The sequence below is a fragment of the Moschus berezovskii genome, chromosome X, assembly GCF_049115385.1.
Source record: "Moschus berezovskii isolate FMDL1 chromosome X, NW_MosBer_1.0, whole genome shotgun sequence".
NCBI classification, from domain to species: domain Eukaryota; kingdom Metazoa; phylum Chordata; class Mammalia; order Artiodactyla; family Moschidae; genus Moschus; species Moschus berezovskii.
This window is the reverse complement of record NC_142488.1, coordinates 71,040,951-71,113,039: the sequence shown is the minus strand read 5'-3', so window position 1 is coordinate 71,113,039 and position 72,089 is coordinate 71,040,951. Positions and strand designations below refer to the sequence as shown.

The window sequence follows — 72,089 nt, the reverse complement described above, 5'->3', positions numbered from 1 at the left end:
AAAGTGAAAAGACAGAGAACTATTCAAAAGGTGAAAGAACATGATAAAAATCCACCAGACCAAGTAACTGAAGATGAAGTGCGGAGTATACCTGAAAGAAGTCTTTATAATGATAGTAAAGATGATCCAAAACATTGAGAACAAAATAAAAGTTACAGACAAATAGACTAGAGGCACAGACTGAAAATAAGCAAGAAATTTTCAACAGTGACCTAGAAGAATCAAAGAATAAACGATCAACAATGAGCAATTCAATAACAGATTAAAAATACATTGGAGTGTACCAACAGTAGAGGAACTGAATCAGTAGAATGAATAAGTGAGTTGGAAGATAGAATGTTGGAAATAACTGAAGTAGCGTGGAATAAAGGGAAAAGAAGAAAAATAAACGAAGGTAGCATTAGAGACCTATGGGACAAAATTAAGCACACTGACATTTGAACTACAGGCATCCTAGAATAAGAAAACAAAAAGAAAGGGCATGAAAAACTACTTGAGGCGATTATAGTCAAAACTTTCCTTAAAATGGAGAAAGAAAGAGCCAAACAAGTCCAGGAAGCCCAGAGAGTCCCATACAGGATAAACCCTAGGAGAAACCTGTCAAGACACATATTAATCAAACTAAGAAAAATTAAACACAAAGAACAAATATCAAAAGCAGCAAGGGAAAAGCAATAAATAACATACAAGGAGATCCCTATGAGGCTAATAGCTGATCGTTCAAAAGAAACTGCAGGAGAGAAAGAAATAGCAGGCTATCCTTCAAGAGATGAAAAGGAAAGACCTACAACCAAGATTTTTCTACCCAGAAAATATGTCATTCACATTCAAAGAAGAAATCAAAAGCTTTACAGACAAGCAAAAGCTAAGAGAATTCATCACCACCAAACCAGAACTTCAACAAATGACAAAGGGACTTCTCTAGACAGAAAACAGAAAAAGGCTATAAAAACAAACCCCCCCCCAAAATTAAAAAATATAGTAAATGGTAACAGAATCATACTTATTAATAATTACCTTAAATATTAATGGACTAAATGCTACAAACAGAAGAAAAAGTTTGATTGAATGGATACAAAAATAAAACACCTGTATATGCTGCCTATAAGAGACCCATCTCAAACCTCCGGAAATATGCAGATTGAAAGTTAGGGGCTATACAAAGATATTCCATGAAATGGAAATCAAAAGAAAGCAGTTGTACCAATACTCATAAGAGATAAAATAGACTTTAAAGTAAAAACCAATATAAGAGACAAAGAATTAATCAAAGGATTAATCCAAGAATAAGACATAACAATTATAAATATATTTGTACCCAACATAGGGGCACTTCAATACATAAAGATAAACGCTAACAATTGTCAAGGAGGAAATCAAGAGTAACACAATAATAGAGGGAGACTTTGATACTACACTCACACCAATGGATAAATCATCCAGACAGAAAATTCATAAGGAAACACAATCTTTAAACAATACATTAGACCAGTTGTACCTAATTGTTATCTATAGGACATTTCATTTAAAAACAATAGACTTCGATTTTTCCTCAAGTGCACATGGAACATTCATCACAATAGATCACATCCTGTGCAACAAATCAACACTTGGTAATTTTTTAAAAATAATTACAATCATTTCAAGCTTCTTTTCTGGTAACAACAATGCAAGATTAGATATCAACTACAGAAAAAAGGAAGAAAAAAAAACACATAGAGGCTAATCTGCACGCTTCTGAATAACCAACAAAACACTAAGGAAATCAAAACATGCCTAGAAACAAATGGCAATGAAAGCACAACTGAAAGCCAACAGGATGCAGTAAAAGCAGTACTAAGATGGAAGTTTATAGCAATACAAGTCTAACACGAGAAACAGAAGTAAAGTGAAAGTGTTAGTCAATCAGTCAAGAGAGACATCAAATAAACAACCTAACGTTATACTCAGAGCATCTAGAAAGATAAAAAAAGAAAAAAAAAAGCTAGTGAAAGAAAAGAAATCGTAAATATCAGAGCAGAAATGAATGAAAAAAGTGAAAGAGACTACAGCAAAGATAAATAAAACTAAAAGCTGACCTTTGAAAAGATAATCAAAATTGATAAACAGCCAGATTTATCAAGAATAAAGGGAGGAATCTCAAATAGATAAAATTAGAAATGAAAAAGAAGTTACAAAAGACAATGCAGAAATACAAATGATCATAAGAAACTACTGTGAGGAATTTTATTCCAATAAAATGGACAACTTGGAAGAAATGGAAAAATTATTAGAAAAGTATAACCTTCCAAAACAAAACGAGGAAGTAATACAAAAATATGAAGTTACCAATCACAAGTATGCAAATCAAAACTGTAATAAAAGATCTTCCAACAAACAAAGGCTCAGGGCCAGATAAATTCTACCAAAAGTTTAGAGAATAAATAACTCCTATACTGCTCAAAATTTTTCAGAGGGAGGGAAATCACCCAAATGCATTCTGTGAGACCACCATAACCTTAATGCCAAAATCAGAAAAGGATACCACAGAAAAGGAAAAGTGTAGATCAATATTACTGATGAACATAGATGCAAAAATCCTCAACAGAATTCCAGCAACCAGAATTCAACAGCACATACATCATGATCAAGTGAGCTTTATAACAGGGATGCAGGAATTCTTCAATATATGTAGATAAGTCAATGTGATTCACCATATTAACAAATAGAAAAGCAAAAACTATATGATCATCTCGATAGATGCAGAGAAAACCTTTGACAAAATTCAATATGATTTATGAAAAAGACTGTCCAGAAAGTAGGCATATAAGGAACATACCTCAATATAATAAAAGCCATATATAACAAACTCACAACAAACATTATCCTCAATGGTGAAATATTGAAATCATTTCCTGTATACTCAGGAAAACCATGTCCAGTCTCACCACTACTATTTAAAATAGTTTTGGAAGTTCTAGCCACAACAATCAGAAAAGAAATAGAATAAAAAGGACTCTAGATTGGAAAAGGAAAGTAAAACTGTCACTGTTTGCAGGTGACATGATTCTCCACATAGAAAACCCTAAAGATGCCACCAGAAAACTACTAGAGCTAATCAATGAATATGGTAAAGTCATAGGATGTAAAATTAGTACACAGATCCCTTGCATTCCTATTACTAACAATGAAATATCAGAAAAAGAAATTAAAGAAACAATCTCATTCACCATGGCAATAAATTCATGAAATGTTAAGGAATAAATTTACCAAAAGAGACAAAAGACCTGTATACAGAAAACTATAAGACACTGATGAAAGAAATAAAAGAGGACACAAACAAATGGAGAGGTATACCATGTTCTTGAATTGGAGAAAAGTATATTATGAAAATGACTATTCTACCAAATGCAATCTAAAGATTCAATGCAATCCTTATCAAATTAACAATGGCACTTTTCACAGAAACAGCAAAAATAATATCACATTTTTTGTGGAAACTCAAGAGACTCCAATTTGCCAAAAAATACTGAGAAAGAAGAATGGATTTAGAGGAAGCAACCTTCCTGATTTCAGACTATACTACAAAGCACAGTAATCAAGACACAAAAGCATAAATATAGATCATTGGAAGAATATAGAAAACCTGGAGATAAATCCACACACCTATTGATACCTGTTATTTGTCAAAGCGGGCAAAAATATGCATTGAAGACAAGACAGTCTCTTCAACAAGTGATGCTGGGAAAACTGATCAACTATGTGTAAAAGAATAAAAATAGAATACTTCCTAACACCATACACAAAAAATGAACTGGATTAAAAACCTAAGCCTGAGACCAGAAACTATAAACCTCTTAGAGAAAAACATAGACAGAACACTCTCTGACATACATAAATCATAAGAAGATCCTAAATTACCCATCCTCTAGAGCAATGAAAATAAAAGCAAAATAAACAAATGGTACTGAATTAAACTTAAAAGCTTTTGGACAATAAAGGAAATAATAAGCAGGGTAAAAGATAACCCTCAAAATGGGAGAAATTAATAACAAATGAAACAACTGACAAGGAACTGACCTCCGAAATATATAAGCAGATCGTGCAGCTCAATACTAGAAAAACAAACTAGCCAATCAATAAGTGGACACAAGACATAAACAGATATTTTTTCAAAGAAGATGTATATATGGCTAATAAACACATGAAAGGATGCTCAACATTGCTCATTAATAGAGAAATGCAAATCAAAAATACAGCAAGGTACTATCTCACACCAGTCAGAATGACCATCATTGTAAAGTCTGTAAACAAATGAAAAAGAGTGTGGTGCAAACTGATGCAGACACTATGGAAAACAGTTTGAAGATTCCTTAAAATACTAGGAATAAATCTACCACATGACCCAACAATTCCACTACTGGGCATATCCCCTAAGGAAGGAAGGAAGGATTAGTTGCTCTGTCGTGCCCAACTCTTTGCGACTCCATGGACTGCAGCCCACCAGGCTCCACTGTCCATGAGATTTTCCAGGCAAGGATACTGGAGTGGATTGCCATTTCCTTCTCCAGGGGATCTTCCCAACCCAGGGTTCAAACCCTAGGTTGCTCCCATTTCCTAGCTATTGTAAATACTGTTGCAATGAACACTGCAATAGTATTTACGATAGCTAGGAAATGGAAGCAACTTAGATTTCCAATGACAGCTGAATGGATAAGGAAGTAGTGGTGCATATACACAATGAAATATTACTCAGTTATTAAAAGGAATATATTTGAGTCTGTTTTAATGAGATGGATGAACCTAAACCTATTATACAAAGTGAAGTAAGTCAGAAAGAGAAAGACAAATATTATGTATTTAAGCATGTATGTGTGTGTGTGTAATCTTGAAAGATAGTACTGACAACCCTATATGCAAGGCAACAAAGGAAACACAAAGATATAGAGCAGATTTTGGCCAGAGTGGAGGAAGAAGACGTTGCTCTGATTTGAGATAATACCATTAAAACATATACATTTTCATCTGTAAAATAGATAGGCAGTGTGAGTACAATGTATAATGCAGGAAACCCAAAACTGGTGTTCTGTGACAAGCTAAAGGGGTGAGAATGTGAGGGAGGTAGGAGGGGGGTTCAAGAAAGAGGGGACACATGAATAACTAGTGACAATTCATGCTGACGTATGGCAAAAATCATCACAATATTGTAAAGTTATCATCCTCTAATTAAATATAAAGGATTCTCTGGTGGCTCAGATGGTAAAGAATCTGCCAGCTAGGCAGGAGACCTGGGATTGACCCTTGGGTTTTGAAAATCTCCTGGATAAGGGAATGGCAACACATTCCAGTATTCTTGCCTGAAGAATTCCATAAACAGAGGAGCCTAGTGGGAAACGGTCCATAGAGTCACAAACAGTCAGACACGACTGAGCAACTAATACTTTTACTTTCATATATATGTATAAAGTAGAAATAGTTATCATATGATCCAGCATTTCCAATCCTAAGTATATATTTAGAGGAAACAAAAACTAATTTGAAAAGGTGCATGCTCATGATAGCTCAGTTGGTAAAGAATCCGCCTGCAATGCAGGAGACCTCGATTCAATTCCTGGGTCAGGAAGATCCTTTGGAGAAGTGATAGGCTACCCACTCCAGTATTTCTGGGTTTGCCTTGTGGCTCAGCTGGTAAAGAATCTGCCTGCAATGCAGGGGACCTGGATTTGATCCCTGGGTTGAGAAGATCCGCTGGAGAAGGGAAACGCTACTCACTCCAGTATTCTGGCCTGGAGAATTCCATTGACTGTATAGTCTATGGGGTCACAGAGTCAGACATGACTGACCGACTTTCACTTCAATGTACATAGCAGCACTACACACCTTTATTTTTGTCAGTTTAATTACAATATGTCTTGGTATTTTTGTCTTTGGGTTCATCCTCTGCAGTTCTTGAATTTAGGTGACCATTTGTCTTCCCAGATTAGGGACTGTTTCAGCTACTATGTCTTCAAACATGTTCTATGATCATTTCATCAGTGTACTGATTTTGTCCCACATGTGCTCAGTCGCTTCAGTCACGTCTGACTCTTTGTGACCATATGGACTGTAGCCTGCAAGGTTCCTCTGTCCATGGGACTCTCCAGGCAAAAATACTGGAGTGGGTTGCTGTGCCCTCCTTCAGGGGATCTTTCTGACCCAGGGATTGAACATGTGTCTCCTGTGTTTCCTGCATTGCAGGCAGATTCTTTACCACTTAGCCACTGGGGAAGGGGATTTTGTCCCAGAGGTCTCTTAAGCTGTCCTCATTTATTTTCATTCATTTTTCTGTTCCCAAGCAGTGATTTCCATTGCTGTCTTCTAGCTCACTGATCCATCCCTCTGTAGTACTAAGTCTGCTATCAGTTCAGTTCAGTCACTCAGTCATGTCTGACTCTTTGTGACCCCATGGACTGTAGCACTGCAGGCCTCTCTGACCATCATCAACTCCCGGAATTCACCCAAACTCATGTCCAGTGAGTCAGTGATGCCATCCAACTAACTCATCCTCTGTTGTCCCCTTCTCCTGCCTTCAATTTTTCCCAGCATCAGAGGCTTTTCCAATGAGTCAGTTCTTCGCATCAGGTGGCCAGAGTATTGGAGCTTCAGCTTTAGCATCAGTATTTCCAATGAATACTCAAGACTAATTTCTTTTAGGATGGACTGGTTGGATCTCCTTGCAGTCCAAGGGACTCTCAAGAGTCTTCTTCAACACCACAGTTCAAAAGCACCAGTTCTTTGTCACTCAGCTTTCTTTATGGTACAGCTCTCTCATCCATACATGACTACTGGAAAAATCATAGCTTTGATATTCTTCTGATAATCTTGATTCCAGTTTGTGTTTCATCCAGATTGGCAAGGTGTGCTACCAGTTCACTTCAGTTCAGTTGCTCAGTCATGTCTGACTCTTTGTGACCCCATGAACCATAGCATGCCAGGCCTTCCTGTCCATCACCAACTCCCGGAGTTCACTCAAACTTATGTCCATCGAGTCGGTGATGCCATCCAGCCATCTCATTCTCTGCCGTCCCCGTCTCCTCCTGCCCCCAATCCCTCCAGCATCAGAGTCTTTTCCAGTGAGTCAATTTGTCGCATGAGGTGGCCAAAGTATTGGAGTTTCAGTTTCAGCATCAGTCCTTTCCTTCCAATGAACACCCAGGATTGATCTCCTCCAGAATGGACTGGTTGGATCTCCTTGAAGTCCAAGGGACTCTCAAGAGTCTTCTCCAGCACCACACTTCAAAAGCATCAATTCTTTGGCGCTCAGCTTTCTTCACAGTCCAACTCTCACATCCATACATGACCACTGGAAAAACCATATAGGTGTGCTATAAATCCATGCTATTGTGTTTTCCATTTTGGTTATTCTATTTTTTCATCTCTCTTTGGCTTCTCTTTATATTTTTAAACATTTTAAAACTTAAATTTTCACTCTATGCATTCATTCTTCTCCCAAGTTCTATTAGCATCTTTATGATGAATATTCTGAACTGTTTCTCAAGTTGATTGCATATCTCTACTTCATGCAGTTCTTCTTCTGGGGTTTTATATTGTTTCATCATCTAGAATGTTTTCCCTGTCCCCTTATTTTGTCTAAATAGCTATTTATATTTTTCTGTATGTGGTGAGTTAGTTACATTTCTCCACCTTGGAAAGGTGGCCTTTTATTGAAAGCATCCTGTATGTCCCAGCAGTGTGCTCCTCTTTTATAACCCAAGCTATATACTCTAGAAATTATCCTAAGAGGGCTGTTTGGGTCCTTCTGCTGTTTTGTACTTACTATGAGGGTGATCTAGTAGTCTTGGTGGCATCTAGCCTGGTTATTTACCAAGTCCTGCCTTATTTGGATGCTTCTTGGTTGCTATTTAGGAGAGTCCATTTCAGCTGACTGCAGAACTCTAAGGAGCCCCAGGGCTAGTGCTGGCACACTAGTGTGTGGAATCAGGGTCCTGAAGACACTAAGGGCATTGCCCATGCACTGATGGGTAAAGCCAGGTCCTAGGGTTGATTTTGGATTACTGCCAGGCCAAGCCAGTACACTTGCCTGGAAAATCCCATGGACAGAGAAGCCTGGTAGACTACACTCTACGGTATCACAAAGAGTTGGACACAACAGAGCGACTTCACTTTCACTTTCAAGCCAGTTCTTGAAGTCTGGTGGCAGGGCCCAGGGATACCAGAGCTTATTTGAGATCATTGTGGAGATTGCCATTTATTGTTACAGTTAGGTGTGAGGTTCTTTTTGCCTTTTCATACTGTTCATGGGGTTCTCAAGGCAAGAATGCTGAAGGATTTGCCATTTCCATCTCTAGTGGACCACATTTTGTCAGACCTCTCCATCACGACCCATTGGTCTTGGGTTGCTCTACGCAACATGGCTTATAGTTTCACTGAGTTAGACAAGTCTGTGAACTATATGATCAGTTTGCTTAGTTTTCTGTGACTGTGATTTTAATTCTGTCTGGTCTGTGATGTATAAGAATAAAGGGCTTGCTGAAGCTTCCTGATGGGAGGTCCTGGCTGTGAGACAATAGATCTTGACAATTTGATTTCTGGTTACTATGCCTTTTCTAAATCCAGCTTCAACATCTGGAAGTTCGCATTTCATATACTCTGGAAGCCTGGCTTGTAGAATGTTGAGCATTACTTTGCTAGCATGTGAGATGAGCTCAGTTGTTCAGTAGTTTGAATATTCTTTGACATTGCCTTTCTTTGAGATTGGAATGGAGACTGACCTTTTCAGTCCTTTGGCCACTGCTGAGTTTTTCAAATTTTCTGGCATCCTGAGTACAGCACTTTAACAGAATCATCTTTTTTTTTTTAAGATTTGAAATAACTCATCTGGTATTCCATCACCTCCACTAGCCCACTTGACATCACATTCCAGGATGTCAGGCTCTAGGTGAGTGAGCACACCATTGTGGTTAGTTGGGTCATGAAGATCATTTTTGTATAGTTGTTCTGTGTATTCTTGCCATCCTTTCTTAATATCTTCTGCTTCTGTTAGGTCCATACCGTTTCTGTCCTTTATTGTGCCCATCTTGCATGAAATATTCCCTTGGTATCTCTAATTTTCTTGAGGAGACCTTTAGTCTTTCCCATTCTATTGTTTTCCTTTATTTCTTTGCATTGATCACTAGGAAGGCTTTCTTACTTCTTCTTGCTCTTTTTTGCAATTCTGCATTTAGATGGGTATATCTTTTCTTTTCTCTTTTGCCTTTAGCCACTCTTCTTTTCTAAGTTATTTGTAAGGCCTTCTCAGACAAACATTTTAACTTTTTGCATTTCTTTTTCTTGGGGATGGTCTTGATCACTGCCTCCTATACAGTGTCACAAACCTCAGTCCGTAGTTTTCAGGCACTCTGTCTATCAGATCTAATCTCTTGAATTGATTTGTAACTTCCATTTTATAATCATAAGGGACTTGATTTAGGTCATACCTGAATGGTCTGGTAATTTTCCTTACTTTCTCTGATTTAAGTCTGAAATTTGCAATATGGAGTTCATGATCTGAGCCACAGTCAGCTCCCTGTCTTATATACAGCTGACTGTATAGAACTTCTCCATCTTTGGCTGCAAAACATATAATCAGTTTGATTTTGGTATTGAGTATCTATTGAGGTCCACTTGTAGAGTCATCTCTTTATTGCTAGAAGAGGGTATTTGCTATGACCAGTGCATTCTCTTGGCAAAATTCTGTTAACTTTTGCCCTGATTCATTTTGTACTCCAAGGCTAGTCTTGCCTATTACTCCAGGTATTTCTTGACCTCCTACTTTTGCATCCCATTCCCCTATGTTGAAAAGGACTTTTTTAAAATTTGTTTTAGCTCTAGAAAGTCTTGTAAGTCATCATCATAGAACTGTTCAAATTTAGCTTCTTCAACATTAGTGGTTGGGGCATAATCTTGGGTCACTGTTATATGGAATGGTTTGCCTTGGAAAGGAACAAAGTCCATTCGGTCATTTTTGAGATTTCACCCAAATACTTCATTACCTACTCTTTTGTTGACTCTAAGGGCTACACCATTTCTTCTAGGGGATTCTTGCACACGGTAGTAAATATAATGGGCATCTGAATTAAAATCAGATGTGATCAAGTAAGAAATTGCAAGAGTGAAAATAGTCATCTTAGTAATCAATGAACTAAAATGAATCCGAACAGGCAAATTTAATTTCAGATGACCACACTCACATTTACTCAATATAGTGTTGGAAGTATTAGCCACAGCAGGTAGACAAGAAAAAATGAATGAAAGGAATCCACCCTAAAAATAATGAAGTCAAACTGTTTTCATTTGCAGAAGATGGGCTGGAAGAAGCACAAGCTGGAATCAAGATTGCTGGGAGAAATCTCAATGACCTCAGATATGTAGATGACACCACCCTTATGGCAGAAAGTGAAGAGGAACTAAAAAGCCTCTTGGTGAAAGTGAAAGAGGAGAGTGAAAAGTTTGTCTTGAAGCTCAACATTCAGAAAACGAAGATCATGCCATCTGATCCCATCACTTCATGGGAAATAGATTTAAAAACAGTGGAAACAGTGTCAGACTTTATTTTTGGGGGCTCCAAAATCACTGCAGATGCTGATTGCAGCCATGAAATTAAAAGACGCTTACTCCTTGGAAGGAAAGTTACGACCAACATAAATAGCATATTAAAAAGCAGAGACATTACTTTGCCAACAAAGGTCCGTCTAGTCAAGGCTATGGTTTTTCCCATGGTCATGTATGGATGTGAGAGTTGGACTGTGAAGAAAGCTGATTGCTGAAAATTGATGCTTTTGAACTATTGTGTTGGAGAAGACTCTTGAGAGTCCCTTGGACTGCGAGGAGATCCAACCAGTCCATTCTAAAGGAGGTCAATCCTGGGTGTTCATTGGAAGGACTGATGCTAAAGCTGAAACTGCAATACTTTGGCCACCTCATGTGACGAGTTGACTCACTGGAAAAGACTCTGATGCTGGGAAAGGTTGGGGGCGGGAGGAGAAGGGGACGACAGAGAATGAGATGGCTGGATGGCATCACAGAATCTATGGACATGAGTTTGAGTGAACTCCGGGAGTTGGTGATGGACAGGGAGGCCTGGCGTGCTGTGATTCATGGGGTCGCAAAGAGTCGGACACGACTGAGCAACTGAACTGATCTATGGAAAATCCAAATGATACCAGTCAAAAAATAAGGAGAACTAATAAATAAATTCAGTAAAGTTTTAGTGTACAAAAAATATACAAAACATATGTTGTTTCATGGATAACTGTGTTGTTACAATGAAGAGACTTGTGTAACTCGATGAAGCTATGATCCATGCTCTGCATGGCTACTCAAGATGGAGAGGTCATAGTGTGGAGTTCTGAGAAAACGTTATCCACTGGAAGAGGAAATGGCCAACCCCTCCAGTATTCTTAAGGTTAGAACCCCATGAACAGTATAAGAAAAACAAAACTATACGAAAACAGAAGATGAGTTATTACTAATAGCTCCAGAAAAATGAAGGGGCTGGGCCAAAGGATAAGCATTGCTCAGTTGTGGATATGTCTGGTGGTGAAAGTAAAATTTGATGTCAATAATATAAAGAGCAATATTCATAGGATCCTGGAATTTTAGGTCCATGAATCAGACTAAATTTGTCAAGCCAGCAGTGGAAAGAGTGAACATCAACATCTTAGGAATCAGTGAACTAAACTGGACAGGAAATGGCATATGAAATTCAGATGATCATTATATCTACTACTGTGGGCAAGAAACAGATAGCAGAAATAGAGTAGCCCTCATCATCAACAAAAGAGTCCTAAAAGCAACACTTGGCTGCATTCTTGAAAATGACAGAACGATCTCAGTTCATTTCTAAGGCACACCACTCAAAATCACAGTAATTCAAGTCTATGCACCAACCACTGATGCCAAAGAAGCTGAAGTTGACCAGTCCTATGAAGACCTTCAAGACCTTCTAGAACTAACACCAAAAAGAACTTTTTCCTACTTTTGCATTCCAATCCTGATTGGAATGCAAAAATAAGAAGCCAAGAGATACCTGGAGTAACAGACAAGTTTGACCTTGGAGTATAAAATGAAGCAGTGCAAAGGCTAACAGAGTTTTGCCAAGAGAATGCACCAGTCATAGAAAATGCCCACTTCCAACAACACAAGAGATGATTCTTCAAGTGGACATCACCAAACAGTCAATACTGAAATCAGATTGATTACAGTATTTGCAACTGAAGATGGGGAATCTCTACAGTCAGCAAAAGCAAGACCTGAAGGTGACTGTGGCTCAAATCATCAGCCTCTTACAGCAAAAATCAGATTTAAATTAAAGAAAGTGGGGGAAAACACTAGGCCATTCAGGTATAACCTAAATCTAATCCCTTACAATTATACAATGGAGGTGACAAATAAATTCAAGGGATTAGATCTGGTAAACAGAGTGTCTGAAATACTATGGACAGAGGTTCATAATTTTGTAAAAGAGGTTGTGACCAAAATCATCCCAAAGAAAGATTCAAGCATGCAAAGTAGTTGTCTGAAAAGACTTTACAAATATTTGAGGAAAAAGGAGAAGCAAAAAGCAAGGGGGTAAAGGAAAGATATAAACAACTGAAGGCAGAGTTCTAGAGGTAGAAAGGAGAGATAAGAAGGTCTTCTTCTACAAACAATGAAAAGAAAGAGGAAAACAATACAATGGGAAAAACTAGAGATTTCAAGATAATTGGAGCTATCAAAGGAAAATTTCATGCAGAGATGGGCATGATAAAGGGCAGAAATGGTAAAACTTAGCAGAGGCAGAATAGACTAAGAAAAGATGGCAAGAATACACAGAAAGTTCCTGATGACCCAGATAACCGTGATGGTCTGATCAATCAACTATAACCAGACATCGTGGAGTGCAAAGTGAAGTGGGCCTTAGGAAACACTAACAAGAAAAAAGCTAATGGAGGTGACAGAATTCCAACAGAGCTATTTCAAATCCTAAGGATGATGCTGTTAAAGAGTTTCACTTAATATGCCAGCAAATTTGAAAAACTGAGCAGTGGTCACAGGACTGGAAAAGCCAGTTTTCAATCAAATGCCAAAGAAGAGCTATGCCAAATAATGTTCAAACTACTGGGCTGTTGTGCTCATATCACATGTTAGCACGGTAATGCTGAAAATTCTTCAAGCTAAGCTTCAAAATGAAATGAACAAAGTACATCCAGATGTACAAGCTGTATTTAGAAAAGGCAGAGGAACCAGAGATCAAATTGCCAACATCTTTTGCATCCTAGAAAAAGCAAGGGAATGCCACAAAAGTGTCTACCTTTAGTTCACTGACTATGTCAAAGCCTTTGACTATGCGGATCACAACAAACAGTGGAAAATACTTAAAGAAATCTGAATACCAGACTAACTTTCTTGACTCCTGAGAAACCTGGATGCAGGTCAAGAAGCAACAGAAACAGACATGGAACAATGGACTTGTCCCAAATTGGGGACAAGTAAGTCAAGGCTGCATATTCACCCTCATTATTTAACTTACATGCGGAGCTCATCATGCAAAATACCAAGCTGGATGAATCATAAGCTGTAATAAAGACTGGTGGAGAAATATCAGTAACCTCAGAAATGCAGTTGACACCACCCTAATGGCAGAATTTGAAGAGGAACTAAACAGCCTCTTGATGAAAGTGAAAGAGGAGAGTGAAAAAGCTTGCTTAAAACTCAACATGGAAAAGACTAAGATCATGGCATCGTGTCCTATCACTTTATGGCAAATAGATGAGGACAAAATGGATACAGTGAAAGAGTATTTTCTTGGGCTCCAAGTCTCTGTGGATGGTGACTGCATCCATGAAATTAAAAGATGCTTGCCTCTTGGAAGGAAAGCTATGATGAACCAAGTTAAAGTATTAAAAACTAAAGATATCTCTTTGCCAACAAAAGTACATATAGTCAAGGTTATGGTTTTTCCAGTAGTCATGTATGGATGTGAGAGTTATACCAAAAAGAAGACTGAGCACCGAAGAGGTGATGGGGTGCTGGGAAGACTCTTGAGAGTCTCTTGGATAGCAAGGAGATCAAACCAGTCAGTCCTGAAGGAAATCAACACTGAATGTTCATTGGAAGGACTGATGCTGAAGCCAAAGCTCCAATATTTTGGCCACCTGATTGCAAGATACAACTCATTGATAAAGACACTGATACTGGGAAACATTGGAGGCAGGACGAGAAGGGGGCGACAGAGGATGAGATAGTTGGATGGCATCATCGACTCAATGGACATGAGTTTGAGTAAACTCTGGGAGACAGTAAGACAGGGAAGCCTGACACGTTGCAGTCCATGGGGTTGCAAAGAGTCTTACATGATTGAGCGACTGAACAATAACAAATTTGTGCAATTTTAAGATGTGCAAAACATGAATTAAATACATTTACATGTTTGCAAAATGATAACCTCTGTAGCATTAACTAAGACATCTATCACATCATATAACTGTCGTTATTTAGGTTGTGGGAACAATTAGATATAGAATCTTAGCAGCTCTGATGTTTACCTAACCAAATATTGTCATTAAACAAAATGCTGTGCATTAGCTCTCCAGAATTTATTAGCCTACTGTTTACAAGTTTGTATCCTTAAACAATATCTACCGAATCTCTCCAAATTGCAGGCCCAAGTAATCACTAATTTACTCTTTCTTTTATGAGTTGGCTATTTTAAATTCTACGTATCATTTAGCAAATTACCTTCAAATTATCATACCGACTCTTACAAATGGTAGAAATTCCTTCTTTTTCATGGCTGAATAGTTATTTTTATTCTTTATGTATTATACATCTTTTTATTTTATCAATTCATCAAATGATGAATGAATAAGTTGTTCCCATATCTTGCTGTGATGTGCTTAGTCACTCAGTCATTTCTGACTCTTTGCAAACCCATGGACTGTAGCACACCAGGTTTCTCTGTTCATGGGGATTCTTGAAGCAAGAATATTGGAGTGGGTTACCATACCATCTTCCAGGGGACTGTCAGAACCCAGGGTTCAAACCCAGATCTCTTGCATTGCAGGAGGATTCTTTACTGTCTGAGCCACCAGGAGAGCCCAAGAATAGTGGGGTGGGTAGTCTACCTTTACTAAAGTGGATCTTCCCGAACCAGGAGTTGAACTGGGGTCTCCTGCATTGTGGACAGATTCTTTACCAGCTGACATACCAGGAAGCCCATATCTTGGTTATAGTGGTTAATGTTTCAATTACACTGAAGTGTATGTATCTTTTTGATATCCTGTTTTCATTTCCTTTGGGTATATAAACAGGAATGAAATCACTGGATAGCAAGGTAGTTTTATTTTTCACTTTTTTTTACTGGATCAAAAGCTATTTCCATATATATATACTCACTTTTCCAGTGAGTCAACTTTTCGCATGAAGTGGCCAAAGTATGGGAGTTTCAGCTTTAGTATCAGTCCTTCAAATGAGCACCCAGGACTGATCTCCTTTAGAATGGACAGGTTGGATCTCCTCGCAGTCCAAGGGACTCTCAAGAGTCTTCTCCAACACGACAGTTCAAAAGCATCAATTCTTTGGCGATCAGTTTTCTTCAGAGTCCAACTCTCACATCCATACATGACCACAGGAAAAACCATAACCTTGAATAGATGGACCTTTGTTGGCAAAGTAATGTCTCTGCTTTTTAATATGCTATTTAGCTTCGTCATAACTTTCCTTCCAAGGAGTAAGTGTCTTTTAATTTCATGGCTACAATCAGCATTCACAGTGACTTTGGAGCCGAAAAAAGTAAAGTCTGACACTGTTTACACTGTTTACCCATCTATTTCCCATGAAGTGATGGGATCAGTTGCCATGATCTTAGTTTTCTGAATGTTGAGCTTTCAGACAACTTTTTCACTCTCCTCTGACTTTCATCAAGGAGATTTTTAGTCCTCTTCACTTTCTGCCATAAGGGTGGTGACATCTGCATATCTGACGTTATTGATATTTCACCCATCAATCCTGATTCCAGCTTGTGCTTCTTCCAGCCCAGCGTTCCTCGTGATGTACACTGTATATAAATTAAATAAGCAGGGTGACAATATACAACCTTGACGTACTCCTTTTCCTGTTTGGAACAAGTCTGTTGTTCCATGTACAGTTCTAACTGTTGCTTCCTGACCTGCATACAGGTTTCTCAAGAGGCAGGTCAGGTGGTATGGTTTTCCCATCTCTTTCAGAATTTTCCACAGTTTATTGTGATCCACACAGTCAAAGGCTTTGGCATAAAGCAAAAATAGATGTTTTTCTGGAATTCTCTTGCTTTTTCCATGATCCAACGATATTGGAAATTTTTTCTCTGGTTCCTCTGGCTTTTCTAAAACCAACTTGAAGATCTGGAAGTTCACGGTTCACGTATTGCTGAAGCCTGGCTTGGAGAATTTTGAGCATGACTTTATTAGCGTTTGAGATGAGTGCAATTGTGCAGTAGTTTGAGCATTCTTTGCATTGCCTTTCTTTGCGACTGGAATGAAAACTGACCTCTTCCAGTCCTGTGGCCACTGCTGAGTTTTCCAAATTTGCTGGTATATTGAGTGTAGCACTTTCACAGCATCATCTTTCAGGGTTTGAAATAGCTCAATTGGAATTCCATCACCTCCACTAGCTTTGTTCATAGTGATGTTCTCTAAGGCCCACTTTACTTCACATTCCAAGATGTCTGGCTCTAGGTGAGTGATCACGCCATCGTGATTATCTTGGTCGTGAAGATCTTGCTTGTACAGTTCTTCTGTGTATTCTTGCCACCTCTTCTAAATATCTTCTGCTTCTGTTAGCTCCATACCATTTCTGTCCTTTTCCGAACCAATCTTTGCATGAAATGTTCCCTTGGTATCTCTAATTTTCTTGAAGAGATCTCTAGTCTTTCCTATTCTCTTGTTTTCCTCTATTTCTTTGCATTGATCGCTAAAGAAGGTTTTCTTATCTCTCCTTGCTATTCTTTGGAACTCTCCATTCAGATGCTTATATTTTTCCTTTTCTCCTTTGCTTTTTGCTTCTCTTCTTTCCACAGCTATTTGTAAGGCTTCCCCAGACATCCATTTTGCTTTTTTGCATTTGTTTTCCTTGGGGATGGTCCTGGTCCCTGTCTCCTGTAGAATGTCATGAACCTCCGTCCATAGTTCATCAGCCACTATATCTATCAGATCTACTCCCTTAAATCTATTTCTCACTTCCACTGTATAATCATAAGGGATTTTATTTAGGTCATATCTGAACGTTCTAGTGCTTTTCCCTACTTTCTTTAATTTATGTCTGAATTTGGCAATAAGGAATTCATAATCTGAGCCATAGTCAGCTCCTGCTCTTGTTTTTGCTAATTGTATAGAGCTTCTCCATCTTTGACTGCAAAGTATATAATAAATCTGATTTCGGTGTTGACCATCTGCTGATGTCCATGTGTAGAGTCTTCTCTTGTGTTGTTGGAAGAGGGTGTTTGCTATGACCAGTGCGTTCTCTTGACAAAACTCTATTAGCCTTTGTCCTGCTTCATTCCGTGCTCCAAGGCCAAATTTGCCTGTTACTCCATGTGTTTCTTGACTTCGTACTTTTGCATTCTAGTCCCCTATAATGAAAAGGACATCTTTTATTGTGTGTTAGTTCTAAAAGGTCTTGTAGGTCTTCGTAGAACCGTTCAAGTTTGGCTTCTTCACCATTACTGTTTGGGTCATAGGCTTGGATTACTGTAATATTGAATGTTTTGCCTTGGAAACGTACAGAGATTATTCAGTCGTTTTTGAGATTGCATCCAAGTACTGCATTTCAGACTCTTTTGTTGACCATGATGGCTACTCCATTTCTTCTAAGGGACTTCTGCCCACAGTAGTACATATAATGGTCATCTGAATTAAATTCATCCATTCCACTCATTCCTAGAATGTCAACGTTGACTCTTGCCATCTCCTGTTGACCACTTCCAACTTGCCCTGATTCATGGACCTAACATTCCAGGTTCCTGTGCAATATTGCTCTTTATGGCACTGGACCTTGCTTCTATCAGTAGTCACATCCACAACTGGTTATTGTTTTTGCTTTGGCTCCATCCCTTCATTCTTTCTGAATTTATTTCTCTACTGATCTCCAGTAACATTTTGGGCTCCTACCGACCTGGCGAGTTCCTCATTCAGTATCCTATCATTTTGACTTTTCATACTGTTCATGTGGTTCTCAAGGCAAGAATACTGAAGTGCTTTCCTCCTCTAGTGGACCACATTCTGTGAGACCTCTCCACCATGACCTGCCCATCTTGGGTGGCCCCACAAAACATGGCTTATTTTCATTGAGTTAGACAAGGCTGTAGTCCGTGTGATCAGAGCGATTAGTTTTCTGTGATTATGATTTCAGTGTGTCTGCCCTCTGAAATTTACCAAAGCTAAATTTGTGGCCCAGGATGTGATCTATCATGGAGAATATTCCATGTGCACCTAAGAAAACTGTGAATTCCATTGTTTTGGGGTGAAATTCCCTGCAGATAGCAATCAGGTCTAACTGGTACAATATACCATTTAAAACTGTTGTTTCCTTGCTAATTTTCTGTTTGGACTATTTGTCTATTGGTGTGTTTTGCCTTGGGTTTGTCCTGTATGAGACTACCTGGGCTTCATGCACTTCAGTGGCTATTTCCTTCACCATGTTAGGAAAATTTTTTACTATTATGTCCTCAAGTGTTTTGCCATTCCCTTTCCTTTTGTCTTCTTCTGGGATCTCTATGATTCACATGTTGAAGCATTTAATATTGTCACAGAGGCCTCTGAGGCTGTCCTCATTTCTTTTTACTGTTTTTTTTTTTCTTTTTTCAACTCTGCTTCATTTATTTCCAAGATTTATTTATTTATTTCCAGTTCACTTATCCTTTCTTCTGCCTCAGTTACTCTACTGTTGGTTCCGTCCAGAGAGTTTTTAATCTCAGTTTTTGCACTGTTCATTACTCATGCTTTATTTCTTCTAAGTCTTTCTTAAACATGTCTTGCATCTTCTTAATCTATGTATCTAGTCTATTTTTTCTCTAATTTCATTTTGTTTTCAAGATTTTGGATCATTTTTAATATCACTATTGTGAATTCCTTTTCAGGTAGACTCCCTATCTCTTCCTCTCTTTTGGTTTGGTGTGTTTTATCATGTTTCTTCACCTTCTGGATATTTCTTTCATTTTGTTTGATTTGCTGCTTTTTCGGGCCACTTGACGCAGACTGGAGGGTCATATTTCCTCTTAATTGTGGAGTCTGTTCCCTCCAGGTAAGGTTGAACCAGTGGTTGTTAACATTCCCTGGTTGGGGGAACTTGTGTCTGTGTTCTGTTGGATGGATCTGGTTCTCGTCTCTCTGAAGGGCAATGCAGTGTCCAGTAGTGAGTTTGGTGGGTTTGTATGGTTTTGGGCAGGCTGTCTTTTGATGTTCAATGTTGTGTTCCTGTTTTGCTGAAGATTAGCTTGTATTTCAGCTTGTTGGCCCTTGGATAGAGCTTGGTCTCAGTGTAGGTATGGATGCTTTTGGGTGGACTTTCATCTATTAATGTTCCCTGGGGGCAGAACTTCTATGAAGATCAAAATTTCTGGAGTTGAGCCTCCTGTCTCTGTTTCAGTCCCCCTCATACAGTATTCTCAAGACTTCTGTAGTCCACACAGTACAGAAGACAATACCCATAGGTTAAAGGTGAAACAACTCTCCACAGCCAGGAACATGTAAAGAGATTCACAGGGTTACATAGAGAGGATAAGAGTGAGATAGAGGTGATCAGGAGGAGAAAAGAGAGAGTCAAAAGGGGAGAGAGAAGTCAAGCCAGTAATCAAAACCTTAAGCAAAAATGTATACTAAAAATTAAACTTTTAAAGATACAAAATTAATAACAAATACCAAAAAGCAAAAATTAAAAACTTAGAATAGACATTAGACACTCAAAAATACAATATAAAAAAATTAGTATCTACCATAAAAATGTTAAAAAAATGTGTTTAAAAATAATTTTTATAAAAGTTAATAGTAGGCTATAAAAATGAAAGTTAAAGCAGTAATAAAGAACTAAAATTATTTTAAAAATCAAAATACATCTGTTAATTCCTCTGGAGCTGTTGTGGGCAGTTTGGGGTCAGTTCTGCATCAGATAGTCCCTTGTTCTGGCTTGTATTTGTCCTTGAAATCTACAGTTGCCCCTCAAATTCACCATCTTGGCATTTTAATCTGTTGCACCTTACACTTCCGAGCATTTCCACTTCTTCTTCTTCTTTTTTTTTTTTTTTTTTGTAGAAAGGGAGGGACACTGCAAACAAACACCACTGGCATGTCTTGGGAGCACTTGCAGTGGAAGGACCACATTAGAGTTGCCACAGCCCAAGGCAGGGTGCACTTCCCAGGTCCAAGAAACTCAGTCTCCCAGGTGCTGCATGAGGGCACAGTCCCTTGTGGGCCATGTGTCTCATGCACTTCCCAGGTACAAGCTACTCAGATTCCCAGGTGTGCCATGAGCACACAGTCCTAGGTGGACTGCATAGCTTCTGCACTTCTGAAATCCAAGCTGCTCAGGATGTCAGGTGTCCCGCAAGTGCACACTCCCAGGTGGGCTTTGAGTTTTATGCACTCCCCAGGTCCAAGATGCTCAGGTTCTCAGGTGCACCGTCAACACACAATCCTAGGTTAACCCTGAGCCTCCTCAGAGGAGATGGTCTCAGACTGTGATGTTTCTGGCCTATATGAACTGTCCAGAATTCCAGGAAAATGTGGTTAACAACTGACAGCCTGCTCACAGCTTGGAGGGAGATGCAATCTCTTGGTGTGAGATTGCAGTGGCCCCCTACCTTCTGCCTCTGGCTGTCATGCACCTGAATCTCTGCCTCCAGGGAAGGAGGGCAGAAATGGCAGCTGGCTTGTTCTAGTTTGGTATTCGCTAACATACAAGTCTCTGTTCTGTGAGTGTGCCAGGGGTCTCAGTGCGTCATTAGAGCCCTCCCTCGGGAAAGGGCCTTTGTTTTTCCTTGTTTCTCTGGCATTCCCACCAGAACGGTTTGGGTTGCTATGTCACATTAGTCCCCTCAGAGTGTCCTTAGGGCGTTCAACCCTGGTCCTTATCCTAAGTATCGATGATGCAGCCTATACATCTACATGCAGCCCCCATTCACTGGGAGCAGACACGAGACTGTGAGATGCTTCTCTGCTGGTAATTGCCATTTGTTGTGAATTCTGTGGTAAATTTTTGCTGTTGTTATGTTGCCCTCTGAGATTCCAAATCTCCCCACTGACCCTGCCTGTGAGAAACTTTTCTTTTTTTATTGTATGGAAACTTCTTTGCCTTCACAACTCCCTCCCCAAGATGGGTCTCAGTCCCTATACCCTTTGTCTCTCTTTTCATCTTTTTCTTTTTTCCTACCTCATTTCAAAGAGATTAGGTTGCCTTTCTGGGTACCTGGGGTTCTTCATCAGCACTCAGAAGTTGTTTTGTGAAAGTTGCTTCACATGCAGATGATCTTTTGATGTATTTGTGGGGGAGAAATTGGTCTCCCTGTCCTATTCCTCTGTCATTTGGGACTGCCCTGGTAGTTCTATATTTATTTTGTTTTTTTTGAGAATATTTTATACTGTTCTCCACAACTGTTGAACTAATTTGCCCACCAACAGTGTACAAATGTGTTCTTTTCTCCACATCTTTGCCAATACTTGTTATCATCTCTCCTTAATAATAGCCATTCTAACATGTGTGTAGCAATAATTCATTGTGGTTTAATTTGCATTTCCTTGGTCATTATTGAGCTTGAGTACCTTTCCATGTATTTATTTGTCATTCGAATGTTTTCTTTAGATAAATGCCTATTTAGTTCCTCTTCCTATTTTTTTAATAAAATTTATTGAGCTGTATATGTTATTTATATGTTTTGGATATTATCTCCTTATTCAATGTATGGTTTGTAAATCTTTCTCATTCTGTAGGTTGTCTTTGCATTTTTTATTGCTTCTTTTTCCTGAGCAGAAGCTTATTAGTTTGATGGAGTTCCATTTGCTGATTCTTACTTTTGCTGTTTTTTCTCTTGGTGTCTATCTAAAAAGTCATTGTCAAGACCAATTTCAAAGAGTGTACTGGGATGAAACAGAGTGATGGAATTGAGAGGGAGGTGGGAGGGGGGTTCAAGATGGGGAACACATGTACACCTGGGGCAGATTAATGTCAATGTCAAAACCAATACAATAATGTATTTAGCCTCCTATTAAAATTAAAAAAAAAAAGAGTTTTGCTTTTATTTTTTTTCCTACATTTTCTTCTAAACATTTGCAATATCAAGTCTGATATTTAAATCTTTAGGTCAATTTCAGTTAATTTTACTGAGAAGTGTAAGATAGGGTTTCAACTTCATTTTTCTGCATGTAGTTATCTAGATTTCCTGACAATTTTTGTTGAAGAAATGATTATTTCCTTATTGAGTGTTCTTGCACATTTGTCAAATATTAATCAAAGAGTCGGATACGACTGAGCGACTGAACTGAACTGAACTGAACTGAATCAACCATGTATTCATGTGTTTATTTGGGGACTCTCAAATCTATTTAATTTGTCTATTTTTATGCCAGTTCCATACTGTTTTAGTAATCTTTGATGCATTATAGCTTGAAATCAGGAAGTATAATGCCTTCAGCATTGTTCTTGTTCATAATTACTTTGGGTATTTGGAGTCTTTGTGGTTACATACAAATTTTAGGATTGCTTTCTCTATTTACATGAAAAAGGCCATTGGGATTTTTATAAGGATTGCATTGAATCTATAGGTGGCTTTGGATAATACGAATGCATTTTCAATTAATGTTAATTTTCTGATCCAATAATACAAGATGTATTTCCATTTGTTAGGGTTTTCTTTAATGCCTTTCATCAAAATTCCTATAGCTTCCATTATTCAGTTAACCCTTGATTTACGTGGATGTAAGGGAACCTGACCTTCCACACTAAAAACCCATGTATAACGTTACAGTTAGCCCTTAGTATTCACAATTCCACATTCATGGACCCAACCAGCTCAGCAGTGTGTAGTAATGCAGTATGTACTTAGTTAAAAAGTTATGTATAAGTAGATCCAAGCACTTCAAATCCATATAGTTCAAGGGTCCATTGTAGAGGTCTTTAATTTCCTTCATTAAATGTATTCCTAAGAAATAAAAGTTTTCAATTGTCCAATGTTGATTATATTTTAATGTTAGCTGTAGGTTTGTGGTATATAGCTTTTGTTATGTTGAGGTATGTTCTTTCAATACTCAATTTATTGGGTTTTAGTTAAAAATAAAATGTACTTTCTTCAAAGTTTTTTCTATTGAGATAGCCATATGACTTTTATCTTTCATTCCATTAACATGGTATATCACACTTTTAATTTTTTTGTATATTGAAGCATATACTTGAATTTCAGGCAAAAATTCCACTTTTCAAGGAGTGTAAACCATTTGACCTATTTAACTTATATGCAGAGTACATCATGACAAACATTGGGCTGGATGAAACACAAACTGGAATTAAAATTGCCAGGAGAAACATCAATAACCTCATATATGCAGATGGCACCACCATTATGGCAAAAAGTGAAGAGGAACCAAGGAGCCTCTCTGTGAAAGTAAAAGAGGAGATTGAAAACAATGGCATAAAGCTCAACATTCAGAAAACTAAGATCATGGCATCTGGACCCATCATTTCATGGCAAACAAATGAGGAAACAATGGAAACAGTGACAGACTATTTTTCTGGGCTCCAAAATTACTGCAGATGGTGACTTCAGCCATGAAATTAAAAGGCACTTGCTCTATGACCAACCTAGACAGCATATTAAAAAGCAGAGACATTATTCTGCCAACAAAGGTCCATGTAGTCAAAGCTATGGTTTTTCCTATAGTCACGTATTGATGTGAGAGTTAGACTATAAGAAAAGCTGAGCACCAAAGAAGTGATGCTTTTGAACTGTGGTGTTCTTGAAGACTCTTGTGAGTCCCTTGGACTGCAAGGAGATCCAACCAGTCCATTCTAAAAGATATCAGTCCTGAATATTCATTGGAAGGACTGATGCTGAAGCTGAAGCTCCAGTACTTAGGCCATCTGATGAGAAGAACTGGCTCATTTGGAAAGACCCTTATGCTGGGAAAGATTGAAGGCAGGAGTTAAGGAGAGGACAGGGGATGAGCATCACTAACTCAATGGACATGTGTTTGAGTAAGCTGTAGGAGCTGGTGATGGACAGGGAAGCCTGGCATGCTGTAGTCCATAGGGTTGCAGAGTCGGACGTGACTGAGCGACTGAACTGAACTGACCTCAATTATTCCCACATACAGTGCATTACACTTTCATGTAATGGAGTAGTCTCCAGTTTCTCAAAAGAGAGAGTCCTTGTCACCACACCAACTGCCATGTACCTAAGTCATTTGGAACTCAGCCATAGAGTGGCACAGATTGTGATTTAGTCCTCTTGTCTTCAGGGACCAAATTTGTTATTGGTGATTTAGAAATGAAAAGAAAGAGGAAAATGAGCTGAATTCTGAGCCGACTTTCTAGAAATCAGAAAATTTAGTTTCTACTACATGTCATTGTTCACAGCTTTGCCTTAGAATGTAGTTCTGACAAAATTAACAATTCATAATTTCCCTTGGCAAATATTTTTTTATTTGATCCCATTTAGACAGCTCTGGAGCTACAGCTTATTTTATTGTCCCCCTAGTACTATTGAAACCATTTTTTTTCATACTCAGTTTATATGGTACATTTAAAACAAAAACAAACAATCAAAAAAACCACCAGTAACCAAACTACTGCAGTACCTGCTTCATGATTATTTCTTTACTATTATTTTCCCTCTGCACAAACCAGTTCCACAAGAAATTATTTTTATACAAACATCTAGACTGACTTTTAATTTCCAGCGGGTGGTAAGACGGCCAATATCTGCCTTATATAACAGTGTTTGCTAATAATCCTGCATAGTTTTCTATTGTTCTAAGAACTGCTCATGCATATAATAGAATTTCAATTAGCTCAGACTTCCTGTTTACAATGATGTTTAAGGGAGTTGTTTTCCTGCCACAGCTCCTGTATGTCATGCTAATTGCCACTTCCATGCTTTTATTTTTTTTTTAAAGAATTTTATTAAAAAAGCACAAATGCAAAGAAATGAACAGAGGGTGAAGGTGGAATGATTGGAGAGAATGGAATTGTAGCATGTATATTATCATAAGTGACCAGTCCAGGTTCGACGCACTTCCATGCTTTTAAAACCCTGTGCCCCAAACTGAGTACATTTGTTCAACCCCCAATGTTTAAAATATATTAACTCAAGGTCCAGCTGAATTCCCATTCTTTCCACAAAATCATTTCAGAGTTTAGTATAAATGATACTTTTATCTTTTTATCAGAGAAGGCAATGGCAACCCACTCAAGTACTCTTGCCTGGAAAATCCCATGGACGGAGGAGCCTGGAAGGCTGAAGTCCATGGGGTCACTGAGGATTGGATACGACTGAGCGACTTCACTTTCACTTTTCACTTTCATTCATTGGAGAAGGAAATGGCAACCCACTCCAGTGTTCACGCCTGCAGAATCCCAGGGACGGAGGAGCCTGGTAAGTTGCCATCTATGGGGTCGCAGAGTCAGACACGACTGAAGCGACTTAGCAGCAGCAGCAACATATCTTTTTATAAGCTCTTGTTAACATAGATTTCTTATCACAACATATAATAAGTAATTGGAATTTAATACTTACTCTTCTACTTGTTCCATTTTTATATATCTTATATTCCTGAGTGAGCTGTAAATGTTTTAAGGACAATAACTTCTTATAATTTTTGCACCCATTAAACACCTAGCATATTTTTGGGGCATGTAGAAAGCTTTAAATCTGGTTTTTCTTAATTAGTGCTAATATATAAAATCAACATCGCTACAAGTATACTTGGTATAAATATACAATGTATTTTTAAGTTGACAGCATTCTAACTGCATCATTGAGATTACAAGTTGTCTTATTTTACAGTAATACATTATGAATTAGTTCCTTTTAAGGTGAAAAAAATAGCCCAGAAATCACTTGTAGATAATATCAGGAGGTACCTTCGTGCATGCTAAGTCGCTTCAGTAGTGTCCAATTCTTTGCTGAACCTATGGATTGTAGCCTACCAGGCATCTCTGTTCATGGGATTCTCCAAGTAAGAATACTGGAGTGGGTTTCTATGCACTGATCTAAGGGATCTCCCCAACCCAGGGACTGAACCTTTGTATCTTACATCTCCTGAATTGTCAGGATGTTTCTTTATAGCTATAATGTTACATGCGAAGCTGATTATCAAGACAACTTTACTATTAAACTAGAAGAGTATTACTCTTCATAAAGGTTTTAGAAATGGTTCTAAATTAAAGCATTAACTCAAATATTTAAGTAAACATTTTTACTTGACATTTTTCTGTTGAAAGTAACATTGCCACTGTTAAGACAAGAAAATATGTGCTGTATATATATACTCATTTCTGTGCTGAAAATATTACTAATATTGGTCTCATCTTTATGAACTAAAAGTAAGTTATGAAACCCAAGAAAATAGATTCTGAATTTGAAGGGAAAATGTTAATCTATTTACAAAGATCTAAATTTCCTATATAAACAGCTATCTCTGAGATTTTCCACATATATAAAGTAATCCAACAATTAACCATTCAGTTGATAAGCACATGTGTCTGGATCACAGAAAATGGTCTAAATAATATTGGAGCCTTATGCTATAATTGAATCCACCATTGTCAGTAAAATATAATTGGACATCTTCAGTCAGTTCAGTTGCTCAGTCTTGTCTGACTATTTGTGACTGCAGTGCGCCAGGTTTCCCTGTCCTTCACCAACTCCTGGAGCTTGCTCAAAGTCATGTCCATTGAGTCAGTGATGTCATCCAATCATCTCATCTTTCTGCCATAAGGGTAGTGTCATCTGCATATCTGAGGTTATTGATATTTCTCCCAGCAATCTTGATTCCAGCTTGTGCTTCTTCCAGCCCAGCGTTCCTCATGATGTACTCTCCATATAAGTTAAATAAGCAAGGTGATAATATACAACCTTGACAGACACCTTTTCCTATTTGGAACCAGTCTATTGTTCCATGTCCAGTTCTAACTGTTGCTTCCTGACCTGCATACAGGTTTCTCAAGAGGCAGGTCAGGTGGTCTGGGATTCCCATCTCTTTCAGAATGTTCCACAGTTTATTGTGATCCACACAGTCAAAGGCTTTGGCATAGTCAATGAAGCAGAAATAGATGTTTTTCTGGAACTCTCTTGCTTTCTCCATGATCCAGCGGATGTTGGCAATTTGATCTCTGGTGCCTCTGCCTTTTCTAAAACCTGCTTGAACATCTGGGAGTTCACGGTTTACATATTGCTGAATTTAAATTCACACAGTGAAATAGTTTTATAAAATCCAACATAATTTCATGACAAAAATACTCAACAGACTAGGGAAATGAAGGAATTCATGGGAAAACCACAGTAACATCATTAACAATTGAGAAAGTCTGAAAACTTTCCACTAATATCAGGAAGATGGCAGAGTTGCCCACATTATCCACCTGTATTTAACCTTTTACTAAAGCTTCTAGGCAAGAAAAAGAAATAAGCTTTTAAACTGGAAAGAAGATATAAAATTATCTCAATTTGTGTGTGAAATAGCCTTATATAGAAAATACAAAGAATCAATACAAAAAATCACTAAAACTAAAAAACAAATCCAGCAAAAATGCAAGATTCAACATCAACACACTAAAATTAATTGCATTTTTATATATTGACAATAAGCAATTCAAACATTGAGTTTAAGTAAACATTTCCATTTGCAATAGTATCAAATAATAAATGTTGTGGGAAACGAATTTAACCAAGGAGATATAAGATGTGTGCACTGAAAAACACAAAACATTGGAAAAATAAGTTAGTTAAAGAAGACCTAAAGAAGATGAATATATCATGTTCATTGATTGGAAAACAAAATTGTTAAAATAGCAATACTATGCAAAGTAATCTACAGATACATTGTAATGTTTATCAAAATTTCAACAGTATTTTTACAGAAATGAAAAAGCCAATTTTCATATTGAATGCAAAGTAGGCTAAATAGCCTTAACAATCTTGAAAAAGAGGAACAAAGTTGGAAGATTTACACATCCCTCATATAATTTAATACAAGGCAACAATAAAACAGTATGGTTCTTTCAAAGACAACACATTCTCTATATGGGACCATGATTTCTGTAAAGATTATTTTGAGCATCTTTATTATACTGGACAAAAATAAGGCATTAAATGCCTAACTGGAGGGAAAAAAAAAACAGTATGGCTGTAGCCTGTAGAAAGTTATATGGGCTAATGGAATATAATTTAATGTCTGTACATAAACCCATACATCTACTGTCAATTATTTTTGAAAATAGTATATTTTCCTTAATAACTAATGCTTAGATAAATGGATATTCACAGGTAAAACATAAAATTGGATTCCTAATTTACAGCATATACAAAAATTAACACTAAAATGGTCAAAGATCTAAATGCAGGAGCTAAAACTGTAAAACTCAGAAGAAAACAGGGCAAATTTGATGATCTTTAGTTTAGCCATAGATTCATGTCTATAACAGATAAAACAAGCAACAAAAGAAAAATGAGAATAAATTGGCCTTCCTCAAGATGCTTGGGCATCAAAGAACACTAACAAGAAAATTAAAAAAAGAAAAAAGTAGAAATGATGCATTGTTGGCATAGCATACATCTGTAAATATTATGGTATAAGAATATATGAAGAGAGCATAACTTAACAACAAGTAAACTACTTAATTTCAGCAAAAAAAAAAAAAAGCTTACAAAGACATTTCTCCAAAGAAGATACAGTAATGGCCATCAAGCACATGAAATAAGGCTCATCACCATTGTTCATTAGAAAAACACAAATTAAATCCACAATGAGATACTCTTTTATACCAATTAGAATGTATATTATCTAAAGAAATAGAAAATTGCAAATGTTGGTGACCATGTGGAGAAAATAGAAATTTTGTGTGTTGCTCTTAAAAATGCAAAATGATGTGTGCTATGGAAAACAGTTTGCTGGTTGCTCAAAATAGTGGACAGAGAATTACCATATGATCTAACAATCCATTCCTAATTATAAACTCCCCTAAATTGAAGCCTTATATTTAAACAAATACTTGTATATGGATGTTAATAGTAGCATTATTCAAATTTACCAAAAGGTGGAAACAACCTAAAAGCTTGTCAATGAATGAATTAGTAAAATATTTGTACAATGGAATGTAATTTCAGTTAAAAAGCAAATAAAATACTAGCACATGCTACAGCATGCATGAACCACAAAAATAATATGCTAAGTGAAGCATTACATAAAGCATCATACATCATATATCTTTGATTTATATGAAATATAAAGGATAGTAATTCCATCAGCCAGAAAACAAATTAGTGGTTGCCAGGGGCTGGAGGGAGTTGGGAAAAGTGAAAACAATGATTAATGTGTCCGAATTCTCTTTTGGTGATGATTAAAATGGTTTGGAACTTGATAAGAGTTGAAGGCTGAACAGCATCATGCATGTGCTAACTTCTACTACATTGCTCACTTGAAAATGGTTAATTTTAATTTACATGAATTTCACTACAATGAAAAACGCATTAATTATTTATTTTTGACTTCAAAAAATTAAGAACTTCTGGTATTCAGCATTTTCATTTCTTGTAAAAGAAATGAAAAATCATAGATTGGAGAAAATATTTATAAATCATATATATCTTAAAGAAATTTCACGCTTCATGTAAAGTCTGTCAACTCTCAATAAGAATACCCAATTAAAAATGGTCAAACATTTGTTTGGATACTTTATCAAATAAGACATATTGATGTTAAACGATAACATGAAAATATATTCAGACTCAGTAGTCATTAAGAAAATACAGACTAAATCTGCAATGTGATACCACTACATTGCCTATCAGGATAAATAAAATTTAAAAGATGGACTGAGCAAATGAGTAAATAAATTGTGTTGTTTTCATAAAATGAAATACTCAATAGACATAATATAGAAAATAATTAAACTGTAGCTACATGCAACATTGTGGATAAACCTCAAAATAATTATGCTAAGTGAAAAAAAAAAAAAACACCAAAGAGGTACCTAATATATGATTACATTGATAAATTTACACAAAATTAAAAGTCATCTGTAATAACGAAGAACAGATTAGTGGTTGACTGAGGATAAGAGTAGGTGAAGAGTGGATATGTGAATAGAGTTATGAGGGAGTGATTACCAAGGGGCAAAAAATAACTTTGGGAAGTGATTATTATATACATTTTCTTGAGTGTGTTGATGGTTTCCCAGGAGTATATATGTGTCACATTTATCTACTGTACATTTTAAACATCTGTAGTTAGTTTTGTTTCATTTATACTACACTAAGTGTCTTAAGAAACATGAAAAATGGAAGTATTTGAGCAACTATGTGCATACACTGAACGAGGTGTTTTAATATATATTATCTCAAAATTTCCTTCCAAAATTTAAATCTGAATTTTCACATGCATGTTACTATGTACCATGAATCCATAGCCAAAAGAGCTACAAAATTTCTGGATAATTAAAATATGAGAAAATTTAGTATTCTTTTTTTTTTCTTTTTTCAAAAATGAATTTCATCACTTAATATTCTTTTTCTCCCTCTTTTTCTTGGGAATTTCAAATTTAAAAGTTAATTTAAGGTGATTTAAAACGTGTGTCTGGCTTAATAAAAGACAAGAACAATATTTTCTTGAATAATATACATGATATTTCCGAAGTAAAGCTTTTCAACATTAAGACAAAACACAATTAAGAAATTTGTATCATTTATATTCATTAGAAAATGTTAATATCATGCTACGTGAAAGTATCTATGTACTAATGAACTAAATTTATTTGCTAGTCTACCTATCTATCTATCTATATGTTTCTCTCTCTATATATATATTTCTCAATAAGACAAAGTTCAGTTCAGGTTGAGATTATAAAAATATATTGTCCAATTCACCACTGCCTATCTGTTTATGGCAGTCCTGGGACTTCACTGCTGCCTGTGGGCTTTCTCTAGTTGTGGAGAGAAAGTTTCTCATTTCAGTGGCTTCTCTTATTACAGAGCACAGGTTCAAAGTGCACAGGCTTCAGTAGTTGGGGCTTAGTTGCACCACAACTGGATATTGCAGTTGAGCTATTTCAAATTCTAAAAGATGATGCTATGAAAGTGCAGCATTCAATATGCCAGAAAATTTGGAAAACTCAGCAGTGGCTATAGGACCAGGAAAGGTTAGTTTTCATACCAATCCCTAATAAAGGCAATGCCAAAGAATGTTCAAACAACTGCACAATTGCACTCATCTCACACACTAACAAAGTAATGCTCAAAATTCTTCAAGGCAAGCTTCAACAGTACATGAACTGAGAAATTCCAGATGTCCAAGCTGGGTTGATAAAAGGCAAAGGAACGAGATATCAAACTGCCAACACCCATTGGATCATTGAAAAAGTATGAGAGTTCCAGAGAAACATCTACTTCTGCTTTATTGACTACACCAAAGCCTTTGACTGTGTGGGTCACAACAAACAGGAAAATTCTTCAAGAGATGAGAATACCAGACCACTTGACCTGCCTCCTGAGAAATCTGTATGCAGGTAAAGAAGCAGCAGTTAGAACTGGACATGGAAAAACAGATTTGTTCCAAATCTGGAAAGGAGCACGTCAAGGCTGTATATTGTCACCCTGCTTATTTAACTTATATGCATAGTACATCATGCAAAACGCTGGGCTGGATGAAGCACAAGATGGAGTCAAGATTACTGAAGAAATATCAATAACCTCAGATATGCAGATGGCAATGCCTTTATGGCAGAAAGAAAAGAAGAACTAAAGAGCCTTTTGATGAAAATAAAAGAGGAGAGTAGAAAAGTTGGCTTAAACTTAACATTCAGAAAACTAAGATCATGGCATCTGGTCCCATCACCTCATGGCAAATAGATTGGGAAACAGTAGAAACAGTGACAGACTTTATTTTCCTGGGATCCAAAATCACTGCATGTGGTGACTGAAGCCATGAAATTAAAAGACGCTTGTTTCTTGGAAAAAAAAATTATGACCAACATAGACAGCATATTAAAAAGCAGAGTCTTTACTTTGCCAACAAAGATCCATCTAGTCAAAGCTATGGTTTTTCCAGTAGTCTTGTATGGATGTGAAAGTTGGACTATAAAGAAAGCTGAGCGCCGAAGAAGTGATGATTAACTGTGGTGTTGGAGAAGACTCGAGAGTCCTTGGACTGCAAGGAAATCAAGCCAGTTTATCCTAAAGGAGTGTCCTGAATATTCATAGGAAGGACTGATGTTGAAGTAAAAATCAAATACTTTGGCCTCCTGATGCAATGAACTGGCTCATTTGAACACACCCTGACGCTAGGAAAAATTGAAGGCAGGAGGAGAAGTGGACAGCACAGGATGGGATGGTTGGATGGCATCACCGACTCAACGGACATGAGTTTGGGTAAGTTCCCGGAGCAGGTGATGGACAGGGAAGCCTGGCGTCCTGCAGTCCATGGGGTCGTAAAGAGTCAGACACCACTGAGTGACTGAACTGAACTGAACTTACTGAATATTTTTTGATTGGGTGTTTTATTTTTTTTTATAATTTGAATCTATATGAGCTCTTTGTATATTTTAGAAATTAATTCCTTGTTGATCACATAATTTGCAATTTTTTTCACATTCCATAGTAAATGGAATGTCTTTACCATATCTTTTCACTTTGTTTATTGTTTCTTTTATTGTTCTAAAGCTTTCTGAGAAAGACAAGTATCATATGATATTATTTATATGTGAAATCTAAAAAAATATATACAGGTGAACTTATTTATAAAGCAGAAATAGATTCATAGATATAGAAAACAAACTTATGCTTAACCAAAGGGGAAAAGGGTATGAGGGATAACTTAGGAGTTTGGGATTGACATATACAAACTACCATATATAGAATAGATAACCAGAACCTACTGTATAGTACAGGAAACTATATTCAATGTCTTGTAGTAATATATAATGGAAAAGAATCTGAGAAACAACAGATATATATGTTATATAACTGCATCAATTTGTTATATCCCTGAAACTAACACAACATTGTACATCAATTATACTTCAAGGGGAAAAAATTTTTTTAAAAATAGATTTTCATCTGTCAATTGATTCAGTATCTTATCTTATTGAACACTTTGATCAAATAGTAGCTTATTTTACAGATTGCTTTTGAAACTAGAACAAGTCAGTACATGTTGAATTTTAATGACAAGCTTATTTTCAGGCAGATTTTATTTGGTACTCAAAACATGATTAATCTCATGAACTGGAGGTCTAATATCTATCCTTAAAAATCTTGTTATGTTGCTATTAATGATTCCTGTAGAAATGAACCTTATTTTGTTTGTAAAATGCTATGATGTATTTAAATATCTCAGCTGAACAGTGTTTGAAAATTTATATTGCATTCTAATTTCATTTACTAAAGTTATTGCTCACCTTTTTATTGTCATAGTATTTCCTATTATTAATATTATTAAAATATTATGGTATTTAGATCTATCTGTCATTCCATCAGTGCTGTGCTGTGCTAAACCACTTCAGTTGTGTCTGACTCTTTGCAAAACGATGAACTGCAGCCCACCATTCTCCCCTGTCCATGGGATTCTAAAGACAAGAATACCAGAGTGGGTTGCCATGCAGGGGATCTTTCCAACCCAGGAATCAACCCACCTCTCTTGCATCTCCTACATTGGTAGGCAGGCCACTAGTGCCATGTGGAAGCTTCACCCATCTGTCTATATATAGTGTATCAAGAGAATATGAAATTTTAAAATAGAAAGCGTTATAACATAATTTAACAGATAAAGCCTGGATTGCTTTTCAGTCGCTAAGCCATGTCCAACTCTTTACAACTCTATGAACTGCAGCACGCCAGGTTTCCCTGTCCTTCACTATCTTCTGGAGTTTGCTCAAGCTCATGTCCATTGAGCCAGTGATGCCATCCAACACTCTCATCCTCTGTCATGCCTTCACTTTCTGCCCTCACTCTTTCCCAGAACCAGGGTCTTTAAAATGAGTCAGATCTTCACATCAGGTAGCCAAAGCACTGGAGTTTCAGCTTCAGCACCAGTCCTTCCAGTGAATATTCAGGGTTTATTTCCTCTGGAGAAGGGAATTGCAAACCACTTCAGTATTCTTGCCCTCAGAACCCCATGAACAGTATGAAAAGGCAAAATGATAGGATACTGAATGAGGAACTCGCCAGGTCGGTAGGAGCCCAATATGCTACTGGAGATCGTGGAGAAATAAATCCAGAAAGAATGAAGGGATGGAGCCAAAGCAAAACCAATACCCAGTTGTGGATGGGACTTGTGATAGAAGCAAGGTCCAATGCCATAAAGAGCAATATTGCATAGGAACCTGGAATGTTAGGTGCATGAATCAAGGCAAATTGGAAGTGGTCAAAAGGAGATGGTAAGAGTGAACACCGACATTCTAGGAATCAGTGACCTAAAATGGACTGGAATAGGTGAATTTAATTCAGAGGACCATTATATGTACTATTGTGGGCAGGAATCCCTTAGAAGAAGTGGAGTAGCCATCATGGTCAACAAAAGAGTCTGAAATACAGTACTTGGATGCAATCTCAAAATCGACAGGATGATCTCTATTCATTTCCAAGGTAAACCATTCAATATTACAGTAATCTAAGCCTATACCCCAACCAGTAACACTGAAGAAGCAGAAGATGAATGGTTTTATGAAGACCTACAAGACCTTTTAGAACTAACACCCAAAAAAGACGTCCTTTTCATGATAGGGGACTGGAATGCAAAAGTAGGAAGTCAAGAAACACCTGGAGTAACAGGCAAATTTGGCCTTGGAGTACGGAATGAAGGAGTGCAAAGGATAATAGAGTTTTGCCAAGGGAACACATTGGTCATAGGAAACACCCTCTTCCAACAACACAAGGAAAGACTCTACACATGGCCATCACCAGATGGTCAACACCGAAATAAGATTGATTATATTCTTTGCAGCCAAAGATGGAGAAACTCTATACAGTTAGCAAAAACAAGACTGGGAGCTCACTGTGGCTCAAATCATGAACTCCTTATTGCAAAATTCAGACTTAAATTGAAGAAAGTAGGGAAAACCACTAGACCATTCAGGTATGACCTAAATCAAATCCCTTATGATTATACAGTGGAAGTGAGAAATAGATTTAAGGGACTAGATCTGACAGATAGAGTGCCTGATGAAAAATGGACGGAGGTTCGTGACATTGTACAGGAGACAGGGATCAAGATCTCCTCATGGAAAAGAAATGCAAAAAAGCAAAATGGATGTCTGGGGAAGCCTTACAAATAGCTGTGAAAATAAGAGAAGTGAAGAGCAAAGGAGAAATGGAAAGATATAAGCATCTGAATGCAGAGTTCCAAAGAATAGTGAGGAGAGATAAGAAAACCTTCCTCAGAGATCAATTAAAAGAAATAGAGGAAAACAACAGAATATGAAAAGCAAGAGATCTCTTCAAGAAAATTAGAGATACAAAGGGAACATTTCATGTAAAGGTGGGCTCGATAAAGGACAGAAATGGTATGGACCTAACAGAAGCAGAAGATATTTAGAAGACGTGGCAAGAATACACAGAAGAACTGTACAAAAAAGATCTTCACCACCAAGATAATCACGATGGTGTGATCACTCACCTAGAGCCAGATATCCTGGAATGTGAAGTTAAGTGGACCTTACAAAGCATCACTACGAACAAAGGTAGTGGAGGTGATGGAATTCCAGTTGACCTATTTCAAATCCTGAAAGATGATGTTCTGAAAGTTCAGGACTCAATATGCCAGCAAATATGGAAAACTCAGCAGTGGCCACAGGACTGGAAAATGTCAGTCTTCATTCCAATCCCAAAGAAGTGAAGTGAAGTGAAGTGAAGTCGCTCAGCCATGTCCGACTCTTTGCGACCCCATGGACTGTAACCAACCAGGCTCCTCCGTCCATGGGATTCTCCAGGCAAGAATACTGGAGTGGGTTGCCATTTAAGGCAATGCCAAAGAATGCTCAAACTACCGCACAATTGCGCTCATCTCACACACTAGTAAAACCATGCTCAAAATTCTCCAAGCCAGGCTTCAGCACGTGAACTTCCAGATGTTCAAGCTGGTTTTAGAAAAGCCAGAGGAACCAGAGATCAAATTGCCAACATTTGTTCAATCATGGAAAAAGCAAGAGAGTTCCAGAAAAACATCTATTTCTGCTTTATTGACTATTCCAAAGACTTTGACTGTGTGGATCACAATAAACTGTGGTAAATTCTGAAAGAAATGGGAATTCCAGACCACCTGACCTGCCTCTTGAGAAACCTGTAGGCAGGTCAGGAAGCAACAGAACTGGACATGGAACAACAGACTGGTTCCAAATAGGAAAAGTAGTACGTCAATGTTGTATATGTCACCCTGCTTATTTAACTTATATGCAGAGTACATCATAGGAACGCTGGGCTGAAAATAGCACAAGCTGGAATCAAGATTGCCGGGAGAAATATCAATAACCTCAGATATGCAGATGACACCACCCTTATGGCAGAAAGTGAAGAGGAACTAAAGAGCCACTTGATGAAAGTGAAAGAGGAGAGTGAAAAATTTGGCTTGAAGCTCAACATTCAGAAAACTAAGATCATGGCATCTGGTCACATCATTTCATGGGAAATAGATGGGGAAACAATGGAAAAAGTGTCAGACTTTATTTTGGGGTCTCCTAAATCACTGCAGATGGTGATTGCCGCTATGAAATTAAAAACACTTACTGCTTGGAAGGAAAGTTATGACCAACCTAGAGAGCATATTAAAAAGCAGAGACATTACTTTGCCAACCAAGGTCCATCTAGTCAAGGCTATCATTTTTCCAGTGGTCATGTATGGATGTGAGAGTTGGACTGTGAAGAAAGCTGATTGCCGAAGAAATGATGCTTTTGAACTGTTGTGTTGGAGAAGACTCTTGAGAGTCCCTTGGCCTGGAAGGAGATTCAACCAGTCCATTCTACAGGAGATCAGTCCTGGGTGTTCATTGGAAGGACTGATACTAAAGCTGAAGCTCCAATACTTTGGCCACCTCATGAAAGATTTAACTCGTTGAAAAAGACTCTGATGCTGGGAGGGATTGGGGGCAGCAGGAGAAGGGGACGACAGAAAATGAAATGGCTGGATGGCATCACCGACTTGATGGACATGAGTTTGAGAGAACTCTGGGAGTTGTTGATGGACAGGGTGGCCTGGAGTGCTGTGATTCATGGGGTCGCAAAGAGTCGGACACGACTGAGCGACTGAACTGAACTGAACTGGTTTGATCTCCGTACTGTCCAAGAGATTCTCAACAGTCTTTTCCAGCACCACAGCTTGAAATCATCACTTCTTCCCCACTCAGCCTTCTCTATCATCCAATTCTCACATACATTCATTAACTACTGGTAAAAGCATAGCTTTGTATACAGAGACCATTGTTGCCAAACTGATGTCTTTGCTAACTAGGTTTGCCATAACTTTTCTTCCAAAGAGCAAGTATTATTTAATTTCATGGCTGCAATCATTGTCCGCAGTGACTTTGGAGCCCCTCAAAATAAAATCTATCATTGTTTCATTTTTTCCCATCTATTTTCCATGAAGTGATGGGACCAGATACCATGATCTTACTTTTTTAAAAATAATAATAATAATAAAATAAAAAATAAATTTAAAAAATGATTTCATGAAAAGGAAAAATAATAATAATAAATTTTAAGCCAACTTTTTCACTCTCCTGTTTCACCCTGATCGAGGCTTTTTAGTTCCTCTTAACTTTTTCCCCTTCAGTTCAGTTCAGTTCAGTTCAGTCCCTCAGTCGTGTCCAACTCTTTTCGACCCCATGAATCACAGGACGCCAGGCCTCCCTGTCCATCACCAACTCCCGGAGTTCACTCAAACTCATGTCCATCGAGCTGGTGATGCCATCCAGCCATCTAATTCTCTGTCGTCCCCTTCTCCTCCCACCCCCAATCCTTCCAAGCATCAGAGTATTTTCCAGTGAGTCAACTTGTCTCATGAGGTGGCCAAGCTGATCTCCTTTAGAATGGAATGGTATATTCTGCATATCTGAGGTTGTTGATATTTCTCCCGCAATATTGATTTCAGAGGAGATAAGTTCCAGCAAAGTTATTAAGTGATTCTAATAAACGGATAGTTCTTGGTATATCTTCTTAAATATCAGAGACAAAGGCAGTAATTTCACAAGAAATTGATTTACTTTTCCAAGGTAAATTTGAAATAGATAGAACACAATGTGTTTGTGTTAAGTGTTTTTTTTTTTTTAATGCAAACACAATAGGATAAAAACACACTAGGATTATCTGTAAAAGAGCATAATAATCCAAAGTGCTCAAATTCAGAAATCTGAATTCAGTGATTGACTTAAAATTTTATGACTATTTCACTCATTAAAGTCATTACAATACTATTATCCTTATGATTTTACAATAAGAATAGGGATTAGTTCAATGTATTCTCAATTGTTAAACAACTTTGATTCACCTTTTATTGTCAAGGAAATTATTTTGTGAAGCATGTGGGAATGCTCAGTGTGTTCAAGGAGCCAGGGTAAAGTATGCAAAAGCTGAAGCTCATTATTAACAGACAACAAATTATAAGTACAACTTTAAGAGCAGAGGTTTGAAAATACCTTGAACTAACAGACTTTTGCCAGCAATTTCTGCATTGTATGATGTCTAACTGAATTAATAGTTTTGAATATTAACATAATAAAAATAAATTACTAGCTTTCATTTTTCTGTTTATACGAAATTTGGGCTGGTAATGAAAGAGAGAGGCTTCGATTATGAGTTCAGTTCAGTTTCTCAGTGGTGTCTGACTCTTTGAGACCCTGTGGACTGCAGAATGCCAGGCATCCCTGGCCATCACCAACTACCGGAGTTTACTTAAACTTATGTCCATTGAGTTGGTGATTCCATTCAAACATCTCATACTCTGTTGTCCCCTTCTCCTCCCACCTTCAAACTTTACCAGCATCTTTCCCAGGATCTTTTTTTTTTTTCTCACATTTTTAAATTCCATATATAAATACCATATGGTCTGTGTCTTTCTTTTTTTTTTTCTAATTATTTTATAATTTTATATTGGTTGGTTTTGCCATACATTGACATGAATTCGCCCCGGGATTTACATAAGTTCCCCCTCCTGAACCCCCCTCCCACCTCCCTCCTCCCTTTATCCTCCCTCTGGGGCATCCCCGCATGCCAGCCCCAAGCATCCTATAACATACATCAAACCTGAACTAGTGATTCGTTTCACATATGACAACATACGTATTTCAATGCCATTCTCCCAAATCATCCCACCCTCACCCTCTCCCACAGAGTCCCTTTTTTTAATTAATTAATTTATTTCAATTGGAGGTTAATTACTTTACAACATTGTAGTGGTTTTTGCCATACATTTACATGAATCAGCCATGGATGTACATGTGTTTTCAAGTGAGTCACTTCTTCGAATCAGGTGGCCAAAGTATTGGAGTTTCAGCTTCAACATTAGTCCATCCAATGAATACTGAGGACTGATTTCCTTTAGGGTTGACTGGTTGGATCTCCTTGCAGGCCAAGTGACTCACAAGAGTCTTCTTTAACACCACAGTTCAAAAGCATCAATTCTTTAGTGCTCAGGTTTCTTTATACTCCAAATCTCACATCCATACATGACTACTGGAAAAACCATAGCTTTAACTACCTGGACATTTGTTGGCAAAGTAACCTTTCTGCTTTTTAATATGCTGTCTATGTTGGTCATAACTTTTCTTCCAAGGAGTGGTTTTGGAGCCCTCCCCACCCCCCTCCAAAATAAAGTCTGTCACTGTTTCTATTGTTTCCCCATCTATTTGTCATAAAATGATGGGACCAGAGGACATAATGTTGGTTTCCCGAATGTTGAGTTTCAAGCCAACTTTTTCACTCTCCTCTTTCACTTTTATCAAGAGGCTTTTTAGTTCTTCTTCGCTTTCTGTCATAAGGGTGGTGTCATCTGCATATCTGAAGTTATTGATAGTTCTCCTGCCATTCTTGATTCCAGCATGTGCTTCTTCCTGCCCAGAGTTTGCATATAAGTTAAATAAGCAGGATGACAATATACAGCCTTGACGTACTCCTTTCCAAATTGTGAACCAGTCTGTTGTCCCATGTCCAGTTCTAACTGTTGCTTCTTGGCCTGTATACAGATTTCTCTGGTATACCATTAGGGAATACCAGGGGGTCTGGTGTTCATATATCTTGAATAATTTTCCACAGTTTGCTGTGATCCACACAGTCAAAGGCTTGGCATAGTCAATAAAGCAGAAGTAAATATTTTTCTGGAATTATCTTACTTTTTTGACGATCCAACATATGTTGGCAGTTTTATTTCTGTTTCCTCTGCCTTTTCTCAATTCACCTTGGACATCTTGAAATTCTCAGTTCATACACTCTTGAAGCCTGAGTTGCAGAATTTTGAGCATTACTTTGCTAGCATGTGAGATGAGTGCAATTGTGTAGTAACTTGAACTTTCTTTGGCGTTGCCGTTCTTTGGGATTGGAATGAAAACTGACCTTTTCCAGTTCTGTGGCCAATGCTGAGTTTTCCAAATTTGCAGGCATATTGAGTGTCGCACTTTCACAGCAACATCTTTTAAGATCTGAAATAACTCAACTGGCATTCCATCACCTCCACTAGCTTTGTTCATAGTGATGCTTCATAAGGTCCACTTGACTTCACAATCCAGGATGCCTGGCTCTAGGTGAGTGATCGTGCCTTCGTGATTATCTGGGTTGTGAAGATCTTTTTTGTACAGTTCTTCTGTATATTCTTGCCACTTCTTTTTTTTGGCAAATATTATATTTATTAACTATGATTGGAAGATGCATTCCTGATTTATTATCTCCATATTCAAAAATAATTTCAAAGTAATAAAATAAATCTATCCACCATAGAATCCAGAATAGGGTTGGGCTCTGGGGACCAAATTCATTGTTCACAGGGTGAGCAGAACCCTCTGCCTCTAAATAACTTTTTGAGCTGGTTTAACTTTCAGCTCTGAGTCCTGGTCACAGTTTTGAAATCACGGAAGGTTGGAGACTGGAATTACTCAGCCAGAGGGATGAGTTTCTGATTCAGACATGAGAAGGTTTCTTGGAAGTGATCGATGAAGCCTCTGCAGCAGAAACAGAAGACAAACGCAGAGGGCACAGGGGCTGAACCAGAGGGACCTGGCATTGGCGGGGGAGAGGGTGAGGAGCCCTCTCTCCATTTCCTTGTTTTCACCTGTGTGTCTTCACTCCATAGAACAGACTGCTGCGTTCAGTAAGTAACCCTGATGTAAAAATGTTCTTCTCATAGTATCTCATAGGATTTAAAGACAGGGCCCAGTAGGTCCCTTGATTGGACCCAGGAGAGATCCCAGGATGCCAGGAGCTACAAGCTCTTTATTGAGGTGGTCTGGCCAATGGTCCCAGCTCCAGGAAGGCATGGTCAGGTTGTTTTACAGGGACAGCCTAGGGACAGATCCACATGATGACACTGGATTGGGGCCTGCAGACTCCACACTGCTCAGGCCACAAATCATAGCCTTCGACACTGTGGTCAAACACAAAACAGACGCCCTTCTTGATGTTGGTGAACACATGCATGATCCGAAAGGAGAAACTGCTTGTCCGCGGTCGGATGGGAAACGTTTATGGAAGAAATAATGCAAGATGGCATAGTTGGCATCTAGAAGCTTGACGACTACCTGTTACATGCGGTCACTGCCTTGTTGTTCTGTCCAGTGGTGACAGACAGAAATCCAAATCTTTCTACTATCCAGGAGTTCCCGCCACAGACCCTCCTCCTCCAGGTCCAAAATTTCTCCCTTGTACAAACACCTGTAGGCAGGACTGTAGCTCGTCTCCCCAGAAGTCTTCAGCCTGACCCCCAAGTCTTCCACTTTCTCTTAGCCATTGCTACCGCTCAGCATCATACAGTTCCAGAGGTCTGCATGAGGATCGATCCCTTTCCTGGGGTCTTCACCTTTGCCCAGGGGGTTCATGGTGAGCTTGCGTCCTATGGGTCTGTGCTTGCAGAAGCGGCCCAGGATGCAGGACCCGGGGTCGTCAGCAGGGGGCGGGCAGGCAGGTGCGGATGACAGGCCATAGGTTGGGGTGTTTCCAGGGCAGGATGCTCTGCCACAGGTCCCAGCCATCCACCACGTCTCGCCAGCACCAGCACACCGGGCACCAGTGCCGGAGCAGCGTGATTGGAGGCAGGTAGCTCAGCACCTTCAGGAGCATCTCGATGGGCAGTTGGTTCGGGCCCAGAGCCTCCTGTGGTTAGTGGTGCAGAGCTGGGATGCGGACGAGCAGGCCCCAGGAGGTTGACGCCCCTGTGATCTCCTCGCCAGGCCCCATGGCTGCTGCTGCCTGCATCTCAGCCAGTGCTCCTCACCAGTGGACCTTCATCTTGCCTCCTCCACTTCTTCTTAATACCTTCTGCTTCTGTTAGGTCCCTACCATTTCTGTCCTTTATTGAGCCCATCTTTGCATGAAATATTTTCTTGGTATCTCTAATTTTCTCGAAGAGATCTCTTGTTTTTCCTATTCTGTTGTTTTCCTCTATTTCTTTGCCCTTATCACTGAGGAAGGCTTTGTTATCTCTCCTTGCTATTCTTTGGAACTCTGCATTCAAATGGGTATATCTTTCCTTTTCTCCTTTGCCTTTCACTTCTCTTCTTTTCACAGCTATTTGTAAGGCCTCCTCAGACAACCGTTTTGCTTTTTTGCATTTCTTTTTCTTGGGGATGTTCCTGATCCCTGTCTCCTGTACAATGTCATGAACCTCCATCCATAGATCTTCAGGCATTCTGTCAGATCTAATCCGTTGAATCTATTTCTAATTTCCACTATATAATCGTAAGTGATTTGATTATGTCTTACCTGAATGATCTAGTGCTTTTCCCTACTTTGTCTCATTTAAGTCTGAATTTGGCAATAAGGGGCTTCCCTGATAGCTCAACTGGTAAAGAATCCACCTGCAATGTGGGAGACCTAGGTTAGATCCATGGGATGGGAAGATACCCTGGAGAAGGGAAAGGCTACCCACTCCAGTGTTCTGGCCTGGAGAATTCCATGGACTGTATAGTCTACGGGGTCACAAAGAGTCGGACACGACTGAGCGGCTTTCACTCACTCACTCACTTGGCAATAAGGAGCTCATGATCTGAGCCACAGTCAGCTCCTGGTCTTATTTTTGCTGACTGTATAGAGCTTATCCATCCTTGGCTGCAAAGAATATAATCACTCTTATTTCAGCGTTGACCATCTGGTGATGATCATGTGTAGAGTCTTCTCTTGTATTGTTGGAAGAGGGTTTTTGCTATGACCTGTGCATTCTCTTGATAAAACTTTGTTAGCCTTTGCCAGACTTCATTCTGTACTCCAAGGCCAAATTTTCCTGTTAACCCATGCATTTCTTCCTGACTTCCTTCTTTTGCATTCCAGTCCCCTATAATGAAAAGGAAATCTAGAAGGTATTCCTTCTAGAAGGTCTTGTAGGTCTTCATAGGACCGTTCAACTTCAACTTCTTCAGCATTATTGTTAAAGACATAGACTTGGATTGCTGTGATATTGATGGGTTTGCCCTAGAAATGAACAGAGATATTTGTCATTTTTGAGATTGTCTCCAAGTACTGCATTTCAGACTCTTGTTGACTATGATGGCTACCCCATTTCTTCTAAGGGATTCTTACCCACAGTAGTAGATATAATGGTCATCTGAGGAGTAGAGCTTCCACTCCTGGCTTTTTTTTTTTTTTTTTTTGAGTGAAATTAAATCTGTGACTAAAAATCATATTTATTTAACATTTTGTAATAATATTGGCTTGTAGACATGCTAGAATATCTTTGTAGGGGTCAATTCCCTTTTCATAAGTTGTACTGGAGTAACGGGATGGCAGATTATGCCAAGTGAGTAAAATGATTATTACTCTTCTCCCATCCTTCTTCATCTTTGGGTGTTTTTTTCTTAAACTCTGAGTCGACTTTAGCAGTCATTTTGTGGGTGGGTCTCAGAATTAGAAATGGATGTCTCAAGGAATATTGCCCTCATTTACATAAAACTCATGGCTGTCCTCAGAGAAATCTTCCTAAGAAAGTCAACAGTTTATAGAATGCCACATCTCTTCAACACAATGTACTGAGCCCGTGCAAACTCTCTTGCTTGGCTTTTGAAAATATTCCTTGGTTCTCACTTCCCTACAGAGTCATGCACTGCCTCACTTCATCAACTTGATTTCCTGAATAGCAAGCACAATGAAGTATATAGTTAATATTATAAAAATATAAACAGTTTCTTTCCAGGTGAAAACTGATATAGACAGCCTAGTGACACTGAGTAACATACAGCAGAAGGATATCTTTTACCCTTTTGGTGCACTCCAGTGTTTAAAGATATTTGCTAAACCTACCGCTTTCCCTTGAAAATAGTGCATAGCTCTGTAATCCTTAGATCAAAATTCTCACTGAGTTTGTTGTAGCTTCACACTAAATAACTCAAACAAAACCTGTATAAAATATATCTTCCCAGATGGATAATCAAGGGCAAGATGGAAATGATGGATTCTAAAACATCTCGGCAAACATTTTCATTCTTATTTGTCCATCTGGCAACCCAGTTCAAAAGTCAGCCAGTCTGGTAAGCAGATGTGCTTTGAGGGGGTCTCTGTACACCTTCGGAAAAATAGAAAAAAATTTACAAAGTAGAAGGAGGGAAATGTAAAAAACTAATTATTGAAGAGCAACACAATTTGTAGCACTTTTTAAAAGGTAATTTCAGTCTCAACTCATATTTTATAATCAGAAAATGTATCTTTAACAGTGAAAGTGCAACAAAATATAGTTATTATAATCATTGCATATTTAAAAATAATTGCTGGCATAAGTTTGAATCTCATTGCTTTATTATCTTTTCCATTAGACTTAATAGCCTGTATTTACCTCTTTTTCACTTGAGAAAAAAAAGAAATATTGACATATATATCATATATATATATAGAAGCATCCTATAGTCACATATATTAGACTATGCTTTCCACACTAATGAGGAAAGTTTTGTGAAGGGTTGAATTAGTTAATTAATGCACAGTTATTATCCTGTGTTGGTTAGCAGAAATATTGAATTATAGGTAAACAGTGGTCTCTTCAAAATGCATGTGATATGATTTGCCTAGCGTTTTAGCTTATACTTTGTCATATATTAGGTTTTCTTTTATTCAAGTTTAGCAAGATAGTAGAATCAGTTATTCCACTGTAAACTTCAACTTGTGCTACTGGTTCATTTAACACAAAAAAATTAATGCTAGAAAGTATTACGTTGGTGCAAAATTAATTGCGGTTTTGAACCCTGAATTTTAAATCATTCCATCTAGGCTCAAACACATCTCTATTAATCAAAATAGGAACCATTACAATCAACACATTTTTGCCAATGAGAAATAAGTTCATTTCTGTAGCGTAAAAACTCTTGCTTTGAGATTCAATGAACTCTTTGCAAGCATTTTCTGTGTCCTGTTGCTTGTAGACGCATTTCCACTGCAAAGTTGTCAAGATGCTTGAAGAAGTAGTATGCAGTTAGTGAGAGGTCAGGTGAATATGGCAGATAAGACAAAACTTTGCAGCCCATTTCATTCAACTTTTGAAGTGTTGGTTGTGTGATGTGTAGTCAAGCTTTGTCACAGAGAAGAACTGGGTCCTTTCTGTTGACCAATGCTTGCTGCAGGTGTTGCAGGTTTCAGTGTTTCTTATTGATTTTCTGAGCATACTTTTCAGATGTAATGGTTTTTCTGGGAATCAGAAAGCTGTAGTAGATAAGACAAGCAGCAGACCACCAGACAGTGACCATGACCCTTTTTGTGGTGCAAGTATGGTTTTGGGAAGTGCCTTGGAGCTTTTCTTGGTCCAACCATTGAGATGATCTTTGTCTATTGTCATATAAAATCTACTTTCATCACACATGACAGTCCAATTGAGCAATGGCTCATTGTTGTTGCATAGAATAAGAAAAGACGACATTTCAAAATGATGATTGCCTTGGTAAATTCAAAAAAAATTGAAATGATTGCAAGCATCTTTTCTGACCACAATGCAGTAAGATTAGATCTCAATTATGGGAGAAAAACTATTAAACATGCCAACATATGGAGGCTGAACAACACGCTGCTGAATAATGAACAAATCATAGAAGAAATCAAAAGAGAAATCAAAATATGCATAGAAATGAATGAAAATGAAAGCACAACAACCCAAAACCTCTGGGACACTGTAAAAGCAGTGCTAAGGGGAATGCTCATAGCAATACAGGCATACCTGAAGAAACAAGAAAAAAGTCATCTAAATAACCTAACTCTACACTTAAAGCAAGTAGAAAAGGAAGAAATGAAGAACACCAGGGTTAGTAGAAGGAAAGAAATCGTAAAAATTGGGGCAGAAATGAATGCAAAAGAAACAAAAGAGACCATAGCAAAAATCAACAAAGCCAAAAGCTGGTTCTTTGAGAGGGTAAATTAAATTGACAAAGCACTAGCCAGACTCATCAAGTAACAAAGGGAGAAGAACCAAATCAATAAAATTAGAAACGAAAATAGGCAGATCAGAACCGACAACACAGAAATACAAAGGATCATTAGAGAATACTAACAGCAATTATAAGGCAATAAAACTGACAACTTGGAAGAAATGGACAAATTTTTAGAAAAGTACAACTTTCCAAAACTGAACCAGGAAGAAATAGAAAATCTTAATAGACCCATCACAAGCACAGAAATAGAAGCTGTAAACAGAAATCTTCCAGCAAACAAAAGCCCAGATCCAGACGGCTTCACAACTGAATTCTATCAAAAATTTAGTGAAGAGCTAACACCTATTCTACTCAAACTCTTCCAGAAAATTGCTGAGGAAGGGAAATTTCCAAACTCATTCTATGAGGCCACCATCACCCTAATCCCAAAACCTGGTAAAGATCGCACAAAAAAAGAAAAATACAGGCCAATATCACTGATGAATATGGATGCAAAAATCCTGAACACAATTCTAGCAATCAGAATCCAACAACACATTAAGAAGATCATACACCATGACCAAGTGGGCTTTATCCCAGGAATGCAAGGATTCTTCAATATCCAAAAATCAATCAATATAATACACCACATTAGAAAACTGAAAAATAAAAATCATATGATTATCTCAGTAAGTTCAGTTCAGTTGCTCAGTCGTGTCCGACTCTTTGCAACCCCAAGAACCACAACACGCCAGGCCTCCCTGTCCATCACCAACTCCCGGAGTTCACTCAAACTCATATCCATCGAGTCGGTGATGCCATCCAGCCATCTCATTCTCTGTCGTCCCCGTCTCCTCATAACCTCAATCCCTCCCAGCATCAGACTCTTTTCCAGTGAGTCAACTCGTCGCATGAGGTGGACAAAGTATTGGAGTTTCAGCTTCAGCATCAGTCCTTCCAATGAACACCCAGGATTGATCTCCTCCAGAATGGACTGGCTGGATCTCCTTGAAGTCCAAGGGACTCTCAAGAGTCTTCTCCAGCACCACAGTTCAAAAGCATCAGTTCTTCAGCGATCAGCTTTCTTCACAGTCCAACTCTCACATCCATTCATGACCACGGGAAAAACCATAGCCTTGACTAGACGGACCTTGGTTGGCAAAGTAATGTCTCTGCTTTTTAATATGGTATCTAGGCTGGTCATAACTTTTCTTCCAAGGAGTAAGCGTCTTTTAATTTCATGGCTGCAATTAGCATCCGCAGTGATTTTGGAGACCCCCAAAATAAATTCTGACACTGTTTCCATTGTTTCCCCATCTATTTGCCATGAAGTGATGGGACCAGATGCCATGATCTTCGTTTTCTGAATGTTGAGCTTCAAGCCAACCTTTTCACTCTCCTCTTTCACTTTCATCAAGAGGCCTTTGAGTTCCTCTTCACTTTCTGCCGTAAGGGTGGTGTCATCTGCATATTTGAGGCTATTGATATTTCTCCCAGCAATCTTGATTCCAGCTTGTGCTTCTTCCATCCCAGCGTTTCTCATGATGTACTCTGCATATAAGTTAAATAAGCAGGGTTACAATATACAACCTTGACTTACTCCTTTTCCTATTTGGAGCCAGTCTGTTGTTCCATGTCCAGTTCTAACGGTAGCTTCCTGACCTGCATACAAGTTTCTCAATAGATGCAGAGAAAACCTTCGACAAAATTCAACATCCATTTATGAAAAATAAAAAACCTGCAGAAGGTGGGACTAGAAGGAACATACCTCAACATAATAAAAGCTATGTATGACAAACCCACAGCAAACATTATCCTCAATGGTGAAAAACTGAAAGTGTTTCCCCTAAAGTCAGGAACAAGACAAGGGTGCCCACTCTCACCACTACTATTCAACATAGTTCTGGAAGTTTTGCCCACAGCAATAAGAGCAGAAAAAGACATAAAAGGAATACAAATTGGAAAAGTAGTAAAACTTTCACTGTTCGTTGATGACATGATCCTCTACAGAGAAAATCCTAAAAACTCTACCAGAAAACTACTAGAGCTAATCAATGAATACAGTAATGTTGTAGGATGTAAAATCAACACACAGAAATCTCTTGCATTCCTATACAGTAATAATGAGAATATAGAAAGAGAAATTAAGGAAACTATTCCATTCACTGTTGCAACAAAAAGAATAAAATACTTAGGAATATATCTACCTAAAGAAACAAAAGACCTGTACATAGAAAGCTATAAAACATTGGTGAAAGTAATCAAAGAGGACAATGATAGATGGAGAAATATACCATGTTTGTGGATTGGAAGAATAAATATTGTGAAAATGAGTAAACTACCCAAAGCAATTTATACATTCAATGGAATCCCTATCAAGATACCAACGATATTTTTCACAGAGCTAGAACAAATAATCTCACAATTTGCATGGAAATACAAAAAACATCGAATAGCCAAAGCAATCATGAGGAGGATGAATGGAACTGGGTGAATCAACCTACCGGACTTCAGGCTCTACTACAAAGCCACAGTCATCAAGACAGTATGGTATTGGCATAAAGACAGAAAAAAAGATCAATGCAACAAAATAGAGAGCCCAGAGATAAATCCAAGCACCTATGGACACCTTATCTTTGACAAAGGAGGCAAGAATATAAAGTGGAGAAAAGACAATCTCTTTAACAAGTGGTGCTGGGAAAACTGGTCAGCCACTTGTAAAAGAATGAAACTAGAACACTTCCTAACACCATACACCAAAATAAACTCAAAATGGATTAGAGAGCTAAATGTAAGATCAGCAACTATAAAACTCCTAGAGGAGAACATAGGCAAAACACTCTCCGACATAAATCACAATCATAGGAGCAGGATCCTCCATGACCCACCTCCCAGAATATTGGAAATAAAAGCAAAAATAAATAAATGGGACCTAATTAAAATTAAAAGCTTCTGCACAGAAAAGGAAACTATAAGCAAGGTGAAAAGACAGTCTTCAGAATGGGAGAAAATTATAGCAAATGAAACAACTGGCAAAGAATTAATCTCCAAAATATACCTGCAGCTCCTTCAGCTCAACTCCAGAAAAATAAACGACCCAATCAAAAAATGGGCCAAAGAACTAAACAGACATTTCTCTGAAGAAGACATACAGATGGCCAACAAACACATGAAAAAATGCTCAACATCCCTCATAATCAGAGAAATGCAAATCAAAACCACAATGAGATACCATTTCACACCAGTCAGAATGACTGCTATCTAAATGTCTACATGCAATAAATGCTGGAGAGGGTGTGGAGAGAAGGGAACCCTCTTACACTGTTGGTGGGAATGCAAACAAGTAGAGTCACTATGGAGAACAGTGTGGAGATTCCTTAAAAAACTGGAACTAGAACAGCGATATGATCCAGCAATCGCACTCCTGGGCATACACACCGAGGAAACCAGAATTGAAAGAGACACATGGACTCCAATGTTCATCGCGGTACTATTTATAATAGCCAGGACATGGAAGCAACCTAGATTTCCATCTGCAGACGAATGGATAAGAAAGCTTTGGTACATATACACAATGGAGTATTTCTCAGCCATTAAAAATAATGCATTTGAATCAATTCTAATGTGGTGGCTATAACTGGAGCCTATTATACAAAGTGAATTAAGTCAGAAAGTAAAACACCAATACAGTATACTAACACATATATATGGAATTTAGAAAGATGGAAATTATAACCCTGTATAAGAGACAGCAAAAGAGACACAGGTGTATAGAACAGTCTTCGGGACTCTGTGGGAGAGGGTGAGGGCGGGATGATTTGGGAAAATGGCATTGATATTATGTATATTATCATATGTGAAATGAATCAGCAGTCCAGGTTCAACGCATGATACAGGATGCTTGGGGCTGGTGCACGGGGATGACCCAGAGGGAGGATAAGCGGAGAAGAGAGGTGGGAGGGGGGTTCAAGAAGGGACGCGTACATACACCCAGGGAGGATTCATGTCAATGTATGGCAAAACCAACCAATATAATATTGTAAAATAATTAGCCTCCAATAAAAAAGAAAAAGAATTTAAATTAATTAAAGTTAAAAAATAAAAACAATTAGCAAACGCAAAAAAAAATGATGATTATTTTTTATTTATCCTCAGCTCATGCATGAGGTACCCACTTATTGAGCTTCTTTATCTGTCCAACTTACTTCAAAAGCTAAATGGCTGTAGAATGGTCAATGTTGTGTTCTTGGGCAACTTCTTATGTAGTTGTAAGAACATCAACTTCAATGATTCTTTCAGTTCGTCATTATCAGCCTCTGATGACCAGTCACTGTGTTCTTCATCTTCAAGGCTCTAGTCTCCTTTGCAAACCACCACTACACTGTACATTCATTAGCAGTTCCTGGACCACATGCAATGTCGATGTTACAAGTTGTCTCTGCTGCTTTAGGACCCATTCTGAACTGAAATAAGAAAATCACTCAAATTTGCTTTGTATCTAGCATCATTTCCATAGTCTAAAATACATGTAAAATAAAAAACAAGAAATAATTCATTAGCAAAAAAACAAACCAAAAATGTGCACTAAAATGATATGTAACATAACCACATTTATTTAAGAAAATATTCCAATATCAGATGGCAAAATTCAACAATGCAAAACTGAAATTACCTTTGCACCAATCTAATATACACCTTGACCACAGCAAAACTAATGTGAACATTTAAGACATTGATTGAGCACGGTTATGGATTGAATGTTTGTTACCCTTGAAAAGTTGAATGTTGAGTAGAAAAGTTTTAGAGGCCATGTCAGGTAAATACCTGCTGAGGAAAATTATTTATCTTTCTTTTTTTTCTGAAAAGAAAGAAAAAAATTTTTAGCTTAACTAAATCAGAATGTAAATTTTTTAGCAAGATCCCAGTGATTAATATGCACAATGAAGTTTGGTCCAATGGTGCAGAAAATTACTACGTTTAGGTCTTTTCTCATTTAGCTACAGACTGGTATAAAGGAATTCTAAAGGGCAGAACAAATAATAATAATAGTTAGAAATAATGGTATAAAACCTATAAGAATAAAATTTAGCTTTAAAAAAATGTATATGTTGAATCCCTAACTCTCAATGTGATGGTATTGGAAGACTGAGAATTTGCGAGGTAATTAAGTTTAGATGAGGGAATGGAATTAAAAGACGCTTGCTCCTTGGAAGGAAAGTTATGACCAACCTAGACAGTATATTAAAAAGCAGAGACATTACTTTGCCAACCAAGGTCCGTCTACTCAAGGCTATGGTTTTTCCAGTGGTCATGTATGGATGTGAGAGTTGGACAGTGAAGAAAGCTGATCATTGAAGAATTGATGCTTTTGAAATGTGGTGCTGGAGAAGACTCTTGAGAGTCCCTTGGACTGCAGGGAGATCCAACCAGTCCATTCTAAAGGAGATCAGTCCTGGGTGTTCATTGGAAGGACTGATGCTAAAGCTGAAACTCAATACTTTGGCCATCTCATGCGAAGAGTCGACTCACTGGAAAAGACTCTGGTGCTGGGGAGGATTGGGGGTGGGAGGAGAAGGGGACGACAGAGAATGAGATGGCTGGATGGCATCACTGACTCGATGGATATGAGTGTGAGTGAGTTCAGGGAGTTGGTGATAGACAGGGAGGCCTGGCGTGCTGTGATTCTTGGGGTCACAAAGAGTTGGACACGACTGAGCGACTGAACTGAACTGAACTGAACTGAGGGCATGGAGATGCAGTTCCTTTGATGGAATTAGTATCTTTATAAGACAAGAAACAGAGATCAGCGTTCTGTCTCTCTATTCCGTATGAAAACACAGTAAGAAGGAAGTTGTCTACCAGTAATCAGAAAGAAATATCTCACCAATTTAGCTGGTATTTAGATTTTGGACTTTCCAGCCTTCATAACAATGAAAAACAATATGTTGTTAAAGCCACCCACCCTATAGAATTTTGTTATACCAGTCTGAGCCAAGAAAGATGAGAATTGTACTTTGAAGTTTCTGAAGAATAAAAGAATGCTGGGTAAGATTGAAGGCAGGAGGAGAAGGGGATGGCAGAGGAAGAGATGGTTGGATGACATTACCGACTTGATGGACATGAGTTTGAACAAGCTCCGGAGTTGGTGATCAACAGGGAAGCCTGGCATGCTGCAGCCCATGGGATTGCATAGAGTCAGACACTAATGAGCAACTGAACTGTACTGAACTACAATTGATCTTGAAAAACTTAATTTTGAACTGTGCAACTTCACACTTTTGTGGAATTTTATTTTCAACAAATACAGACTACAGTACTATACGATCTGTGGTTGGTTGACCCCACTGATGAAAAACTGTGTATATGAAAGACTTACTCTGGAGTTACAGATGAATTTTGGACTGGCCAGAGGGTTAGTGCCCCTAACTCCCATCTTGTTCAAGGGGCAAGCATATATAAAATGCATTGTACTATTTACCATGAGCAACATCAGAGCTATATAAGGCTGCAAGGGGTTCACAATCTAATGGGAATGATAAAATAAAAACATATCTAAAAAATAAGTAAAATGAACCATAGTACATGAAAGAACAGAGGGGTAGATAATGTTCTATTGATCTCTGGGGAAAGGAAAATATATGACTAATGGGAAAAGCTTCTAAGAAGGCCTATGGGGGATGGAATTTGAAATATTTATAAATGGGTAAGAGCTGAGATTCCAATACTTTGGCCACCTCATGCAACGAGTTGACTCACTGGAAAAGAGTCTGATGCTGGGAGGGATTGGGGGTGGGAGGAGACGGGGACAACAGAGAATGAGATGGCTGGATGGCATCACTGAATCGATGGACATGAGTTTGAGTGAACTCCGGGAGTTGATGATGGACAGGGAGGCCTGGAGCACTGTGATTCATGGGGTCGCAAAGAGTCGTACAAGACTGAGCGACTGAAATGAACTGAACTGAAGAGTTTAGTTGGTAAATATTTCTTATTTTCTTTTTTTTTTTCACTATTATTCTGAAATTGCTATATAATTTTCCTGACTCTTTATGTGCAAAGCAATAAAATTCTTTAGAATTATTAGAAAATTAAAGGTGAAATAAAAGACACGGATGAGAAGGTAGACTAGCTTAGGGGTTTACGTTCCCCCTTTTCCAAATAGGGTGTATATATTCCTCAAAGAAACAAATATTTAGTGACACTTTATCTTAAACGTAGCTTCTACTACACTATCTTTCTTTGAATCTTGTTTCTCATCACCAATTTCCATGCAATGTCTATATTTTATACTCAAGACCTATGTGTTGTCAGTACTTGGGGAGAAAAGGTTCTAAAGTGGAAACACAATCAGAATTTTGGTGAATAGTAAGAAGAGAGCTCTAATAGAATCAACAACAAAGTAGAAACTCTTCTCTCTCTCTCTCTCTCTCCACATAGTTCAGTTCAGTTAAGTCGCTCAGTCGTGTTCAATTCTTTGAGACCCCATGGACTGCAGCACGTTAGGCCTCCTTGTCCAACACCAACTCCTGGAGTTTATTCACACTCATGTCCATTGAGTCGGAGATGCCATCCAAGCATCTCATCCTCTGTCGTCCCCTTGACTCCCACCTTCAATCTTTCCCATCACCAGGGTCTTTTCAAATGAGTCAGTTGTTCTCATCAGGTGGCCAAATTATTGGAGTTTCAGCTTTAGCATAAGTCCTTCCAATTATTATTCAGGACTGATTAACTTTAGGATGGACTGGTTGGATCTCCTTGCAGCCCCAGGGACTCTCAAGAGTCTTTTCCAACACCACACTTCAAAAGCATCAACTCTTCGGTGCTGAGCTTTCTTTATATTCCAACGCTCACAGCCATGCAAGACTACTGGAATAACAATAGCTTTGACTAGACCGATCTTTGTTGGCAAAGTAATGTCTCTGCTTTTTAATAAGCTATCTAGGTTGGTCATAACTTTTCTTCCGAGGAGTAAGTGTCTTTTAATTTCATGGCTTTAGTCACCATCTGTAGTGTTTTTGGAGCCAGCAAAAATAAACTCTCACAGTTTCCCCATGTATTCGCCATGAAGCGATGGAACCAGATGACATGATCTTAGTTTTCTGAATGTTGAGCTTTAAGCCAACTTTTTCATTCTTCATTAGTTCTTCTTCACTTTCTGCCATAAGAGTGGCGTCATCTGCATATCTGAGGTTATTGATATTTCTCCCAGCAATCGTGATTCTAGCTTGTGTTTCATCCAGCCCAGGATTTCTCATGATGTACTCTGCATGTAAGTTAAATAAGCAGAGTGACAATATACAGCCTTGACATACTCCTTTCCCGATTTGGAACAAGTCTGTTGTTCCATTTCCAGTTCTAACTGTTGCTTCTTGTATACAAATTTTTTCAGGAGGCAGGTCAGGTGGTCTGGTATTCCCACCTCTTGAAGAATTTTCCACAGTTTGTTGTGATCCACACAGTCAAAGGCTTTGGCATCATCAGTAAAACAGAAGTAGATGTTTTTTTCTGTAACTCTCTTTTTTGGTGGTTCAAGAGATGTAGGCAATTTGATCTCTGGTTTCTCTGCCTTTTCTAAAACCAGTTTGAATATCTGGAAATTCATGGTTCACGTACTGTTGAAGCCTGGCTTGGAGAACTTTGAGCATTAATTACTTTATTAGCGTGTGAGAGAAGTGAAAATGTCCGGAAGTTTGAGCATTCTTTGGCATAGCCTTTCTTTGGGATTGGAATGAAAACACCATTTCCAGCCCTGTGGCCACTGCTGAGTTTTGAATCCCTGGAATAAGTCACACTTAAGCATGCTGTATGATCTTTTTTTAATGTACTGTTGGATTCAGTTTGCTAGCTTTGTTGAGGATGTTTGCATCTATGTTTATCTATGATATTGGCCTGCTTTTTATTTTCTTGTGATACCATTATCTACTTTTCAGCATGATGTTGGCCTCATAGAATGAACTTGGAAGTATTCTTTCCTCCACAAATTTTTGGAATAGTTTCAGAAGGATAGGTGTTAATTCTTATCCAAATGTATGAAAGAATAAGTCCGTGATGCCATCTCTTCCCGGACTTCTGTTTGTTGAAATTTTTAAATAATAGTTTTGTTTTCAGTACTTCTGATTAGTCAGTTCATGTTTACTAGTACTTCCTGGATCGGTAATGGAAGGCTGTACCTTTTAATGGATTTTCCATTTCTTCTAGATTGTCCATTTTGTTGGCATATAGTTGTTTATACTACTCTGTTTTGATTCTTTGTATTGTTGTAGTGTGCCTTATAACTTCTCCAGTTTTCATTCTAATTTCATTGATTTGAGTCCTCTCATTTTTCAATGAGTTTGGATAGAGATATATCAATTGGCATATGTTCTCAAAGAACTAGCTTTTAGTTTCATTGATCTTTCTTACTGTTTCGTTCATCGCTAATTTATTTGTGTTGTTACTTTTATGATTTATTTCCTTCAGCTAACTTTAGGTTTTGCTTTTCTTCTTTCTCTAGTGGTTTTAGGATTAAGGTTAGGTTATTTATTTGAGTTTTTCTTATTTCCTGCAGTAAGATTGTATTGCTATAAACCTCCCTCTTGGAAGTGTTGTTGCTGCATTCCATAGGTGTTGAATGATAGCATTTATATTTGTCTCTAGGTGTTTTTTTAATTTAATTTTCTCTGTGATTTCTTCAGTGGTCCATTGTTGTTTCACTTCAGTTTAATTCATTTCAGTCGCTCAGTCATGTCCGACTCTTTGCGACCCCATGAATCACAGCATGCCAGGCCTCCCTGTCCATCACCAACTCCCGGAGTTCACTCAAACTCATGTCCATCGAGCTGGTGATGCCATCAAGCCATGTAATTCTCTGTCGTCCCCGTCTCCTCCTGCCCCCAATCCCTCCCGGCAACAGAGTCTTTTCCAGTGAGTCAAATCATCGCATGAGGTGGCCAAAGTATAGGAGTTTCAGTTTTAGCATCAGTCCTTCCAATGAACACCCAGGATTGATCTCCTCTGGAATGGACTGGTTGGATCTCCTTGCAGTCCAAGGGACTCTCAAGAGTCTTCTCCAGCACCACAGTTCAAAAGCATCAATTCTGCGGTGATCAGCTTTCTTCACAGTCCAACTCTCACATCCGTACATGACCACGGGAAAAACCATTGCCTTGACTAGACAGACCATGGTTGGCAAAGTAATGTCTCTGCTTTTTAATATGCTATCTAGATTGGCCATAACTTTCCTTCCAAGGAGTAAGCGTCTTTTAGATTCATGGCTGCAATTAGGATCTGCAGTGATTTTGGAGCCCCCAAAAATAAAGTCTGACACTGTTTCCACTGTTTCCCCATCTATTTCCCATGGAGTGATGGGACCAGATGCCATGATATTTGTTTTCTGAATGTTGAGCTTCAAGCCAACCTTTTCACTCTCCTCTTTCACTTTCATCAAGAGGCTTTTTAGTTCCTCTTAAATTTTGCCATAAATGTGGTGTCATCTGCATATCTGAGGTTATTGATATTTCTCCCAGCAATATTGATTCCAGTTTGTGCTTCTTCCAGCCCAGCGTTCCTCATGATGTACTCTGCATATAAGTTAAATAAGCAGGGTGACAATATACAGCCTTGACATACTCCTTTTCCTATTTGGAACCAGTCTGTTGTTCCATGTCCAGTTCTAACTGCTGTTTCCTGACCTGCATACAGGTTTCTCAAGAGGCAGGTCAGGTGGTCTGGTATTCCCATCTCTTTCAGAATTTTACACAGTTTATTGTGATCCACACAGTCAAAGGCTTTGGCATAGTCAATGAAGCAGAAATACATGACTTTCTGGAACTTTCTTGCTTTCTCCATGATCCAGCGGATGTTGGCAATTTGATCTCTGTTGCTTCTGCCTTTTCTAAAACCTGCTTGAACATCTGGGAGTTCACGGTTCACATATTGCTGAAGCCTGGCTTGGAGAATTTTGAGCATGACTTTATTAGCGTGTGAGATGAGTGCAATTGTGCAGTAGTTTGAGCATTCTTTGGCATTGCCTTTCTTTGGGATTGGAATGAAGACTGACCTCTTCCAGTCCTGTGGCCACTGCTGAGTTTTCCAAATTTGCTGGCATATTGAGTGCAGCACTTTCACAGCATCATCTTTCAGGATTTGAAATAGCTCAATTGGAATCCATCACCTCCACTAGCTTTGTTCATAGTGATGCTCTCTAAGGCCCCCTGGACTTCACATTCCAAGATGTCTGGCTCCAGATGAATGATCACACGGTCGTGATTATCTTGGTCATGAAGATCTCTTTTGTACAGTTCTTCTGTGTGTTCTTGCCACCTCTTCTTAATATCTTCTGCTGCTGTTAGGTCCATACAATGTCTGTAATTTATCGAGCCTACCTTTGCCTGAAATGTTTCCTTTATATCTCTAATTTTCTTGAACAGATTTCTTGTTTTTCCTATTCTGTTGTTTTCCTCTATTTCTTTGCATTTCTCGCTGAGGAAGGCTTTCTAATCTCTCCTTGCTATTCTTTGGAACTCTGCATTCAGATGCTTATATCTTTCCATTTCTCCTTCGCTTTTCGCTTCTCTTCTTTTCACAGCTATTTGTAAGGCCTCCTCAGACAGCCATTTCGCTCTTTTGCATTTCTGTTCCTTGGGAATGGTCTTGGTCCCTGTCTCCTGTATAATGTCATGAACCTCCGTCCTGAGTTCATCAGGCACTCTGTCAATCAGATCTAGTCCCTTAAATCTATTTCTCACTTCCACTGTACAGTCATAAGGGATTTTATTTAGGTCATATCTGAATGGTCTAGGGGTTTTCCCTACTTTCTTCATTTTATGTCTGAATTTGACAATAAGGAGTTCATGATCTGAGCCACATTCAGCTTCTGGTCTTGTTTTTGTTAACTGTATAGAGCTTCTCCATCTTTGGCTGCAAAGAATATAATCAATCTGATTTCGGTGTTGACCATCTGGTGATATCCATGTGTAGAGTCTTCTCTTGTGTTGTTGGAAGAGGGTGTTTTCTATGATCAGTGCGTTCTCTTGGCAAAACTCTATTAGCCTTTGCCCTGCTTCATTCCGTGCTCCAAGGCCAAATTTGCCTGTTACTCCAGGTGTTTTTTGACTTCCTACTTTTGCATTCCAGCCCCCTATAATGAAAAGGACATCTTTTTTGGGTGTTAGTTCTAAAAGGTCCTGTAGGTCTTCATAGAACCTTTCAACTTCGGCTTCTTCAGCATTACTGTTTAGGGTATAGTCTTGGATTACTGTAATATTGAATGGATTGCCTTGGAAAGGAACAGAAATCATTCTGTCATTTTTAAGATTGCATCCAAGTTCTGCATTTCGGACTCTTTTGTTAAACATGATGGCTACTCCATTTCTTCTAAGGGGTTAGTGCCCACAGTAGTAGATATAATGGTCATCTGAATTAAAGTCACCCATTCCACTCCATTTTACTTCAGTGATTCCTAGAATGTTGACGTTCACTCTTGTCATCTTTTGTTTGACCACTTTCAATTTGCCTTGATTCATGGACCTAACATTCCAGGTTCCTATGCAATATTGCTCTTTACAGCATCAGACCTTGCTTATATCACCAGTCACATCCACAAATGGGTATTTGTTTCACTTTGGCTCCATCCCTTCATTCTTTCTGGAGTTATTTCTCCACTGATCTCCAGTAGCATATTGGGCACCTACCTACCTGGGGAATTCCTCATTCAGTATCCTATCATTTTTCCTTTTGATACTGTTCATGGGGTTCTCAAGGCAAGTATACTGAAGTGGTTTGCCATTCCCTTCTCCAGTGGACCACATTTTATCAGACCTCTCCACCATGACCCAACCGTGTTGGGTGTCCCCACACGGCATGTCTTAGTTTCATTGAGTTAGGCAGGGCTGTGGTCCATATGATCAGATCAACTAGTTTTTTTTTTATTATGATTTCAGTGTGTCTGCCCTCTAATGCCCCCTCCCAATACCTACCCTCTTATTTGGGTTTCACTTACCTTGGTCGTGGGGTACCTCTTCACAGCTGCTCCAACAAAGTGCAGCCACTGTAACTTACCTTGGATGAGGGGTATCTCCTCAAGCCTGCCCCTCCTGACCTTGAACGTGGAGTAGCTCCTCTCGGCCCTCCTGCGCCTGCGCAGTCACTGCCTACTGGACATGTGGTAGCTCCTCTCGGCCACCGGCCCTGGACTCGGGCGTGGGGTAGCTCCTCTCGGCCGCACTTCTGTGGGTGGTACGTTGCACCAGAGCTGGTGTCTCTCGTGTCTGCGCCACCAGAGCCGGTGTCTCTCGCGTCTGCGCTGCCAGAGCTTGCGTCTCTCACGCCTGCCTCTGGTATGCACTGTTTTTTCCTTTTCTGTATTTGAGGAAGAATAGAGGTTGGTTAGTTGTATTTCCCTAATATTGGATAGCTGAGATTTATTCCTCAAGACTCGTCTTTACTTGTTTGATATTTTAGCAAATCTAACCAGTGATGGTAATTGTTGCAGCATAAAATATTTTAAAATAAAGATATCAGTACTTTTTTATTATTGAAGATTCAAATATTGTATAGGACATATTTTTCTTTTAGAATTTTAACTATGTTCATATTTTTAATTAGAGGATAATTGCTTAATAGTGGTGTGTTGTTTTCTGCCATACATCAGCATTGATATACACATGTCCCCTCCCTCTTGAATCTCCCTCCACCCTCGCACCCCATTCAAACCCTCTAGGTTGTCATAGGGCACCAGGCTTAGCTCCCTATGTTATAGACTAACTTCCCATTAGCCATATATTTTAGGTAATGTATACATTTTGATATATACTTTTCAGTGCTACTTTCTCAATGCATCCTACCCTCTCCTTCCCCAACTGTATCTGTAAGTCTGTTCTCTATGTTAAGTCTCTATTCTGTCTCTACAAACAGGTTCATAAATACCATTTTTCTAGATTCCATATGCATGCATGCTAGGTTGCTTCAGTCATGTTCAACTCTTTATGACACTATGGACAGGCTCCTCTGTTCAAGGGACTCTCCAGGCAAGAATGCTTAAATGGGTTGCTATTCCCTCTTCCTAAGGATGTTCTTGACTCAGGTATCAAACCCATACCTCCTGAATTTGAGGTCGATTCTTTACCACTGAGGTACCAGGGAAGTCCAGATTCCATATACTTGCATTAATTTATGATTTTTGATTTTTTCTTTATGACTTACTTCACTCTGTATAACAGGCTGAAGTTCATCAACTTCACTAGAAGTAACTCAGATATGTTCATTTTTATGGAGGAGTAGTATTCCATTGTATATATGTACCACAACTTCTTTATCCATTCATCCATCAGTGGACATCTAGGTTGCTTCTATGTCCTAGAAATTGTAAATATTGTTAAGGTGAATATTTGTTTACAAGTATCTTTTTCAATTATGGTTTCTTCAGGGTATATGCCTAGAATTGGAATTGCTGGGTCAAATGGTAGTTTCCTCCCTAATTTTTAAAATAAATCTCTATACTTTTCCCCATATAGTGGCTGTATCAATTTTCATTCCCACCAACAGTGGATGAAGGTTATTTTTTTCACCAAATCCACTGCAGCATTTATTGTTTGCAGATTTTTTTTATGATGATCTTATCAGTGTGAGGTTATACCTCATTGTAATTTTGACTTGCATTTCTCTAATAATAAGTGATGTTGAACATTTGTTCATGTGCTTATTAGCAATATGTATGTATTCTTTGAAGAAATGCTTGCTTCAGTGTTCTACTCGTTTTCTAATTGGGTTGTCTGCTTTTCTCCTGTTGAGATGCAAGAGCTGCTTGCATAGTTTGGAGATTAATCCTTTGTAAGTTGCTTGACTTGTAAACATTTTCTACCATTCTGAGTGCTGCATAAGACATAATTTTACTAAAATTATTTGTTGCTTATTTAACACTCAAATTTATCTGGGCATCTTTTTTCCCCCTTGGGGTTTACAAACTTCAGATCACAAAAGTCACTGTTAAGAATTGTGCTCCGGCATTGCAGGTGGATTCTATACCTGATCAACCATGCTAAAGAGGGTATGGAGAAAAAGGAAACTTCTTGCATTGTTTCAATAAGTGGGAATGTAAACTGATACAGCCACTATGAGAACAGAATGGAGATTCCTAAAAAACCTAAGAATAAAACTACCATATGACACAGCAATCCTACAACAAGGCATATAATCTGAGAAAACTATAATTGAAAAGGACAATATACCCATATATTCATCAAAGCACTATTTATAATAGCTAGGACATGGAAGCACCTTACATGTCCATTGACAGATGAAAGGATAGAGAGGTTGTGGTACATATAAAAAATGGGATATTACACAAAGAAAGGAACATATCTGAGTCAGTTGTAATGAAGTGGATGAACATAGAATCTATTATACATAGTGAATAGAGAAAAAAAAAAAACAAAAGCATACATTACTGCTCATATATGAAATATATAAGGTTGGTAATGATGAACCTATTTTCAGGACAGCAATAAAGACACAGACATAAAGAAGAGAACTGTGGACACAGTCAGAGAAGGAGATGGTGGGATAAATTGAGAGAATAGCATTGAGTCATATACATCAGTTCAGTTCACTTCAGTCACTCAGTATTGTCCGATTCTTTGCAACCCCATGAATCACAGCACGCCAGGCCTCCCTGTCCATCACCAACTCCTGGGGTACACTCAAACTGATGTCCATCGAGTCGATGATGCCATCCAGTCAACTCATTCTCTGTCGTCCTCTTCTCCTCCTGCCCCCAATCCCTGGCAGCATTAGAGTCTTTCCCAGTGAGCCAACTCTTCCCATGAGGTGGCCAAAGTATTAGAGTTTCAACTTTAGCATCAGTCCTTCCAATGAACACCCAGGATTGATCTCCTTTAGAATGAACTGGTTGGATATCCTTGTAGTCCAAGGGACTCTCAAGAGTCTTCTCCAGCACCACAGTTCGAAAGCATCAATTCTTCTGTGACCAGATTTCTTCACCGTCCAACTCTCACATCCATACATGACCACGGGAAAAACCATAGCCTTGACTAGATGGACCTTTGTTGGCAAAGTAATGTCTCTGCTTTTTAATATGCTGTCTAGGTTGGTCATAAGTTTCCTTCCAAGGTGTAAGTGTCTTTTAATTTTGTGCCTGAAATCAGCATCCGCAGTGATTTTGGAACCCAAAAAAATAAAGTCTGACACTGTTTCCACTATTTCTCCATCTATTTCCCATGAAGTTATGGGATCAGATGCCATGATCTTAGTTTTCTGTATGTTGAGCTTTAAGCCAACTTTTTCACTCTCCTCTTTCACTTTCATCAAGAGGTTTTTTAGTTCCTCTTCACTTTCTGCCATAAAGTTAGTGTCATCTGCATATCTGAGCTATTTCAAATCATGAAGGATGATGCTGTGAAATTGCTGTACTCAATATGCCAGCAAATTTGGAAAACTCAGCAGAGGCCACAGGACTGAAAAAGGTCAGTTTTCATTCCCATTCCAAAGAAGGACAATGACCAAAAATTCTAAAACTACCATACAACTGCACTCTTTCACATTCTACTAGGTTATGCTCAAAATCCTTCAAGCTAGGCTTCAGCACTACATAAATTGAGAGCTTTCTGATGTACCAGCTGAGCTTCAAAGGGTCAGAGGAACCAGGGATCATTTTGCCAACAACTGTTGGATCATAGAGAATGTAAGGGAGTTCCAGAAAAACAAATACTTTTGCATCATTGATTATATTAAAACCATTGACTGTGGATCACAACACTTGTAGAAAATTCTTAAAGAGATAGGACTCAGTTCAGTTCAGTCGCTCAGTCGTGTCCGACTCTCCGCGACCCCATGAATCACAGCACGCCAGGCCTCCCTGTCCATCACCAATTCCCGGAGTACACTCAAACTCATGTCCACAGAGTCAGTGATGCCATCCAGCCATCTCATTCTCGGTCGACCCCTTCTCCTCCTGCCCCCAAACTTTCCCAGCATCAGAGTCTTTTCCAGTGAGTCAACTCGCCGCATGAGTTGGCCAAAATATTGCAGCTTCAGCTTTAGCATCAGTCCTTCCAATGAACATCCAGGATTGATCTCCTTTAGAACGGACTGGTTGGATCTCCTTGCAGTATAAGGGACTCTCAAGAGTCTTCTCCAACACCACAGTTCAAAAGCATCGATTCTTCGGCGATCAGCTTTCTTCACAGTCCAACTCTCACATCCATACATGACCACTGGAAAAACCATTGCCTTGACTAGACGGACCTTGGTCGGCAAAGTAATGTCTCTGCTTTTTAATATACTATCAAGGTTGGTCATAACTTTCCTTCCAAGGAGCAAGCGTCTTTTAACTTCATGGATGCAATCAGCATCTACAGTGATTTTGGAGCCCCCCAAAAATAAAGTCTGACACTGTTTCCACTGTTTTTCCTTCTATTTCCCATGAAGTGATGGGACCAGATGCCATGATCTTTGTTTTCTGAATGTTGAGCTTCAAGCCAACCTTTTCACTCTCCTCTTTCACTTTCATCAAGAGGCTTTTGAGTTCCTCTTCACTTTCTGCCATAAGGGTGGTGTCATATGCATATCTGAGGTTATTGATATTTCTCCCAACAATCTTGATTCCAGCTTGTGCTTCTTCCAGCCCAGCGTTCCTCATGATGTACTCTGCATATAAGTTAAATAAGCAAGGTGACAATATACAACCTTGACGTACACCTTTTCCTATTTGGAACCAGTATGTTGTTCCATGTCCTCTTCTGACTGTTGCTTCCTGACCTGCATACAGGTTTCTCAAGAGGAAGGTCAGGTGGTCTGGGATTCCCATCTCTTTCAGAATGTTCCACAGTTTATTGTGATCCACACAGTCAAAGGCTTTGGCATAAACAATGAAGCAGAAATAGATGTTTTTCTGAAACTCTCTTGCTTTCTCCATGATCCAGCAGATGTTGGCAATTTGATCTCTGGTGCCTCTGCCTTTTCTAAAACCTGTTTGAACATCTGGAAGTTCACAATTCACATACTGCTGAAGCCTGGCTTGGAGAATTTTGAGCATGACTTTACTAGCGTGTGAGATGAATGCAATTGTGCGGTAGTTTGAGCATTCTTTGGCATTGTCTTTCTTCGGGATTGGAATGAAGACTGACCTCTTCCAGTCCTGTGGCCACTGCTGAGTTTTCCAAATCTGCTGGCATATTGAGTGCAGCGCTTTCACAGCATCATCTTTCAAGACTTGAAATAGCTCAACTGGAATTCCATCACCTCCACTAGCTTTGTTAGTAGTGATGCTTTCTAAGGCCCATTTGACTTCACATTCCAAGATGTCTGGCTCTAGGTCAGTGATCACGTTATCGTGACTATCTTGGTCGTGAAGATCTTTTTTGTACAGTTCTTCTGTGTATTCTTGTCACCTCTTCTTAATGTCTTCTGCTTCTGTTAGGTCCATACCATTTCTGTCCTTTATCGAGCCCATCTTTGCATGAAATGTTCCCTTGGAATCTCTAATTTTCTTGAAGAGGTCTCTTGTTTTTCCTATTCTGTTGTTTTCCTCTATTTCTTTGCACTGATCACTGAGGAAGGCTTTCTTATCTCTCCTTGTTATTCTTTGGAACTCTGCATTCAGATGCTTATATCTTTCCTTTTCTCCTTTGCTTTTTGCCTCTCTTCTTTTCACAGTTATTTGTAAGGCCTCCTCAGACAGCCATTTCGCTCTTTTGCATTTCTTTTCCATGGGGATGGTCTTAGTCCCTGTCTCCTGTACAATGTCACGAACCTCCGTCCAGAGTTCATCAGGCACTGTTTCAATCAGATCTAGTCCCTTAAATCTATTTCTCACTTCCACTGTATAATCATAAGGGATTTGATTGAGGTCATAGGACTACCAGACCACTTTACCTTTCTCCTGAGAAACAACAGTTAGGACCCGACTTGGAACACGAGACTGATTCAAAATTGGGAAAGGACCATGACAAGTCTGTATATTGTCATCCTGCTTATTTACTTATATACAGAGTACATCATGTGAAATGCTGAACTGGATAAATCGCAAACCGGAATCAAGATTGCCAAGAGAAACATCAGGAACCTCAGATATGCAGATGACACCACACTAATGTCCAAAGATGAAGCGGAACTTAAGAGCCTCTTGATAAAGGTGAGAGAGGAGTGAAAAATCTGGCCTGAAACTCAACTTTCAAGAAACTAAGATTATGGCATCAAGTCCCATCACTTCATGGCAAATAGAAAGGGAAAAAAGTGGAAGCAGTGACAGATTTTATTTTCATTAAAAGATGCTTGCTCCTTGAAAAGAAAGCTATGAAAATTCTAGACAACATATTAAAAATAGAGGTCTGTATTGTCAAAGCTATGGTCTTTCCAGTAGTCATGTACAGATGTGAGACCTGGACCATAAAGAAAGCTGAACACCAAATAATTGATTCTTTCAAATTGTACTCTTGAGAGTTGCTTGGACCGAAAGAAGATAGCTGATCATAAAGAAAATCAACCCTGAGTATTCACTGGTAGGACTTTTGCTGAAGCTGAAGCTCTAATACTTTGGTCATTTGATGCAAAGAGCTTACTCATTGGAAAAGACGCTAATTCTGGGAAAGATTGAAGGCAAAAGGAGAAGGGTTTGACAGAGAATGAGACGATTAGGTAGCACCACCAACTCAATGGACATAAATTTGAGCAAACTCTGGGAAACAGTGGAGGAGAGAGTAGCCTGACATGCTGCAGTGCATGGAGTCGCAGAGACTCAGACACAAATTAGTGACTGAACAACAGTAATAACAAGCTGTTTTATGGCCTTACAGATTTTATGCATCAAATGAAAACGGAATCTCTTCTCCACATCCTGTTACAGACTTTCTAACATTACTTTGCCAACAAAGGTCCATCTAGTCAAGGCTATGGTTTTTCCCGTGGTCATGTATGGATGTGAGAGTTGGACTGTGAAGAAAGCTGATCACCGAAGAATTGATGCTTTTGAAGTGTGGTGTTGGAGAAGACTCTTGAGAGTCCCTTGGACTGCAAGGAGATCCAACCAGTACATTCTAAAGGAGATCAATCCTGGGTGTTCATTGGAAGGACTGATGCTAAAGCTGAAACTCCAATACTTTGGCCCCCTCATGCGACGAATTGACTCACTGGAAAAGACTCTGATGCTGGGAGGGGTTGGGGGTGGGAGGAGAAGGGGACGTCCTAGAATGAGATGGCTGGATGGCATCACCGACTCTGTGGACATGAATTTGAGTGAACTCCGGGAGTTGGTGATGGACAGGGAGGCTTGGCGTGCTGTGATTCATGGGGTCGCAGAGAGTTGGACACGACTGAGCGACTGAACTGAACTGAACATCAACAGTTTCCTTAGGGATTATGCTTTGTGCTACTTGCTCATGAAGGAATTTCTGACCATGCAAAGGTTCCTAGAAAATTCACCTAATAACAACTATAAACCTTACAATAAAATGAACAGTTGCATTTCATAGTGCACTATATTTTATACATGCTAACTATAAAATGGTCACACTATATCATTAAATACATATTGGCTTTTCAATATTTTCTTTATTCCTCAACATAAATATTCTTTAATGTTAGGAAATGTTTAACAGGAAGACTCCTATCTACTATTTCTCATAAATCCTCTGTTCCTTATCAGTGGAAAGGCAAGCTGCTCCCAGGACTGAGGTTCTTATATGAGACAGGCTTGAATCTCCTTCAGTAAACATTCTCTTTACGACAAAACTGCTTAGTCTTGATCCTCTTTCTTGAGATATGGATTGTCTCCTGACCTTGTGACCATTATTAATCGCATGTTCCCTTGGTAACGGTTGCTGTACATTTGGTTTTCTGATCTTTCTTTGAAAGAAATTTCTTTTACAACAGCTTATATATATACTCACAGAAAGATCATTAAAGTACCTTTCCTCCATGAGAGCTTGTGTCCCCATGTCTTTCTTTCTTTATCTCTCTCTCTCCCTGGCTAATTCTCTGGAGCATAGAAACCCGTCATGGTCACTCTCCTGCCTGGACTTCCAAGACCCCCTTGAGAGGGTGGCCTGTGCCTTCATGACCAATGAAAGACATGTGTCAAGGGCTTTATTCATTCTCTGCATAAACCAGGGAATATCAGTCTCTTTCTCTCTTTCACTTTCTTATCGTCAACTTCGGACCACCAGGTTCCAGTCCATTAAAGGATCCCAACACTTTAATAGGGAAGCTATACTAGATTTTCACAGTAGTACAGAGAAATATCATTTTGCCTTTTGATACTGTTCATGGGGTTAAAAGACGCTTACTCCTTGGAAGGAAAGTTATGACCAACCTTGATAGCATATTAAAAAGCAGAGACATTCCTTTGCCAACAAAGGTCCGTCTAGTCAAGGCTATGGATTTTCCCGTGGTCATGTATGGATGTGAAACTTGGACTGTGAAGAAAGCTGATTACCGAAGAATTGATGCTTTTGAACTGTGGTGCTGGAGAAGACTCTTGAGAGTCCCTTGTACTGCAAGGAGATCCAACCAGTCCATTTTAAAGGAGATCAATCCTGGGTGTTCATTGGAAGGACTGATGCTAAAGCTGAAACTCCAATACTTTGGCCACCTCATGCGACGAGTTGACTCACTGGAAAAGACTGATGCTGGGAGGGATTGGGGGCGGGAGGAGACGGGGACGACAGAGAATGAGATGGCTGGATGGCATCACCGACTCGATGGACATGAGTTTGAATGAACTCTGAGAGTTGGTGATGGACAGGGAGGCCTGGCGTGCTGTGATTCATGGGGTCTCAAAGAGTCGGACATGACTGAGCGACTGAACTGAATTGAACTGAGCAGAGAAATATAAGGCCAAGTCTAGCAAGTCAAGCTTTGTTTTGGAGACTATTTTGACGAAGGTAGCAAGAAAACTATGAGAGGAAATTCCCTGACCTTCCTGTGGTTAAGACTTCGTGCTTTCACTGCAGAATGTGCGGGTTCAGTCCCTGGTTGAGGAACTAAGAGTCCCACAAGGCACATGATGGGGCAAAGGGAGAAAAAGAAAAACATGAGAAAATAGTTGGTCCACTTCCCAGTAGCTTTGAGAACAGTGCTGTAATGGTTCTACCACTGTACACTTGCAAAGAGTTCAAGTAAAAGTCTATAATTTTGTTTAATTTAATAAACTTGTTCAGTAACTGTTTTACCAAAAATTTCTTTTGACTTCTGGTAAGATTGAAAGTGAAAGTGAAGTCGGTCAGTTGTGTCCAACTCTTAGCGACCCCATGGACTGCAGCCTACCAGGCTCCTCCGTCCATGGGGTTTTCCAGGCAAGAGTACTGGAGTGGGTTCCCATTGGTAATCTATTGCTATCAGAGTAAAGGTAAGAAATGATTTTATGAAATTTGATTATTTTTCTTACTGACTTCTTGCTCTGCTGTGCCCAGTCACTTAGCTGTGTCTGACTCTTTGTGAGTATGTACTGCAACCCTCTAGGCTCCTCTGTCCATGGGGTTTTCAAGGCAAGAGTACTGGAGTTGGTTCCCACTGGTAATCTATTGCTGTCAGAGTAAAGGGAAGAAATTATTTTATGAAATTTGATTATTTTTCTTACTGACTTCTTGCTCTGCTGTGCCCAGTCACTTAGCTGTGTCTGACTCTTTGTGACTCTATGTACTGCAGCTCTCTAGGCTCCTCTGTCCATGGGATTTTTCAGACAAGAATGCTTGATCATGTTGCCATTTCCTCCTCCAAGGAATCTCCCTAAACTTGAGAAGTTTGAACCTTGTCTCCTGTGTCTCCTGCATTGCATGTAGATACTTTATCACTGGGCCATTGGGGACTTCTAAGGAAAATGCGAATTATATCTGAAAAACCGCATTGACTATTTTCTGGTTGATTTGCATTAAATTGGAAGATCTTCATATGACAAGTTAGATTCAGATGATCATTTTTTTTTTCAAGAAATAAATTAGATTGAACACAGATCAAGTGTAATAGATTGTGTGGTGATCAGATGCAGTATTTTTCTACCTAAATTAATTTTAATAAAAAATAAATCTTTTTAATAGTACTGATATACTCAGAACTATCGCAACAATACAATTCCTTTCTACTTCAAATAATTTACACTAGTCAGAAACAAAAGAAAAAACTCTTACTAAAAGTAATGCTGGAGGACTGATGGAAAGACTGGAGGACATTGGAAAGACAGATGCTGAAGCTGAAACTAAAATACTTTGACCATCTGATGCGAAGAATTGACTTCTTTGAAAAGACCCTGATGCTGGGAAAGATTGATGGCAGGAGGAGAAGGGGACAACGGAGGATGAGATGGTTGGATGGCATCACCGACTCAATGGACTTGAGTTTGAGCAAGCTTCGGGAGTTGGTGATGGACAGGGAGGCCTGGAGTGCTGCAGTCCATGGGATCATGAATAGTTGGACACAAATGAGTGACTGAACTGAATTTACAAAAAATCCTTCAGATTAAACGGAAATTCAGCAGAAAATAGGCTAGAGTGCACATAGACACTTGTTCCAAAACTTTGTTTTTCTCAAAACACTCCTTAAAAGATAATCCTGGAGACAATGTAACAATTATGAACAACCACCTTTTAGACTTATTTATAAAGGAATACTCAGGAATTAAAAGAGATTGTGGATTATTTAGCCACACTAAACATGGTGTGAAGTGAACCCAAAAAAGTAGTAAGAATTTTCTCACCAAAGCTCAGGAGAAAGGGGATACTTCCATGGATGTTTTGCAATATTTCCCATAGAGGTAAAGTCCTTTTTGGAAACATTAGTAGTTGAGATTCGTATGATGGGACAAATTTAGGAAACAGGGAAGGTCAGTCTAAGGATCACTAAGATGACTTCAGCAGAGAAGAGTTTATGAGTCTATATTTTAATCTAAATTCCTTATGTATGGATCATAAGCAAGTTTGTGGAGATTATATATATCAACAGTGACTGTGGTCTCAATATACTGTTTCTTTCACAATGTTTTATACATCTGTCCATGTCATATATGGCAGATAAGGGGTCAATGATAAAGCAAAGAGGTGGGCCTAGGAGGGGACTGATACACTCCCAGGGACAGCAACTAAGTAGAAAAACAGGCTACAGGACACACATGGATATCTGGAGTGAGATCAAGCCAGTAGTTAGCAGCAGATATAAGCAAGAAGCAGGCCTGTGAAGAGTCAAGTAATTGGTAGTCAAGGTAGATAAGAGAGTCAGCAGCCAAGGTGTCAGAAAGTACAGAACTGTCCAGGACATAAGAAAATATTTTTTGATGTAACTTGCAATCTTCACTATAAAGTGAACAAGAAAGTAAATCTGAAACCCACAGATTACAAGTTACTAACATGTCTAGGGTCACATAGCAAATTGGAAATATAGAAATGTTGGTAATCCACATAATTTTGTCAGGATATTGTTTGTTTGTTTTTTCTGTTGAATTTTTTGTTTTGTATTGGGATAGAGCTGAATAACAGTGTTATGATAGTTTCAGGTGAACAGTGAAGGTACTCAGCCATACATATACATATATCCATTTTCATACAAACTCTGCTCCCATCCAATCTGCCACATGACATTGAACAGAGTTCCACGTGCTATAAAATAGGTCCTTGTTGGTTACTCACTTTAAATATAGTAGTGTGTACATGAAAATCCCAAATTCTCTATCACTTCCTCCTGGCAATCATAAGATAGTTGTGTTTTTTTTTATTAATTTTTTACTGTTTTTGCCATACATTGACATGAATCCACCCCGGGTGTACATGTGTTCCCCATCTTGAATCCCCCCTCCCACCTCACTCCCCGTATCACCCCTCTTGGTCATCCTAGTGCCAGCCCCGTGCATCCTGTATCATGCATCGAACCTGGACTGGCGATTCGTTTCACATATGATAATATACATGTCTTTCTGTTTTATAAGCTTATTTGCATCATTTCTTTATAGATTCCACATACAAGGGATATCAAACAATATTTCTGTTTCTTTGTCTGACTTATGCCACTCTTTAAGTACATCTATGTTTCTGCAAAAGGCATCATTTCTTTATTTTTAATGGTTGAGTAATATTCCATTGTATATACATACCACTTTTTCTTTATACATTCCTCTGTCAATGGCCATTTAGGTTGTTTCCATGTCTTGGCTATTTTAAACAGTACTGCAATTAATATTGGGGTGCATGTACCCTTTCAGGCCATATTTTTCTCCAGATTATGTGTTTGAGTGGGATTGCAGGTCATATGGTAGCTCTATTTTTAGTTTTTAAATGAACCTCCATACTGTTCTCTATAGGGGCTATAAGAGTTTACCACCAACAGTTTAGGAGGGTCCCCTTTTCTCCACACCCTCTCCAGCATTTTTT

General features: G+C 38.7%; 1 pseudogene; it reads right to left on the bottom strand.

Moving 5' to 3' along the window:
• Window positions 1–41,710: 41,710 nt before the first annotated feature.
• On the bottom strand, window positions 41,711–56,157 carry LOC148773346 (F-box only protein 27-like; annotated as a pseudogene).
• Window positions 56,158–72,089: the final 15,932 nt, after the last annotated feature.